The sequence below is a fragment of the Schistocerca piceifrons genome, chromosome 7, assembly GCF_021461385.2.
Source record: "Schistocerca piceifrons isolate TAMUIC-IGC-003096 chromosome 7, iqSchPice1.1, whole genome shotgun sequence".
NCBI lineage: Eukaryota > Metazoa > Arthropoda > Insecta > Orthoptera > Acrididae > Schistocerca > Schistocerca piceifrons.
In genome coordinates, this window is record NC_060144.1 from 8,748,053 (window position 1) to 8,820,141 (window position 72,089).

Sequence of the window (72,089 nt, forward strand, 5' to 3'; positions counted from 1 at the left end):
TCTGTGCCATCTGTTTACTAACGTTGTCGATAAGGCTGTGTATGTAAGGATAATTGATCATTTTATATCACACGATTTGCAATAAAATGTACAGTTCGTCTTTAGAAGTTGTTTAACAACTGGAAATGCTATATTCTCTTTTCTCTGTGAGGTACTGGATCGGTTAAACAAAAGGTTTCGAACGCTAGGCGTATTTTTTGATTTAACTAAGGCGTTTGTGTTGATCACAAAATATTGGTCCGGAGGTTGGACCATTACAGAATACGGGGAGTAGCTCACAATTGGTTCACCTCTAACTTTAGCAACAGACAGCAAAAGGTCACTATTCACAATATTGAGAATGGTTGTGATGTGAGGTCTGAGTGGGGTACAGTCAAGTGGGGGGGGGGGGGGGGTCCGAGGGATCAGTGTTGGGGCCACTCTTGTTCCTTATTTATATAAATAACATGCCCTCTAGTATTATGGGTAATTCTAAAATATTTATGTTTGCTGATGACACTACCTTGGTAGTAAAGGATGTTATGTGCAACATTGGCTCGGTTTCAAATAGTGCAGTTCATCACCTAAGTTAATGGCTTGTAGAAAATAAACTAACGCTAAATCACAGTAAGATTCAGTTTTTACAGTTTCTAACACACTATTCAACAAAACCTGACGTTTTAATTTGACAGAATGGGCATATGATTACTGAAACTGAATGGTTCAAATTTCTAGGCGTTGAGGTAGATACCTGTCGTGGGAACCCCACGTTCAGGATCTTGTTCAAAGACTTCATGCTACCAATTTTACTATTCGAACGGTATCTGAAGTGAGTGATTGTTCGACTCAAAAGTTAGTCTACTTTGCTTATTTTCATTCGCTTATGTCGTATGGTGTTATATTTTGGGGTAACTCTTCCCATTCTAAAAGAATGTTTTTGGCTCAGAAATGTGCGGTTCGGGCAGTAAGTGGTGTAAGTTCACGAACTTCTTGTCGACCCCTGATCACGAGTCTGGGTATTTTGACATTGGCCTCTCAATGTATATATTCCTTGGTGTCATTTCTTGTTAAGCATATTAGATTATTCCCAAGAATAAGCAACTTTCACTCAGTTATATTCGGCAGAAATCAAACCTGCATTTGGATCGGACTTCCTTAACTCTTGTGCAGAAAGGTGTGCAGTATACTGCTGCATCCATTTTCAGTATGCTGCCACTCGAATTCAAGAATCTTAGCATTGATCCGCGCGCTTTCAAGTCGAAACTGAAGTGTTTCGTCGGGGGTCACTCCTTCTATTCCGTCGAGGAGTTTGTTGAAAAATTAAGCTGATTCTTGTTATATTGTTTACTTGAACTTATGGACTGACTTTGTTCGGGTTCATAAGCATTTTTTTTGTATATGTTATTACTTTTATGTTGTAATTTCATGTGCTGACAAGTCCCATGATCTTGGAGGTTTGCTCCTCAATTTGGTCCTACGGAGCTTGACGTGTAAGTAAATGAATAAGTAATACTGTACAACGCCATCCTGGAGCAGTGGTCGTCAGACTTCTCTGCTGAAGAGGCACCTCGGGCCACGTATGTACCGCCGAACTTATCATCATTTTATAACTTACCCGTATTAGTATGTTCCGAGACCCTAATGAAGCAGCTACAGTAAGTACGCGGTGAGTTGGCCGCCTACTCCACAGTACCGATACTCAGAAGTCGGTACCATTCGGAACATTGTCTCGACTGTCCTCTTTTTCAGACTGCTGCCACTGCCAGCAGCCAAGAGTTGTGACCGTGTAACTGCCTGACGAGGTGTTGTTGTTTTGTCTGTGTTAGAGGATGAATGATTCATTAGTAACAGTAACTGTACTTATATTTAGTTCATTATGCAAGGTCTGAGGATTTTAAAGTAATCTTTCTTCTGTTCATTGCTTTGGATTATTACAGCCTTAATTTAATTTCATAGCCACAAATACGTACCCATTTGAGGATACTTTTATCTGGGATGCCTATTCACAACTCTATGTTCCGCGTCATAATTTATACCGTAGCGACTGATCGGTAGGAATCGCGCACGCCAGTGAGTTGTCAGTACTGGAAGACTAACAGTGAAACATTTTCCTTCTCGTACCGCCTCCCCGCAGTGACCCCGTAAGTACCTTCAGCCCGCGAGGTAGGCGGCCAACTTAACACACATGACGACTGTCACGAGCCTCAGTTAAAATTAAGCAGATTTAAAATATTACTATCTCTGTAAGTACTTTTGTTTGCTACTGAGCAGGACTACGCTCTTAAGAAGCCCGTAACGTTGGGTAGGTAGGAAGATAGTAAGAGTAAGGTGCCAGGAATAATTTAGACCAGGAAATTAGCGCTTTTAATCATAGAAGAAACTTTACTTTCTTCAAATTAAACAGTATCTGTAAGATTAATAATCAATAAAAGTCTTATACTAAGTGAATTAACGAGATAGTTCTGGTTCACTGGTACTGATGAAACCAGCCCACTGGAGCCTTGGGCTAGTAATAACTGCTAGTCAGTATAACAAATAAGGCAGAACAGAGAAAGACCACTGAAAATGAAAATTTAGAAGGTAAAAACGCCAGTTTAAACAAGTGATAAAATGGCGGCAGTTGCATATTCTGCAAATATTCATAAAAGAATGACGGTTTAGCGCTTCAGCAACTATGTTCTGCGTTGCCAGTCCCGAATTTATCGTATAAGTTAAGTGAAAAAGAAAGGGGGTATAAAAGATCCACAGCTGAGGTAATAATTTAAACGATTTAGTAGAGTAGTCAGTCGACCCAGAGAGGTAGATAAGGAAAATCTCATTCGCAGTAAATATAACTAATAAACACACACATACAGTCATGAAATACAACCATGGCAAGCAGCAATAAGTGAATGTTCAGACCCAGTTTTTCGATGAGACCAGCAAAGACACTTTTGGCATAAAGTTATCAACAAATTATGTTTTCCCATGTGTCCATCCTGGTGTAACGGTTTCACAGCCCTCGATGTCGTGTGCCCACAATTGACCGACTTAGGCTAACTCCCTCCTTACAGTGTTTCTCGAAGTTAACAGCAGGCCTGGACCGCAGGAACGTAAGTCTAACTTTGCCACCCTGCCACAACGTGGAATCGTATGACAGTGTTGGACCCCTAGTGAAATACCGGCGTGGATGTCCCCGCTATCTCTAGCACACGACTCATTGCGCGAGCGTGACCGATCCAGTTCATTCGGCGAAACGCCGGCTGCCCCTGTCAGCACGGAAAACAAACACGTTCACGTGAGTTAGGCAAACTATGGATCCAAGCGGGCCAACGTTAATGGACGTTTTTGGTTTCGGTTCTTAGTTCCTATGTTATTATAAAATACGACTGAGAACCGCGGGCCACACAAACACTTGATTCGGGCCCATGCGGTCCACGGGCCGCAGTTTGATGACCACGGCCCTACAGCATTAGCTCAAATATAGAGTAGTTTAAAACAAGATGACATACCCAATAAAATTTTCTAAAATGTGATCACTACATTACTCAAAATAACATGAAATGCAAGAACATCTTCAAAGGCATTTCTGATTGACAAGGAAACAAAGGAAAAGTGAACATGGAAAAATTACACAGCAACAAGCTGCCGATAATACTGGTTTATTCGTAACAGTGACTGCATGGATAACCGAAAAATATGTGTTTATCCAAAAAACACGTATTTACCAGAATCTGCTATTTACTATATTTCTAAAACATGCTGTATGTCACTTTTAAAAGCCTGCTGCATTACGGTGTCACTCACCGGAAGCTGACTAAGTGTGTACAAAAATGACGCTGAGAACAAAGTGCAGTGCTTTTCATGGTAACATTGGCAACAATTTGCAAGAAATCTGCCATCTTCGACTTCCTTTGACCTGACAAAGCCGACAGGGTTTCTAGTGCGGGTGCGGTGTGGTGAGGCGGCGACTGTGGTGGCGTCTGTGTAGTCGGAGATAGCTGCACCCCTCGGCAAACACATTCCAACAACGATTTCTTTTTTATCGTTCTTATAGTTTCCTCAGAAGAACCGTTGCAGGATCGGCGTCACTCCCCCTCCCCCTCCATCCTCGAGAGGGGCGAGCTTCTTAATGAATAGAGAAAATGTGGGAAGAGACCATGATACTAAATAACGAATACTAAATTACAAAATTATTAGCAAAGTGAGCGATCGTAAAATGGAACTTAGTTTCAGAAATATAAAGACCCTAAACTGTCCCATAACTGATGTAAAACCCGGAATAAAAAGATTAATAAATTGGGAATAACGTGGATTGCAGTTTTCTGTATTGAACTGCATGTTCACCTAACTAACTTGGGCCCAACATTCACAGACTGGAGAATCCCGGAGTCCCCACTTGTGCATCATAGCGTTGGGCCACGCCAGGTGTGCTATGATGGACAAGTGGGGACTCCGAGATTCTCCAGCCTGTGATTGTGGGGCCAAAGAACAAACTGTTCAACATATTGTTACAGACTGTCCTCAGAGGAAGTATCCTGGACCATATAGTGACTTTATTAATGCTACTCCCTCTGCTGTTAGTTGGCTTCATCCTTTTTTTAACTTGCAATTATATCAGTCAAAGTAGTTAGTAATATTAAGTTATTAATTTTCACAATTTAAAAATGTGTATAAAATTTGTGCCAAAAAGTACAGCTGAGGTTTATGTAAATACTTAACTAGATGTACATGTAAAATTAAACTTTACGTACTTGTCGATGTTTGCTGTTGTTGCCTTACGATAAATAAATAAATAACCGAACTAAGTAGCCTCCATGAAAGCACCTTGCACTGAGCTGTAAATGAGCAAACATGCCGTAGGTCATAAAAACTTGCCGGGAGACCGCCGCTGGAGCATTCACAGAACGCCGTTGCACATCTTCGAGGAGCAACTCCATGCAGTCAGCTCGGCCTGCGCTTTGAGGATGTTGCCCCTAGGTGCTGGACGCTAAAGTCGCAATACAGATTGTATCTCCGAGTTATTGCCGACAAAAGGAGTCTGTTTTTCTGTTTTTAACGAGCTGTGTGTGAAAAGGGTGTATGTGCCGTTTTTTGCTAGCGTCCCAAAAGATAATTTTTGTAGAGAGAACAATAGAAAGAGTAGGACACCGTCATTGAGCTCAGGCCCCACAGGAGAAAATTTTTAACGAAACGTGGAAACAGCTACTCTTAGGTGATCTAAATTATTTATAAGCGGGCGAGAGAAACAGGGCAGTGCTTACTGGGGACTATCCTCATCGGCCGACACTTGAACGTATAGGAGGAGAGGGAGTAGGGCAGCAACAAGTGTTACGGAAATTGTTACTGGTTAACCATCTAAAATGAGAATAACGAAAGGAGACCATCGTGTCTTAAGACGACTTGTTATGGTCGGCACTCGGAATATTTATCGTACGTCCAATCTATGTATCGTGACATCAGGAAAAGGCAGACACCTGAGTCTTTTTTGTACGGGGCAGATAGCGGAAAGTTACTCTAGAACCATTTGCCATCTCGGACAGACCTCGTATCCAGGTGCCATCTTGAACAATTTTCTGATTTCAGTGTGTTGACGAACGGGCTCCTTATCACGTTGGTACTTTTCCAGCTGACTTCAGCGTATACGCAGAGAGAAGTTGTTGAAACAAAGCCAATGACTGGTTTTGCACACACTTCACATGCCACCTGTACCTTAATATGGTGAGATCTAGCCGTAACAGCGAGGTGAACTGTAGGGACATTCAAGTCATTTTTACGGAGATTCAGCGACTTCAGTGTTCCTTCTAAAGACTTACTTGCAGTTAAATATTCAACATGCTTTCAACTCCAGTCATGCATGCAAATGTACACCCTTCAGTAGCACTTTAGGTCTTTAAATTTTAACCTTTTGGCAGTCATGGTATGACTTATGTGAATATAATCGATTATCTAGATATGCATCCACGGAATCAGATTCCGGATCACTTGTCCAGTCCTGGCAAGGCATAAGCTTAGTATTGTCAATGATTATTAATCAGTTTCTCTTGCATTTTGTGTCAGAAACTGAGCTAAATGAGCTCTTTGTTTAATTTCATTGATAACGAATTTCTTGATCGTTATTTTTTGAGAGAAACCGTTTTAATTATATAAGATGTACAGGGCCATTTATATTCAGCCAATCAACATTGGAAGCATTCTCCACTTCTGACTACTTGCGGAATGCAGAGCTAAATTATATAAATATTACATAATAAGTATTTGTAACAAGGGGAAATGGCCTGGTATGTGATGGAGAATCTAGCAAACGCCAATTGGCTCCTTTCGAAAGCGCACAATTAACTATGAGGCAGACCCTAGCCCATTAAAGCCACAGGGGAGGACCTCATTCTTTGCTGAGATCTGGTAGAGAAAGTATGTGTACAACATGCTCCACAGAATCGACGGAGCGTAAGTTCCATGGAAATGCAGTAGTACACATGATGGAGTCTCTATGTGTAGCTGGGTAGACTGTCTGCTACTTCTAGTACCTTCCGCCGCGGAAGTCGAACACGCGCCAGAACAAATGGACGTGGTCAGCCCATAGAGGGCTCCTCCTCTGCGGCGGCTATTCCGAGCAGCGGCTCTCGCGCAGCGAGGGCGCCACCGCTAAGCCACGTGCAGACAGCGGCCAATAGCCGCTCCCTCCGGTTTCGTATATAGGGACCCGCTCTGCCCTAGTCCAGCACGATCTCCGGCGGTAATTCGTTGGAATACCGCCCTTCAATTGTGCTTATACGGTACCAATCAAAGTGATAGGTGCCAGCCAGCCAGCCAGCCAGCCAGCCAGCCAGCCAGCCAGCCCGCCCGTCAACGTGCAGCGGTCCAGCCAGCGTCGGTCCTCGCCAGCAGCCAGCAGCCAGCAGCGAGCAGCCAGCAGCGAGCAGCCAGCAGCCATCAGCCATCAGTCAGCAGCGGTCCTCGCCGGCAGCCAGCAGCGGTCCTCGCCGGCAGCCAGCAGCGGTTCCTGCCAGCGTCCAGCAGCGGTTTCTGTCAGCAGCCTGCAGCCAGCGTCCAGCAGCGGTCCCAGCCAGCGTCCAGCCGCCAGCAGCGGTTCCTGCCGGTAGCCAGCGTCCAGCAGCGGTCCCTGCCAGCGTCCAGCAGCGGTTCCTGCCAGCAGCCAGCAGCCAGCGTCCAACAGCCGTCCCAGCCAGCAGCGGTTCCTCCCAGCGTCCGGCAGCAGCAGCAGCAGCAGCATCAGAAGGAGAAATAGCGTCCCCACCGGCCTGCCAGCTGGCCAGGTCGCCTCCCCCACCAGCAGCAGCAGAGTGGGGCTTCCTAGTTTCTCCGTCCCTTCTACTCTGTGTTTCTCGTCGCCTTCTTTGTCCTGTCCTGTCCTGTACTTTTCCCGTTCTCGTAATGTCGACCCCCACCACCGCCACTACTGCCACCACCACTGCCATCATATACACCTCCCCCTCTTCCGCCGCCGCCACTATCACGTGGTGTGCCGCATCACTCCCCCCTCAGTCCATCCCCACACTCCTCACTCTCCCATCTCCCTCCCTGTTTGTCGCGCCGTCACCGGTTCCTCCCTCCCGCGGCTCCTCTGATCCCTTCCCTCCACTCCCTCCCTTTGCTCCTCCCGTTTCTGCGGCCCCCACTAGGGTGGTCGCCCGGAGGGCTACAGCCCACGCTCCACTCTCCCCTTCGCCTTCATCATCATCATCATCATCATCATCATCATCGTCTTCACTGTCGCCTTCACCATCCCCGTCACCATCTCCGGCGCCGCCTTCCGCACCGGGACCTGCCGCTCCCCGCCACATTCCAGTCACTCCCATCCTTCACACTTCCTCTGTCGCCGTCAAGCGCCCCAGTGGCACCCCTGCCTCCTCTACTCCCAAAAAGGCTCCGCCTCGTCCCCCTTCCCCCACGCATGATGCCATGGATGTCTCCCCGCCTGTCCCTGCCCCCTCCTCCTCCTCCTCTGTCCCCTCCTCCTACCGCTACCTCCTCTCCCGTCCTGATCCCTCCCTTCTAGAACCTCACCCTCTTCCTTCGCCAGAATTTTCCTGGTGCCCCCATCTCCCTCCTCACTCCTCACCGTGATTCGGTGCTCATCTCCTCCCCCAGCCCCACCCTCCACACAGACCTCCTTTCCCGTATCCCTGTTACCCGCTTTGGCCCTCATGCCTCCCTCACCCCTGCTCCTTCCCCACCTCCCTCTCGCCAACCACAACCCCCGCACTGCCCACCACCCCTCACCGCTGTGATCACTCAGCTCAGTCCGACGATCACGGAGGAGGAGGTGTTGGCAGAGCTTCAGGCCCATCCCCATCTGGAGGTGAGTGCGGTTCGTCGCATCCACAACGCTGCCAGCCCCACCCGCCTTATGCAGGTTTTTTCAGAACATGCCCCCTCCATAGACCGTCTCCTGAAGGAGGGTGCCCTCCTTTTTAACCAACATTATAAAGTTGACCCCTCCCGTTCCCCTCCTCAATCCCTCTGCTGCCAAAGGTGCTTGCGGTATAATGCGCACCCATCATCTGAGTGCCGCGAGGCCCCCACCTGCCCGCTCTGTAGGCAAGCCCACTTTTTACGGCAGTGCCCCAATCTCCAGTCCCCCCCTTCCTGTAATACCTGTAACCTCCCTCATCCTACCTACTCCCAGAAGTGTAAGGCCTGACCCCCTCCTACCACTCCTGAACTCACTGTTCCTGTCTGCCCTCTGGACGCCCCCACCCCTCCCGGCAACTCCCTTCGCCCACCCCCTACCGCTGAGGACATCATCAGATTCCTCACCATCGTCCTTCAGAATGTTCATCCTTTTCAGTGCCCGCACACCCTCCAGCAGATCTCCCTCGCCGCCCGTTCCGTTTTCCAACTCAAAATGTATGCCACCTACTCCAACAACCAGGCCCATTTCACCTTCTCCCGTCTTGACACCCTCGTTTAAATCCCTGTCATGGCGCGACAGCACCGTATCCTTTTCAACAACATCCGCTCCCTTCTCACCAACAAGAACCTCTTCCTCCACACCCTTGCCACCCACCACGTGGATGCCTTCCTCCTCAATGAAACCTTCCTCCAACCCCACCACACCATCCACACTTAGCCCTACCTCCTCCACCCCTCCGATAATCCCCTCCCGATTGCGCGTGGCGGAGTTGCCATTGGGCACCACCGCCAGATCCCCGTTTGGCTCCAACCTCTCCTTTCCGACCCCACCGAACACCTGAACCTTAGTCTCTTCTTCCCCGGCCTTACCGTTACCTGCGCCACCGTCTATGTCCGCCCTAACGCCCCTATTCCCTTCGACTTCCTCTCCCACATTGACCGTACCTTCTCCTACGTGATCGCCGCCGACCTCAACATCCATAGTCGTTCCGCCGCCCAGTTACAGCGGTGGCATCGGTTCCTCTCCTCCCTTCAAGGCGACCTCATCCCCAGCCCCCAGCACACCTGTCCCAAATCCAACTCCACTCCCGATGTTATCCTTTCATCCCCCAACCTCCTTGGCCGCATAACGGTGGATATCCTGGAGCCTATTGGTAGTGACCATCTCCCTGTCCTCCTTACCATTTCAGACGGTCGTCACCCCCGCCCTGACCCTCGTAATGACCCCCTACGTGCATCCATGACTATTCCTGTGCCAACTGGAATGCATACCGGGATACCCTTTACACCCAGGTCGATAGCCACCCCTTCATCTACCACCACCCTGACGATGTCACCCACGCCGCCTCCTTTCTCCAGCAGACCTTGTCTGAGGCCGTGGAGGCCCACGTCCATACTGTCGCTGTCCACCCACACCGTCCTACCTTACCCCCACAGGCCGTCCTCCTCCTCCATGAATCCCGTCGTCTCTACCGTGCCTTCCTCCGCACACGTGACCCGGACACACTACGTCGCCACCGGCAACTCCAGCGTCACATTCGTAATTTGCTTGCAGCTAAGAAACGCCGGGACTGGCGACAGACATGCACCCGTTTAAAATGCTACCCTACCTATCAACTCGTCCAAGTTCTGGTCAGCCTTCCATCGCCTTACTGGAACTAAACCCTCCCCCTACTATCCTCTTCTCCATGATGATCACCCTTTCCCTGACTCCCTTAGTAAGGCCAATCACTTTGCCTCCTACCTCGCCGATGTCTTTTCCATCCCCGATGATCCCCAGTTCGACTACTCCCTCTTCCCAGATGTCCGCGACCGAACTGGCACCTCTGTCCCTCCCCTCGCTCCTGGTTTCCAGTACTTGGACAACATTGCACACACGGAACTCAATGCCCCTATCACTACACAGGATCTCATTGCTACACTCCGCACAAAACGCAACATTGCTCCTGGTCACGATCGTGTCACCTACCGTCACCTTTGTGAAGCTCCTGTCTCTTTCCTCTCCACCATGGCCAGGCTCTACAATGTAGTCCTGTCCACCGGTTACTACCCTGACCTGTGGAAAACCTCCCATATCCTGATGTTCCTTAAACCTGGCAAACCGCTGTCCGCCGTCTCCTCCTACCATCCCATCAGCCTTACCTCGGTCTTCAGCAAGGTCCTGGAATCTATCCTCACCCGCTGCATCCATCAGCATCTCCACCAACACCGCCTCCTTCCCATTACCCAGTGTGGCTTTCGGCCGTCCTTCTCTTCTGACGATCTTCTCCTTCACCTCACTCATCTCCTTTCCGACCAACTTAGTTCCAGTCGCTCCGCAATCTTCCTCTCCCTGGACCTTGAACGCGCTTATGACCGCGTATGGCATTCCGGTCTCCGCTTCAAGCTCCAAACCTTCGCCCTTCCCATTAACTACGTCCATCTGATCGGCTCCTTTCTCTCCCGCCTTCCTATGTCACCATCCATAACACAGATTCCTACACCTTTTTCCCCCTCCGCCGGCGTGCCCCAAGGCTCAGTCCTCTCCCCCCTTCTGTACCTTTTGTACACGGCGGACATGCCGCCGCCGTCACCCCCAGTCCACCTTCTCCGGTTTGCCGATGACACCGCCTTCCTTGCCCTTGCCCCCACCTTGCAGCGCTCCCAACACCTTCTCCAATCCCATCTTGACCAGTTCACTGCTTGGTGCAACCAGTGGTTGCTCAAGGTCAATCCCTCCAAAACCCAGGCGATCATTGTAGGCAAAACCACCTCTTCCTTCCGCCTCCTTGATTTCTATCTCACCATCTATGGCCGTCCTATCGCCCTCACTCCCACCCTTAAGTACCTTGGCGTCACCCTCGACCGTCGCCTCTCCTGGACTCCCCATCCCTGGACAATCCAAGCCAAGGCACGTTCCTGACTCCGTCTCCTCAAGCTCCCTTCCGGCCGTACGTGGGGTCTGGACCCCTCCACAATCCTCCACACCTATAAATCCCTCATCCGCCCTATCCTTTGTTACGCCCATCTGTCCTGGATCTCCGCCCCCCCTACCTTTTATAAATCCCTCCAAATCCTTGAACGCCATGCTCTCCGCCTCGCCTAACGAACCCGTCTACCCTCCCCCACGTGGATCCTGTATGATCTCATCCCCTTCCCCCACCTCCTCCTTTTCCTTGAAAGGATACGGATCCTGTACACCTCCCACAAACTCGATCCTCCTCAATCGCTTGTCTCACCCATCCTCTCACACCCCCGCCCGCTACCGCTCCTGTATTCCCAGGTCCCACCCGGTCTGCATCTCTCCACCCTCCTCACCCTCTCCCAAGGTGGCTTCCGCCAGCTCCCCCTCCGTGATGATGTCCTCCTCCCCTCCATCTACCCCTCCTACCAACTTTGATCCTCCCCCCACTTCCTGTGTCCTTTCCTTTCTGCACCCTCCCTCCCTTCTCTTCCCTTCCCTTATCTTTCCTTTTCCCCTGTCTCCTCCCTCCTCCCCTCTTCCCCCGGGCTTCCCCTCCCTCTTCCTCCCTTCCCCCCCGTCTCCCCTGCCCATGGCATCTACTCTCCCCTCTCCCTCTCCCTCTCCCTCTCCAACTCCCCTCCTCCTTTCTTGGCAGGTCCCTGGACTCATACACGGTTAGTGAACATTCGCGCGCCGGAGATCTATGCCTCGTGTTCTGTGTGTATCGTCGTTTTGTGCTTCAGTGGTTCAGTATTATTCGTTTTGTGCACCTCTGTTCACGTGTGACACTATTCGTCTCTGTCCAAGTGTCTGAAACAATTTTATCTTGGACTCTACGCCCGTGAACGGCTCCATGTACACTCCTGGAAATTGAAATAAGAACACCGTGAATTCATTGTCCCAGGAAGAGGAATCTTTATTGACACATTCCTGGGGTCAGATACATCACATGATCACACTGACAGAACCACAGGCACATAGACACAGGCAACAGAGCATGCACAATGTCGGCACTAGTACAGTGTATATCCACCTTTCGCAGCAATGCAGGCAGCTATTCTCCCATGGAGACGATCGTAGAGATGCTGGATGTAGTCCTGTGGAACGGCTTGCCATGCCATTTCCACCTGGCGCCTCAGTTGGACCAGCGTTCGTGCTGGACGTGTAGACCGCGTGAGACGACGCTTCATCCAGTCCCAAACATGCTCAATGGGGGACAGATCCGGAGATCTTGCTGGCCAGGGTAGTCGACTTACACCTTCTAGAGCACGTTGGGTGGCACGGGATACATGCGGACGTGCATTGTCCTGTTGGAACAGCAAGTTCCCTTGCCGGTCTAGGAATGGTAGAACGATGGGTTCGATGACGGTTTGGATGTACCGTGCACTATTCAGTGTCCCCTCGACGATCACCAGTGGTGTACGGCCAGTGTAGGAGATCGCTCCCCACACCATGATGCCGGGTGTTGGCCCTGTGTGCCTCGGTCGTATGCAGTCCTGATTGTGGCGCTCACCTGCACGGCGCCAAACACGCATACGACCATCATTGGCACCAAGGCAGAAGCGACTCTCATCGCTGAAGATGACACGTCTCCATTCGTCCCTCCATTCACGCCTGTCGCGACACCACTGGAGGCGGGCTGCACAATGTTGGGGCGTGAGTGGAAGACGGCCTAACGGTGTGCGGGACCGTAGCCCAGCTTCATGGAGACGGTTGCGAATGGTCCTCGCCGATACCCCAGGAGCAACAGTGTCCCTAATTTGCTGGGAAGTGGCGGTGCGGTCCCCTACGGCACTGCGTAGGATCCTACGGTCTTGGCGTGCATCCGTGCGTCGCTGCGGTCCGGTCCCAGGTCGACGGGCTCGTGCACCTTCCGCCGACCACTGGCGACAACATCGATGTACTGTGGAGACCTCACGCCCCACGTGTTGAGCAATTCGGCGGTACGTCCACCCGGCCTCCCGCATGCCCACTATACGCCCTCGCTCAAAGTCAGTCAACTGCACATACGGTTCACGTCCACGCTGTCGCGGCATGCTACCAGTGTTAAAGACTGCGATGGAGCTCTGTATGCCACGGCAAACTGGCTGACACTGACGGCGGCGGTGCACAAATGCTGCGCAGCTAGCGCCATTCGACGGCCAACACCGCGGTTCCTGGTGTGTCCGCTGTGCCGTGCGTGTGATCATTGCTTGTACAGCCCTCTCGCAGTGTCCGGAGCAAGTATGGTGGGTCTGACACACCGGTGTCAATGTGTTCTTTTTTCCATTTCCAGGAGTGTATTTTAATTAGTGCTTGTCTCCGTTTCTATGTCCACCATGTTTTTTTCTCTCGATGTCTTCCTTTATGTCTTGTGTGTTTCTCTGAGGCCTAAGAGCGGCGTAGCATGCTGCTGCTGGCCTGCCTGTACCCAGGTTTGAAAATAACAATAAAGGAAAAAAAAACCCTAGTCCAGTCAGTCTGGTACTCGCTCTGGATTTCGTTTCTATCTCGGCGGTGCTGCGTTCTCGTCGTTGCTCGTTGTTGACCTTTGCCTGGCTCTGGTTCTGACAAGGGAACCTACCCATCGCACCCCCCTCAGATTTAGTTATAAGTTGGCACAGTGGATAGGCCTTGAGAAACTGAACACAGATCAATCGAGAAAACAGGAAGAAGTTGTGTGGAACTATGAAAAAAATAAGCAAAATATACAAACTGAGTAGTCCATGAGCTATATAGGCAACATCAAGGAGAGTGGGAACTGAACAGCGCCGTGGTCCCGTGGTTAGCGTGAGCAGCTGTGGAGCGAGGGGTATTTGATTCAAATCTTCCCTCGAGTGAAAACTTCAATTTTTTTTTATTTTCAGACTATTATCTGTCAGTGATCGTGTGTCAATTATCAAAGTTCAGGCACTCACACATAATCAACTTCGCTCTCCAAAATTCCAGGACATGTTCAGATTTGCTTGGACATATGCAGGATTTGACGGTCTACACACGGAAAAATTTGAAAACGTTAAAAACATATGTTTTGACAGAGCACAGGGAAAACTGTGCGACTGTGAAACTGTTGCATTCATTTGTTGCACTTTATGTGACAAACTCTTATGTTTTCATCACTTTTTGGGGAGTGATTATCACATCCACAAGAAAACCTAAATCGGGCAAGGTAGAAGAACCTTTTCACCCATTAGCCAAGTGTACAAGTTAGGTGGGTCGACAACATATTCCTGTCATGTGACGCACATGCCGTCACCAGTGTCGTATAGAATATATCAGACGTGTTTTCCTGTGGAGGAATCGGTTGACCTATGACCTTGCGATCAAATGTTTTCGGTTCCCATTGGAGAGGCACGTCCTTTCGTCTACTAATCGCACGGTTTTGCGGCGCGGCCGCAAAACACAGACACTAAACGTATTGCAGTGAACAGAGATGTCAATGAACGAACGGACAGATCATAACTTTGCGAAAATAAAGAAAGTAAAATTTTCACTCGAGGGAAAACTTGAACCAACGACTTCTCGTTTCGCAGCTGATCACGCTACCCATGGGACCACGGCGCTCCTGAGCTTATTCTGTCCTCGATGTTGCGTATCTTGCGGCTGGACTACTCAGTTCGTATATTTTGCTTATTTTTTCATAGTTCCACACAACTTCTTCCTGTTTTCTCGATTGATCTGTGTTCAGTTTTTCAAGGCCTATCCACTGTGCCATCTTATATCTAAATCTGGGGGGGGGGGGGGGGGGTTGCGATGGGGAGGTTCCGTTGTGAGTGGATTTACTGTTGGTGTTTGGTGTTGTGGTTTCCACAAGCCTCCTTTGTTTATCTCTTCCTTGTTGTGTCGGTCATAGTCGGTCGTGGTCGGTTGTTGTCAGTTGTCGTTGGTCTGTCGTCCGACTCGTCCTGTGTTTACCCGGTGGTGCGTGCTCCACCTCCGGCGGCTTCCCCACCTGGCGGCTCCGATCCGCAGCCCAAGGCGTTCCCGCAGTTGGTTTTGGTTACTACATTGGCGACGAGGTAAACGGAACATGGGAGTATGGAAGAGATATTGCTCACTCTCTTAGAGCAACAGTAACAGCTCATGCGACAGCAGCAGCAGCAGTTGGAAGTCTTACAGACGTCACTGCAGTTGCTCTCGGACAGGGTCAATAAGCGGGATTCCCTCCCACCTCTTCTCCCAGGCGCCCCGCTATCGGACACGTTCCCACGCCCGCCGTCGTTCCCACCGTTCAACGACGCAAAAGAGGATTGGGAAACGTACCTGCATAGTCTGAAGCAACATTTCACGGCCTTTCAGGTGTCGGATGACTCTCTGCAGCAGTCGTTATTCTTGTCTTTGGCCTCACCGGACACGTCTTTCTTGCTCCACAAGTTGACACCGTTGGCAGACCCCGTGGCTCTCTCCTTTCACGAGATCTGTGTGTTGCTAATTAACTATTATTCCCAGCGATACCACGTGGCTGCGTCTCGCTTGGAATTCCATCAATACCACAAGCAGCCAGGTCAGTCCTACCGTTCTTGGGTGACGGATTTGCAAGACCTCAGCCGCAAATGCAACTTCACGTGCACCAATCAGCAGTGCAAGGCGTCATATACAGATTCGTTAATTCGGGATGTGGTCGTTCAAGTGGCGCCCGATCCAGAGGTCCGCTCTGCGGCGTTAAAGTTGGACGACCCCTCGTTGGAAGACATTCTGCGTATTGCCCATTCCTTCGAAATTGCTCAGGAGGCGAACGAACGTCTCATGGCGCGGCTCCAGGTGGCAGCGGTCGCGCCCACTTCCCGACCCACTCCTTCCCGCCGTCGATGGGGCGCAGTCTCCAGAGGGCACCGCCGTCGAGATTCCTGGCGTCCGAACCGCAGGCCGCCCCTCGACGTCGGCCGCGTGCCCCCCCCCCCCCCCCCCCCCCCGTCGTGCCCCCAGTGCTTCTTCTCGGTTCTCGGTCCACACTCGAGCTGACTGTCCCCATCGCTGGAAGACCTGTTTGCTCTGTGAGAAAGAAGGCCACCTTCGATCAGTCTGTCGTAGCCGCTCGACCCGCCTCCGTCCCGCCCCTACCGGCCAACAGGAAGCCATCCATGCTTTACACGCAGTCGCCCCTCGGACCGACACATTGGCTCAAAAGTTATTCCTCACCCTACGCATCTTTAACGAGGACGTCCGTTTCCAGGTCGATAAGGGGGCCACAGTTTCTTTGGTCAATCTGACGACGTATGCACGTCTCGGGTCTCCAGAATTGTCTCCACCCTCTCGGAGGTTGGTCGCCTACAGCGACGGTTCCATCCCTCTCCGTGGGCAGTTTTCTGTTATGGCCATCTACAAAAACGTTCCCCGGCCTCTTACCCTATTTGTGGTGGACCACCCGTCGGCTTCGGACATTTTTGGACTAGATGCGTTTACACGGTTTGGCTTTTCCATTCAAGACGAAGTGCAGTTCGTTTCAACTACGGTTCCATTTCAAGACCTAGACTATCTGTGCGCGTCCTTTTCCTCTCTGTTTTCGGCAGACCTGGGCTGCTCTTCCGATTTCCAGGCACACATATCAAGAGCTCAGATGGAAACCCAGTTCTAAGCAAAGAAGGGAAAGCAGAAAGGTGGAAGGAGTATATAGAGGGTCTATACAAGGGCGATGTACTTGAGGACAATATTATGGAAATGGAAGAGGATGTAGATGAAGATGAAATGGGAGATATGATACTGCGTGAAGAGTTTGACAGAGCACTGAAAGACCTGAGTCGAAACAAGGCCCCCGGAGTAGACAATATTCCATTGGAACTACTGACGGCCGTGGGAGAGCCAGTCCTGACAAAACTCTACCATCTGGTGAGCAAGATGTATGAAACAGGCGAAATACCCTCAGACTTCAAGAAGAATATAATAATTCCAATCCCAAAGAAAGCAGGCGTTGACAGATGTGAAAATTACTGAACTATCAGCTTAATAAGTCACAGCGGCAAAATACTAACACGAATTCTTTACAGACGAATGGAAAAACTAGTAGAAGCCAACCTCGGGGAAGATCAGTTTGGATTCCGTAGAAACACTGGAACACGTGAGGCAATACTGACCTTACGACTTATCTTAGAAGAAAGATTACGGAAAGGCAAACCTACGTTTCTAGCATTTGTAGACTTAGAGAAAGCTTTTGACAATGTTGACTGGAATACTCTCTTTCAAATTCTAAAGGTGGCAGGGGTAAAATACAGGGAGCGAAAGGCTATTTACAATTTGTACAGAAACCAGATGGCAGTTATAAGAGTCGAGGGACATGAAAGGGAAGCAGTGGTTGGGAAGGGAGTAAGACAGGGTTGTAGCCTCTCCCTGATGTTGTTCAATGAGCAAGCAGTAAAGAAAACAAAAGAAAAATTCGGAGTAGGTATTAAAATTCATGGAGAAGAAATAAAAACTTTGAGGTTCGCCGATGACATTGTAATTCTGTCAGAGACAGCAAAGGACTTGGAAGAGCAGTTGAATGGAATGGACATTGTCTTGAAAGGAGGATATAAGATGAATATCAACAAAAGCAAAACAAGGATAATGGAATGTAGTCTAATTAAGTCAGGTGATGCTGAGGGAATTAGATTAGGAAATGAGGCACTTAAAGTAGTAAAGGAGTTTTGCTATTTGGGGAGCAAAATAACTGATGATGGTCGAAGTAGAGGGGATATAAAATGTAGGCTGGCAATGGCAAGGAAAGCGTTTCTGAAGAAGAGCAATTTGTTAACATCCAGTATTGATTTAAGTGTCAGGAAGTCATTTCTGAAAGTATTCGTATGGAGTGTAGCCATGTATGGAAGTGAAACATGGACGATAAATAGTTTGGACAAGAAGAGAATAGAAGCTTTCGAAATGTGGTGCTACAGAAGAATGCTGAAGATTAGACGGGTAGATCACATAACTAATGAGGAAGTATTGAATAGGATTGGGGAGAAGAGAAGTTTGTGGCACAACTTGACCAGAAGAAGGGATCGGTTGGTAGGACATGTTCTGAGGCATCAAGGGATCACCAATTTAGTATTGGAGGGCAGCGTGGAGGGTAAAAATCGTAGAGGGAGACCAAGAGATGAATACACTAAGCAGATTCAGAAGGATGTAGGTTGCAGTAGGTACTGGGAGATGAAAAAGCTTGCACAGGATAGAGTAGCATGGAGAGCTGCATCAAACCAGTCTCAGGACTGAAGACCACAACAACAACAACATCACTTTACTGCCGAACGCACGGCCTCGCTTTTGTCGGTCTCGGCCTATTCCGGTAGCTTTGCGTGCGGCCGTCAAGCAGGAACTCGATCGGCTCCAGGCTGCAGGGGTTATCGAGCCAGTACAATCGGGTGCCTGGGCAACGCCCTTAGTGGTCATCAAGAAACCCAATGAATCGCTTCGTCTTTGTGGGGATTTTGGGGCTATGGTCAACGCCCAGTCTTTGGTCGAAACTTATCCCATTCCTCGACAGGAAGACCTCGCTAAACTGGCAGGTGGCGAGTACTTTTCTAAGATTGATCTGGCAGAAGCCTATCACCAATTGCCGTTGGATGAGGAATCGCAGGCCATCATCGTCATCAACACGCCTTTCGGTCTCTATAAATACAAGCGTTTTCCGTTTGGCATTTCCTCTGCCCCTGCGATTTTCCAGTGGTATCTCGAGCAACTTACGCAACCAATACCGGCTTGTGTCAATTACCTCGATGATATCTTAGTCATGGGGCACACGCGCCAGGAACATCTGGGCAACCTCAGTACCTTATTTCACGCCCTGCAGGCTGCGGGTTTACGTTGTCGGCTGGAGAAGTGCAGGTTTTTTCAACTGGAAGTGGAGTACTTAGGACATTTTCTCAGTAAAGATGGCATTCACCCTTCGGACCGTAATGTCGCAGCCATCGATGCCCTTCCACGTCCACAAAGCTTATCCGAACTCCAGGTATTTTTGGGGAAAGTCAATTATTACTTAAAGTTCTTACCCCAAGCCGCCCGCGTCGCGCATCCCCTAAATCGCCTGCGTCGCAAAGGGGTACCTTACACTTGGACTTCTGCCTACGATCAGGCTTTCACCCGCCTGAAGACGATGCTGAAATCTGCCCCTTGCCTTACGCCTTTCTCTCTGGAACGTCCCTTGGTGGTGGCGACCGATGCCTCAGCGTACAGGGGTTGGGGCAGTCCTGGCACAAAGGAATGAGGATGGGTCGGAACAACCTGTGGAATAAGCATCCAAGACGTTAACCCCTGCACAAAGAAATCATGGCTCTGAGCACTATGGGACTTAACATCTTAGGTCATCAGTCCCCTAGAACTTAGAACTACTTAAACCTAACTAACCTAAGGACATCACACAACACCCAACCATCACGAGGCAGAGAAAATCCCTGACCCCGCCGGGAATCGAACCCGGGCGTGGGAAGCGAGAACGCTACCGCACGGCCACGAGATGCGGGCACAAAGAAATTACTCTCGGATACAAAAGGAGGCTCTTGCCATTATTTTTGCAGTTCAGAAATTTCACATTTACCTGTTTGGGGCCCAGTTCACCCTCCTCACGGATCACAAGCCCTTAGTGTCCCTCTTCAGGCCCCATTCGCACTTCCCAGAACGGACGGCTCAGCGTCTTCAGCGCTAGGCGTTGTTCTTGCGTAATTACACTTACACCATCCGCTATAAGCCCACCAGTCAACACACTAATGCAGATGCCTTGTCACATCTCCCAGCAGGACCCGATCCGGCATTCGACCAGCAGGAAGTCCTGTGCTTCCACATCGACTCTGCCAGCTGTGAGACTCTCGATGGATTTCCTCTGACGGCTATGCAAACCGCCGCTTCCACGCGCAGGGACCCCATGCTGCGGCAAGTCCTCCGCCATGTGACCCATGGTTGGCCTCCCTGCCTTACCCGACGTTTGAAAACTGACTTCAGCCCTTGGCGTCACATCTCTCACAGACTTTCAGTGATGGAGGACGTCCTCCTGTTGTCCACGGACTCGGACGCCCATCGGGTGGTCATCCCTCCAGACTTGCGCCATGGCGTCCTACACTTATTACACCGCAGACCCTGGGGGATGTCTCGCACGAAGGCCTTGGCTCGACAACATGTCTATTGGCCAGGGATAGATGGAGACATTGAGCACCTGCTCCGTGGTTGCACAGTGTGTGCGCATCATCAGGCTAGTCCTCCACAATCTTTCGTGCCCTGGCCAACACCCAGCCAACCCTAGGACAGGATCCACCTCGATTTTGCAGGCCCCTTCTTAGGCTCCATGTGGCTCCTCACCATTGATGCCTATTCCAAATACCCGTATGTGGTCTGCATGGTGTCCACCACCACTGACGCCACCCTCACCGCCTTGGCCCAGGTGTTGGCCATTGAAGGTCTTCCTCAGGCGTTGGTCACAGATAATGGGCCCCAATTCACAGCGACCTCGTTCCAGAACTTCTGCTCCGCTAACAGTGTCAAACACATTCGCTCCTTCATCTAATGGCATGGCGGAACACCTGGTCCGTACTTTCAAACAGCAGCTGATGAAATCAGTGGAGCCGTCGGCCACCACCTCGGCCCTCACCTTGTTTCTCAGCACCTACTGCACCACGCCGGTGACCGGTCATAGTCCTGCTGAACTCCTTCACGGGCGATAACCTCGGACCCTCCTCCACCTGCTGACACCATCCCCTGCTGGGCCCCGCTCTCGCCCCTCCCAGCGCTACGCCCCGGGCATTGCCGTGTGGGCCCGCTCCTATGGCAGCACACCTGCATGGACGACCGCTACGGTGACAGCGGCTCATGGGCGGTGAGTGACGACCGTACAGACACACAGGGGGCTCGAGCGTCGCCACCATAACCAACTCCACCCTCGGACCCCTGCCTCGATTCCTCCCCCACCGCCTTCCCTGCTTCCTGGTGCGGACACATCCCTTGAGGTGGAGCCCTTCCCTTCAACCTCCATCTCCTCGCCGGCTCTGCAGACACCCCTTCCGCCTCGCTGGGGTATAGAGACGCCCTCTGACCCCCTGCCCTCTGGTGACACCTTGATGGATGCCACAGACAGTCTGCCCTCCCATCCCCCAGTGGTCTCTCTGGACGTCTCACAACCCGTGCCCTCGTTCCACCCGCCTCGGCATCGTCCGGGGCATTTCCACCCCTATGCACCAATTTCGGGGGGGGGGGGGGGAGGGATCTAGTACCTTCCGCCGTGGAAGTCGAACACGCGCCAGAACAAATGGACGTGGTCAGCCCATAGAGGGCTCCTCCTCTGCGGCGGCTATTCCGAGCAGCGGCTCTCGCGGAGCGAGGGCGCCACCGCTAAGCCACGTGCAGACCGCGGCCAATAGCCGCTCCCTCCGGTTTCGTATATAGGGACCCGCTCTGCCCTAGTCCAGTCAGTCTGGTACTCGCTCTGGATTTCGTTTCTATCTCGGCAGTACTGCGTTCTGGTCGTTGCTCGTTATTGACATTTGCTTGGCTCTGGTTCTGAGTGGGTTTACTGTTGGTGTTTGGTGTTGTGGTTTCCACAAGCCTCCGCTGTTTATCTCTTCCTTGTTGTGTCGGTCATAGTCGGTCGTGGTCGGTTGTTGTCAGTTGTCGTTGGTCTGTCGTCCGACTCGTCCTGTGTTTACCCGGTGGTGCGTGCTCCACCTCCGGCGGCTTCCCCACCTGGCGGCTCCGATCCGCAGCCCAAGGCGTTCCCGCAGTTGGTTTTGGTTACTACACTACTTATTCATTTACCTATTGTATTATTTCTGGGACATTTATTCTTGTCTGTACAGGATAATAAATGCATTTATATGTTTTATATCGATAAATGTTTACAGTCTTTGACTTTGTTAAAATCAGTGTCAAAGTGTAAGCACAGCCACCTAATGACTTGTTTCGAAGGAGTAATGCTTCATCATCAAAATCTATACAATCAAGAAAGATAAAAATATAAATAAAATATTAAAAATTTCACAATATTTTTATTTTTGTCTTTATAGCTTTTATTGATTCTGCGTAGCTGTTCTGATGATGAAGGCTTGCTCCTTCGAAATGCGGCAATTTTAGTGCCTTTGCCTTGTGAAATGTGTTCGAGCCCACAGTTTAAACTTGTTTACTGTACTTCGCAGTACGAAAGTGTATAATAAGTTGTAAGTTTTGACAGTTAATTGAAAATTGAGTCACAGCTCTGTGGAAGAGCTGCAGAACATACCTCTTTGTTTTCTAGGTATTAAAACTTAGTGGCGACCTTGTTAGTGAATACTTTGTTTGTATCGTATTTCAGAATTACCAGTTTCTTGGCAGTGGGGCTTTAGTTAAATAAATTGTGACAAAATGTGGCGGTGAAGTAGAGGTGTTAAAGGTAATACATGAGCTTAAACAGTTTAGGAGCATACATAATCAACCACAAAGGAAATACACAAACTCCTCAGGTTAGACTCCAGTTTAGGGATATAATTATCCAATCCTTTCCTTTTGTATCTACAGACACCGGTTCTCAATTTCTGGAGATTCAAAATAGCGGCATTATCAAACTAATTGTGGCCTGCATACTCCGAGAACAGATAAATGTGTTTCAGTATCTCAGCGTGCGGGATGACAGGTTCCTCGAGCGCCTCGTGTTTGCTCTCTTCCTCTTCCGAACACACTTTTTTCATTGTATCTCCACAAATTAGCTGCTCGAATCTCGGTTTATAGACAATCACTCGTGGATGTTTTGGCATCTACGTCTTCACATACGGAGATTTGTACTGCTGAAGAAAATATTCGGTTTGCAGTCAACGCTACAGAATGAACTAATAGATTGGTGCGTAAATCCGAACCGTTTTCGACTTGCATGTTGATATTTCGGTTGCTATGGGTTTATTTATCGAGTTTCATTTTTTATTCGCAGTTCACTGTTGCTGTTTAAGTTTGCATATTGTCATTTGGAGATAGTGGAGCTGTGGACGCTGGGAAATGGAGTCCAAAAATGGCTCTGAGCACTATGGGACTTAACATCTGAGGTCATCAGTCCCCTAGAACTTAGAACTACTTAAACCTAACTAACCTAAGGACATCAAACACTTCCACGCCCGAGGCAAGATTCGAACCTGCGACCGTAGCGGTCACGCGATTCCAGACTGTAGCGCCTAGAACCGATCGGCCACAGCAGCCGGCGGAAATGGAGTGCCAAGTGGAGCAATGTGTACATTTCCGACATATTTTTGTGTTTGAGTTCAATGGACAGGTGACAGCAACGGAGGTAAGCAGAAAGATTTGCGCCGTTTGTGGGGATAATGCCGCTGGGCAGAGCGCGGCTACAAAACAGATGCATACTGACGCCATCTGCACCACTCAAATTCTTCAAAGACAATTACTTTGTGAATACGACTGTCGTAACCACCAAATCCGAATTCGGAACAAAATGGCAAATATACGTGCTGCTTCTTAGACAACACCTTCTCCACTAAAGTTGACTTGCCAATATTTGTATCGCCAAATAAATATAATTGCTTTTTACGAACCTCCGTGGACCGAAAGGCCTTTTTATACCAGCGTACGACGCAAGTTTCGTTTTAAGGAGGACCGTTTTGACGCTCCACGTTCAGGAAGACCTTCGAACCCATTAATCCACAATGATGCACGTCAGTGTATTCCAGAACTGACAAACGCGATGAACTGTGATTATTCCACGATCGCGCGACGTTTGCATACAGTGGGGAGGTTCAAAAGTCGGGTGTATGGTGCCGCATGCTCAATGTTAAAATGAGAAACATCAGCAAGTGGCCATCTATGCAACTCTGCTTGCTCGTCATCAACTGGCTCGTGGACAGCAGCGATCATTCCCATCCTGTTTCATTACTGGTGACGAGAAGTGGTGTCTTTATGCTGACACGGGAAAAACAGAGAAATGGTTGAGCCCAAACGAAGCAGCAATTCCTCGTACAAAGACCTGCACGCATCCACAAAAGAAAATGTTACACATCTGGTGAAACAGCGACAGTGTGGTGTACTAAGAATTGCCTCCATGTGGTGTACCATCACTGCTGACATTTATTGTCAATAGCTGAACGTCTTGCAGATGAGGTAGAAGAACAACGACTAGGGAGACTGACTGAAGCGATGGTACTCGGCGATTATGCTCGCACGCATTCTGCTAAACTAACAAAAAACACTGTACACGAATTTGTCTGGGAAGCCATTACTCAGCCACTTAACTCACTTAATCTTGCGCCCTCAAATTTTCACCTTTTCGACTCTCTGTCGAACAACCTTCGAGGAACTTGCTTTCCGAAAGAACATTGATCGACGTGTTCTTCGCCTCAGAACCAGGTGGTTTGTACGGTCACGGAATCGAAACGTTGCCCCAGCGTTGGCAGACAGCTGTAAATTGTGAAGTAGAATATGTTTTTGATGTCTAATATCTCTCTTTTGTGTATCTGTTGCGTTTATAGAAACTAATGGGAAAAACCTACGAACTTACGTATCGACCGAATACCGACGTTGGCGACTGACGGTTCGCCGTTATGACGTGGCCCGCTCGCCCCTGCTCCTGGCGCGACCGCGGGAGGGATGGAGGCAGCTGGGGCGGCGCCGCCCGCCCGCCACACGCGGCGTCGCACGAAGCCGCCGCAGTCGCGCGGGGCGCTCCTCATTCACCCCCTGCCCGTCGCTCTTCTCCGCGCCGAAAGGAGAACCTAGGCCATTCGTTACAAATGAACAGAGAGTTTTTTTGATCGCCTGTTACAGACCTATCACAGCAGCCGGTCTTCAATCCTGTGTCGGCGTCTTCAAATTTCGACGCTTTTAGATACGGGGCAAACAAACGAAAACGAGACAGACGGAAAAATGTAAGTAAACTGTTTATTATTTCAAAAGTAATCGCAGTAACTGTTAATACATGTATTCCACTATTGTGATTGTCTACGGAACTATGATAGTACACAGTCGTGCGCCTCTTTGTCCGAACCAAATCTACGGCCACGAATGTCATCCTCCAGTGATTCAGAAATGTGGAAATCGCGTAGGGAGAGATCGGGACTGAGTGGGGGATGTGTGAGGACTCCACGGCAACATTTCTGACACTCCATACAATCCCAATCTGTCCCCAAGCACTGAAGAAAGACATTGGTAGCCGTCGATTTACTTCGCACGAGAGGTGCACGCCTGCATACAATCGTGATTCCATAGGCAACTGCAGACATTTTCCGTGAAGGTATTGACCATTTTGTCTCACATTGGGATAAATATATTAGCTCCTATGGCGATTAATTAAAAAATAATAAACAGTTGACACATTTTTTCCATCTATCTCATTTTCATTTGATTGCCCCTTATAATTATCGCCTAAGAAGTACAGTATCGAAACTGGTAAAAGCCGACCTCGGGTAAAATCAATTTATGTTACAGAGACATGTAGAAACGCGCGGGGCAATACTGGCTTTACGACTCGTCTCTGGAGACAGAGTGAAGAACGGCAAACCTAAGCGTATAGCATTCGTAGATTTAGACAAATATTTTGACAATATTGATTGGAATACTCTCAAGTTCCGAAGGTAGCGAGCATCAAATAAAGGGCGCGAATGGTTATTTTCAACTTGAACAGAAAGCAGGCATTGTAGTTTCATCGGAGACGACAAAAGGCTTGGAAGAGCAGTTGGGGGAGAGTTCAGAACAGGTTGTAAGATGAACATACGCGAAAATATAGCAATGGAATGTCATCGAATTAAATCAGATAATGCTGAAGGAATTAGTAGTTGATGAGTTTTAGCATTTGGGCAGAAAAATTGCTTACGGCTACCGAAGTAGAGAGGATACAAATTCAAGTTAGCAATAGCGAGAAAACGAGTTCTGAAAAAGAGGAATTCGTTACCATCTAATATAAATTTTATTGCTTAAAATTCTTTTCCGAAGTTATTTGTCTCGAGTGTAGCCGTGTGTGCGAGTGAAAAGTGGGCGGTAAACAGTTCAGTCAAGACGAATTGCGAGGTGCCGGGGCTAGCAGTGTATTTAACACTAAATTCTAGAATCTACATATGTAAATGATGCTCTAAGCCCCCCCTATTCTAACTCCGACTTTTGCTGTTGCACAAGGATAAAAAAAATATACGCGAACTGACTGTAATCAACCCTGCAAGTGGAGTAGAAAAGAGTTTGGCACCTGCAATAATTTAATTTGATAAATAAGTTAAATAAAGGAAGGTTTCATTAACGTAGTGAGAAATGATGGGTTGCTCTACCGAAAGTTCTGTCCAAAATAACAATATGATTTATTAAGACTAAACATAAAATAATAAACAAAAACACATGAAACATTTATAATACATCAAATTGGCTCAAATTGAATACTCAAACAAACGCTGTGAAGGTGAAGTTGTCCCTAAACTAGATTGTGAGGTTTATGACGAAGTGGTATGTGGAGCCAATTCCTTGCCACTCAAATCTTAAGAGAGACACGCAGCTAACCCAACATTAATTGCTGCTACTCAAGACACAACAAAGTTAGAAAAAGACGAACAGGCGCACTCTGCTGAGCTCTGATTATCACCTAGGAAAATCCCTATCTGCCGGTGCTGCGGACATACATTACCAAACTGTCTTCTTAACTGCCACAACACGATCTGGCGAAAAGCGAGAGCCGACTACCTCGAGCACCCGTACAGGCCGAACACATAACATTCCCGCCCCCACGACAGTGGCCGTGGTTAAACGTTCCAATCAGCAACTCGAAAACCGGCGGAAAATTCCACTCCATTGCCGGAGCACTACCATTCCACCAATGGAGATTCTTGACGCCAATTTCTGCGCTGATTTTGCTACGTCACGGAGCTATGCCCTGAGCAAGCCAATCACAGTTACTATTTTGCAGAAAGCGCGGGAATTTTCCCGCCACAACTGCCTGGGTACACAAGTCATTCCCACGCCTCGCTGGTAGCCCGCCAGAAAGTGTTTTCGCTAAGATTCTGCGAAGTAACGGAACCTCTAGCCCAGCCGCTACTTCAGACCCCTCCGGGCTTGTCTTTTGACAATGTCGGGGTCTGCCAAGCATTCACTCGACTTCCTCACACCCGTCGGCTTAACCCTCTCCAGATGAGTGGAGCCCGCCTGTCACCGGACCACCCGGGTGACGAGAGACGCTGCGTGGGAAGTCCGTGTGTGAAGGAATAGCGACTTTTTACTGCATGCAATGAGAGAGGAAAATCGTAAGATAGAAATATGAGAGGGGGCACATGCCACCTCTCAGAGTTGCTTTTTATGTAGTTATCACTTCAGCATAACAACATCTTCGTTTAAGAAGATCACTTATGTCTATAATAAAATTAGATACATCGCAAATTTCTTCAGTTTTTTAAGATATGAAGTAAATACATTAAGTGGAAGTACATTGGCGGAAATTTGAAGTGTTATACTATGAAGCACCAGTCCAATATTTTCCAAACTTCGTGATGCTTATCACATAAGAGACATTTAATTATTAACTTTCATTCGATTCGGAACTGATGTACATCATCAACATTAATATGAGGTGGGAGGTCGATGGGCACTGACAATAAATAACTGTTGTGGAATGGAAGCAAAAAGCCTCCGAATATCATCTTGGTGAATTAATTGCCATGTCTGAAACACGTGCTGTATCAGATCATGAAGATTATTAGCTGGAAGTTCGTACGAAACTACACCTTCCCACCTCATCCCAGAGGTGCTGTGTGGAAGACAAATAGGGGGATGTTCCTTAAGATATTTGTCGTTTGAACTGCAATGTGGAATGAAGAGTATGACAATCGGATTTATCATTCTTCTCGCGTACTGGAGAGCATCCATCCTACCTTGAACATTTCTCTTTTCATATGCAAAAGCTCACTATGGTGCTTATAGAAGGTGTAGGAGTGTGGTTCTCGAGATTCATTGGTTCCTATGGTTTTCCACCGCGTCCTCTACGGACACGTTGGCATCGATCTGACCGGCAAAAACAGAAACGAGACTCGGCGCTGAAAACAACGGAGTGCCACTCAGAGAGCAAGTCTCTGTTGAGTGTAGTGCGTTGTTCTACATCAACATCAGTACTCTGCCAGCCACCTGAGGGTGCGTGGTGAAAGGTACTTCTGGTACCACTAACTGATTCCCCTTTCCCTGTTCCACTCGCGAATGACGTGTGGGAAGAATGATTGTCAGTAAGCCTCTGTCTAACTCGAATTTATCGAATTATCTCGTTGTGGTCATTTCACGAAATGTACGAGAATGTGGGAGGAAGTAATACGTCGTCCGACTCTTTCCAGAAAGTAGCCTCTCTGAACTGCAACAGGAAACCTCTCCGCGATACAAACGCCTCTCCTGTAGCGTCTGCCACTGGAGTTCTTTGAGCGACCCTGTAAGCTCTCGCGGCCTCTGTTGTTAGCAGTAAACGGCGCACGGCAACATGATGCTTCACCTCAAGTTCCCGACTACTCGCGGTGCAGCTCCGTCTGGATCGCCTGTCCGGATTTCAGGTGTGTCATCCGCCTGTTCGTCAGAGCCCGTCGAACAATCCTAAGGTTTTCGCATGGTGTAGGGGAGAGCGGGGCAATGCGGTACAGCGGGGTAATGCCGTGCACCGATTTATCCAGCTTCCCAGAGAGCGCAAAGAGCGCTGCACGGTGCTGCCACATAGCGGAAGTAACTATAATCAGACACAGAGGGGTCTATATCGTTCAACGGCGCAGACGTCTTCGACAAACGGTTTCAACTGATTTCGACTGTTTTCTTATAAAATCTGAAGATAATAAGTCTAGAGGTGAGCGAAATACGTAATAGCAACAATATTTAAAGTAGCTCTATTTAATTACGCATTTCTTGATCTTCTTTTAAACATCAAATGTTAGACGTTAAATTTCGAGATTGTTGGGTTAGAATTTAAAATGGCGAGTCGTGCTGTCTCGGGGCAATACAGTGCCCGAAGCACGGTATTGCCCCGTGGTGAACGGTATTGCCCCACATCGTAATTTCTTTTGGAATTTTCGTGAACTATATATTTGGAAGTGTGTGTGTGTGGGTATGTGTGTCATCTTACAAGTTTTCCTTGTGTAGTGCATGTGACACAGCTGAAAACTATATTTGCGACTACTGCCATTAAAACAGGGGATAAATGTGTTCAGAGACAAGTTGACACAAAAATCTAATAATTTTGTTTTACCAGTAAAAGGATTTTCTGTCTTTAGAAATTTTAATAAGTTGTAAAATTCATGTGTTTCAATACTAAATAAATTCTGGATTTCGAATTTCTTAATTTGATTTATTTTTACACAGTTTTTGTCATTTTATGTGCAATGCAGTATCATAAGATATATTGTGCGGTATTACCCCACCCCTCGGGGTAATACCGTGCAATGTAACACTTTTGTAAAACAGCTGTAGGAACGTAAATCGATGTAATATAGCAAATATGAAGTCATAAACGTGAGGGGCATTGATTTCTTGCCCAAAAAAACGTGTTCAGCATTTCAATTGAGTTAGAAAAATACGAAATATTTGAAAAATGGCTTACGTGCACGGTATTTCCCCGCTCTCCCCTTCTCCCTCTGAAAAGACCGGTGCCTTCTCATTTTCCCCCTACTGTTGGCCTGTGTTCGTTTCATCACTGCTCTTCTGGAATTCATAGAACTGCAGCCAAATGTCTATGCGATTTATCAGTAAATGCCCACACGTCCGTCATGCCAACGTTTCGACCTTTCACAGAGTCCGAAAGATGGCTACAAGGTGCACGGGGACGTCCTCTGGTCATGTTGTCTTCGTATCTCCAGCTGAATGGTTCCATTAACGTTAGACACCCTCAGTGACGACCATACACTGCCACCATTGTTCATCTGTAGAAATTGCAGTTGTTTGTACTCAAAATACTAATAGATGCTCGCATAAGGATGAAATGTTAATTAACATATCGCATAGGTATGGAAATATTGGAGTATTACTTCCGAAACGTTCGGAAAGATTTTTATGGCGTAACACTTTCAATATCCGACACTGTAAAAAGAAATGATATCCTCGTAACTAACTGTTCGACATGAGAAATTTCCTTAAACATTGAAATCCGAAGGAAAGGAGGGTTAGTGTACAACAAAGAGTTAGTGACGAGATCATTGGAGATGTTTCTTTCTGCCTCTGAGTAAATTGTAACTTGATATTTAGAGGGTGCTTCCTGCTTATAATTTTAAATCTGTTTCTAAAAAAAAAGCTTTTAGGAATAAAATTCCCATTTGTTAAAAGCAATTTCATTTTGATTTCATCAGTTACTCCCTGGAAACTACTTCCACGCTCACATAGTGTGATTAAATGTGTTAATGTTCTTGGTGAATCGCTAGCAAATAAAGTAGAAAAAGTTTTGAAAGTAAATTCACGGTTCAAGAACCTTAATGTGTATGACCGGATAGGGATTTTGTGATGCACACACATTCCTCATCGGCGACAATAGTCTTTTCGTTTGATTTGGCGGGAGACTGTACTGCTCCATGATTATGTTCTTCAGACAGGGTCAGAGCGGTTGTATCGCTGCTGCCGTTTCCACCTTCTGTCTGATGGAGATAAGATAGTCGTCTATCGTTTTTTGGACGCCATGCAAGGAGGACGCAACGTATGTACACTTCCCGACAAAAAAAGTAAAATAGTCAGTAGTGGATGAGGAAACGTAATGAAGCTTCACGGCTTGAGAGAGTAGGTGACTTAATTCAGTGAATAAAAACTCGAGTCAAAATTTCAAAGATCTTTGCACTGTGAGCCCACTTATAAGTAAGACGTTGCAGTCCGTGTGACCTGGTTTCTTGCATTGATCCCGTGGGGAACGGAGTCATAAAGCAGTTGTGTTCTTGAAGCGAGCTGGCCTACAACTGTTGTAATTGGTCCTTTTTTTTAAAAAAAATTTACTTGGTTTCAGAAAGAGCCCATTTCAGCACATACAATCAGTGCGCACAATGATACAAGCGGGACATTGGTCTGATTTCATTGCAGAATATCAAAAATAATTAAACAAAATAAGGAGCGGCAGAGTCCATCAGTCTGACTGCACCATTACAACAAATGGCACGAAATTTTATAAGTGGTCCCTGATATCCTGGATAATAACACTGGCTGTGAGTTGACATGCGAGATGGCTGCAGATGTGTTCTAACGAGGAAAGATGTTGGGAACTTGCTGACTAGAGTAGTACCTCACCATCACGCAGACAGTTCATAGAGACACGTGCCATATGTGGACAAGCAGTAGCCTGTTGAAAAATGGCACCGCGATTGTCTGGACTCTGCAACTCAGTCCACCTGCCATCTGGTGGCAGACTGTCCAGTATAGTCTGGTCCCTGTCTGGAGACCTTGCAACCTCCCAGGTGCTTTGAGCGCGCAGGTAGGATTAGCGCCGTTGCAACGGTCGAGCAGGTAGCTCCGAGACCCCGTAGCGGACGGGCGTGTATGTCTCTCAGCCAAGCCAGGAGCCACAGTTGGCGCACTGCCTGTGCACGTTGTAAAATTTATTAAAATAAACATTTATACCGGATATTGTGTTCCGTCCAATTATTGTGAGTGGTTGTGAGTGGAAATAAGGGGAGGACAGTGAATCCTCTCGCACTATACGCTCAAACTCAAATGTACCAACATGGGAGGAAGAGCCCAGGCGTACAACGATTCTATCGCGTGAGGGGTAACACACGAGGACGCAGAATGTCCGTGACGTAACGCTGTGCCGTCAGACTTATGTCAGTTACTACCAGTCGTGATCTGAAAGCATACTTGATTGACGATGTCAAATTAAAGACCTTTCAGCCGCCAATTTTCAACCTTATTTTATTAGGCAACCAGTTTCGGCGCATTATTTCGCCATCTTCAGGCCCCTGACAGACGTGTGGGAGTGATCTACCTCGCTTGTGATCGAAACAGGGGCCACCAATACTGGTATTAGTAGAGATCTACTTGCTACAGTGCCCACTTCAAACATCACCAGCCTGAAGATGGCGGAAAAAAAACTGGTTGCCTAATAAAATAAGGTTGAAAACTGACAGCTGAAAGGTGTTTAATTTGACATCATCAATGGAGTAGCCGAGTACCGCGACCATCGCTAAAAGATGGACATTCAGAGACGCCAGGTGTAATACCTCTGTGCCTGTGCAAACCACCGGATGACCTGAATCTCTCCTAAACTCTCCAACGGCGGCAGTTCGCGGTAGGGCAGAAGAGCGATTCATCGTCGAACGGAATTCAGCGTCATTCATCAGCCGTGCACGCCTCCCGGCCACGACGCCCTTCCAGACGCAGCCGCGTGTGCAGCGGTACAAACGGCAGGCTACTCATAGCACCGTAATTCCCCAATCTTTGTTTTGCTAGTCTCCGATCAATGGTTCCTGATGACACGGCATGTCACATGGAGGCGAATACTTGTTCTCGAATGAGGGTGCAGATGTTAAGGGGTTACGATGTGTTTGGTACCCAACACGGCGGCACTCCATGGTGGTGGTCAGACGTGGTCGACTGGAAACTTGACGACGAGTAGACGAGTATGTGTGGCCCCAGGTTGCCACGCTTTCCTGCCTGATGCCACCGTCACACCTGGATGCCTCACAGTTGTAGATTCAAAATCATCATTATAAACATGTCAGTTACTTAACGTATTAACAAACATACCATGTTAATCAGTTTTATGCTACAATACAGTAATTATAGATATAACAATTTTTACTTGAAAAAAAAATTCATGCAATATTTTTCGTTTTAATATTGAATCAATCTTTTTTTGAAGCAGGTAAATTTTGTTTCTGAATCTCCTAGACCCCCTGCTTGCAAGAAATACCAATAAAAATAACATTTAGGCTGCTGGTTCTACTCACCGGTATCTGCGGGACGAATAGAAACATCAAATTTCCATTTCCCTTTTGTTTTGCTATAAAAGCATTAGCTGGAGTCCAAACCTTAAGTTTAAAGTTATAATTTTCATTTTCGTATTTCTTTTTAAAATTATCAATTTTCACTTTTAAAGCTGAAAACTGTTTCTATTCACTTCATTTTACGGTCACAAATGACAACACATTTTATGGAAAAGCTCTAAGTTACTCCGAGAAATTCTTGAAGATAATGAAATGAGCGTGCTTAAAAGAAATCTTTCGGCTTAGATTTTAAAGTCTGGGGTTGATTACTCAGATATATTCACTCTGCAAGAAACCTATTGAAGATGGAATATGAAGAGTAGCGCATACGTTTCTGTGGGAAGGTTTTACACACTACGTTGTTTTTCTGTGATTTGACTGCAGTTCTCGTTTTGAGAACGTCCGTATTAACACCCACAAATCTTAACAGGGAGTATATTAGCAGAGTTGACAGAGTTATAACTAGGAGATCCTGAACGATCTGCTAGAATTTCACGTATTGACACCTTAGATCGTTCCGAAAGACCCTTTACCGTATTAAGAACATTCTTTGTGAATGGACGAAGGGGTCCCAAAATATGATACTCTATGATATAAGAGAGATCAAACAAACAAAATAAACTACTCCTTAGTTCCACTTTTGTTCTTGCGGTTTTTTAAATATTTATCATTGAGGTTTTCTGTATTGTTGTTGACTTTATGTCAAGTTTACCCATAATTATAATTATCTATGACTGTGCTACTGTTAGCCAACATTCTGACCGCAGTGGTAACATCGGCTCCCGTCAGACCATCGAAACTAAGCGCTGTCGACCTTGGCTAGCACTTGGATAAGTGGGTGTTCTGGTCCGCAGGGCGCTGTTGGCTAGCGGGTTGCACTCAGCCCTTGTGAGACCAACTGAGAAGCTACCAGACTGACGAGTAGTGGCTCTGATCACAGAAACTGACATGGGGCGGGAGACCGGTGTGTTGACCACACTCCCCTTCATATCCGCATGCAGTGACGCCCATCGGCTGAGGATGACACAGTGGTCAGTCGGTATCGTTGTGCCTTTCGAGGCCTTTTCGGATAGAACGTTACTGTTACCTGTTGCTCTAGTTGCAGGTATTAAGGTAGATCCATTATCATTCTTTTCTGCGGAGTATACGAGTGTTACAAAGTTCATGTCGAAATTAGCACACAGAGTAAGCTGATGTCTCTTTTACGATCTGAAACAAGTACAGAACATCACGTGGTGTGAAATGGGCGGTGCCTCCCGTATTTTAAGCACGTCAGTAGCCAAGGCTAACACATTCGTAGTTGTGATCCGCGAAGCGACAGTCGTAGGAACGTAACAAAGTAGAATTGTTGTGTTATCCTCGCAAAACTGTTGTGCTATACTATGTATAGCTCATTGTGTCAGATGTTAAGACACTGAGAGGTGAGATATCCGGACTAGCTGGATATGGAAGATGTTAGTTACAGGGAACTTTAGATCCAGACCCTTTCACGTGGGAGCACACCAAGACTTGTGAGGACAGGACCAGTTTAGGCAATATTGCCACCGCCAGCAGGTCACGTGGCCTTCACGTGGATGAGGACGCGCAGGGCTACACAGGGCTATAAATAATATTTGAATCAATCCGAAAGACGAGCGGAATGCCAAATGGAACGAGAACACTGCAGGAAAGAGAATATATAAGACGCATCCAACATTACGAGGCGACACAACGTATTTACGACTCATCTTCCGATTCAGAGTGCGCCAACGACAATTACAGACGCTTATCGGAAAGCAGTGAGACCAATGAAGACATAGCACACGAAGAAATGGATTACCAGACTGAAATAGCGGGAAATAACGGGCAAAATTTCCGTGAAGTGAGAGAGAAGAAGGCAGCACAGGGACTAGAGACGTAACGGAGCCGAGAACAAATCGTAACCCGAAACAAGAACATGATCCTTGGGTAAGATGCAGCGGACAACACAGCCCAGCACCAACAAAAGGTTCACCCTGCAAGTTCCAACGTAGCCTTTCTTGTCTGAAATAGTGTGACCAGCTCAGTGAAAATGATGCGAGAACTTCGAAACGTACTCAGAGGCTGCCTGCGGGATGTATATCAAGGACACTGTACAACATACCATGTCGCCTCTGTGAAAGATTATAACAAGATGTGTTAATATTAGCAAGACACATTCAGGACCTTTCACACATATCAAGAACCACAGCAAAAACTCAAAAGCAGGTGGCGAAAGCTCTGTCATCTGAGTCTAAGGAGAAAGAAGTTAAGCAAGATGTACAAGGACAAGCCATCGACGTTTTAGACGTCCACCAAGCGGAAGGATCCAGTCGCAGAACTAATCAAACCTCAAACAGATTTTGCTATAAACTCATCAAACATTTCGACTTTTAATGACATTTATGACCTCAGATATGTACTGCATTGTATTGTATGTATTGCATGTTAACCGGGGACCTAGAAACGACGGAGAGGCTCCGTCCCCGCCGCAGCCGCAGTGGTCCACAACCCCACGACGACTACCGCAGTCCACTTCACCCCTCCGCCGCCCCACACCGAACCCAGGGTTATTGTGCGGTTCGGCCCCCGGTGGACCCCCCCCCCCCCCAGGGAACGTCTCACACCAGACGAGTGTAACCCCTATGTTTGCGTGGTAGAGTAATGGTGGTGTATGCGTACGTGGAGAACTTGTTTGCGCAGCAATCGCCGACGTAGTGTAACTGAGGCGGAATAAGGGGAACCAGCCCGCATTCGCCGAGGCAGATGGAAAACCTCCTAAAAACCATCCACGGACTGGCCGGTTCACCGGACCTCAACACAAATCCGCCGGGTGGATTCGTGCCGGGGACCAGGCGCTCCTTCCCGCCCGGAAAGCCGTGCGTTAGACCGCACGGCCAACCGGGCAGGCGACATGTACTGTACTACAAAGGGAGAATATAAGACCACAACCTGCTCAGTTCAGTGGAAATGCTGCTAACAAAGTCACCCTGATTTCCTACCGAATAGTCTTAAAAACCAACAAGCCCAAGATTATTGTCAGGCAGGAGACCTTGCTTACGTCCAAAGACTTTGCCCACAGACAGCGCCGGATAGATCGTCAGTGACAGAGGATCTGCGTTTCTGCTGAGGAAGAGTACACCGACCGTTTACGAATTATGTATACTGTTATTTGACATAGATAGTCATAAAAACGACTTACTTTAGCTTCAACTCCTATATTTCGTGTGTGTCTGTGTATTTATCAGCCTGTATTTAGTACAGGCAGGGAGTGTGATTGCTTTGTTCAGACATGAGCCAAGTTGGTGATCCTTCACTCACAGCTCCAGGCAGCGTTGGCTTTGGTCATGCAGCTAGAGGCTGTTTGCAATGGGTATCCGAGGGACGCCCAGCGCGGGCCATGTGTCCCCCCATCGGTCCACTACTGTGGCCGCTTCGGGTACTGCCCACACTACGGTTGATTCCTCTCTTGTGGTCGAGTGTGGCCTTCAGCGAAAGACTTTCCGAGAGGCCGTTGGGAGGGCGTCCACGGTTCATCTGACAAACAGGTTTCGGGCGCTGTTTGTGGCTGACGAAGTCTATGAGTCTATGAGTCTCACCTTGATCCTGGGGAATCCTTTCGACCTGCAGAGTCTGGGCGTTCACAGAGGGTGTGATTACTGGTACTTAGAAGCTCCAAATTTAGGCGTGTAATGGGTTCTTTTAGAGATGTGGCTGTGGAGGAGGGAAAGGAATCCATTGTGGACTCTGTGTGCATAATGGGAGCAGTCGTGGAAAGGGTGCTTCGGGATGCCATGAAGAACACACGGTGCAGCCAGCAGCCAGCTGCAAGTGATAGTTGATGCTGGTACTAACCATGTGTGTCGCTCTGGATTGGAAGAGATTATCTCTGGTTTCATGTGGGTACTTGACGTAGTAAAGAGGCAAGTTTTGTTATTGAGAAGGTGGAGCTCACCATCTGCAGCATCGTTGACAGAACCGAGTGTGATCGTTTGGTACAGAGCCCAGTTTAGGCCTGAATCAGAGGCTCAGACGGTTCTGCGACCGTGTAGGCTGTACATTCGTCGACTTGCGCCATAGGGTGCCGGGTTGGGTTTCCAGGTTCCTCTAACTGGGTCAGGAGTCCACCACACGCAGGAAGTGGCAGCAGAGGTAGTGGGGAGGGGACTGGGCGGTTTTCTACGTTAGAGACTCTCAGGAACGTGCAGAAAGGGCTTTAGTTCAAAGGGTGAAGGACGGGCTGAGGAAGTCGAGAGACAGAGAAACAATCGATATTGTAGTTGTAAACTGTCGTAGCTGTATTGGAAAAACACCAGAGCCCCAAGTGCTAACAGAAAGCACTGAATCTCAAAAAGTTATAGGTACAGAAAGCTGGATAAGGCCGGAAATAAGTTCAGCCGAAATGTTTATAAATGACCTAATCGTATTCAGAAAGGATAGATTAAATACATTTCTGTCTATTGCTGCCAGAAGTAGTTTACTTTTTAATGAAATTGAAGTAGATAATTCTTGTGAGCTATTAAGGCTAGAAGTTATACAACCGGAATAAATTAATAAGTGGTTCCTTTTAGCCAGCCCCCTCTCGACTCAGATGATACTGTTGCTGAACAGTTCAAAGAAAGCTTGAATGTCATTTCAAATAGGTATCCCACTTACACAGTTATAGTTGTTGGTGGTGACTCTACAATTACAGTTGGTGGTGACTTCAGTCTACCTTCGAGATGTTGACGAAAATACATGTTTGAAGTTGGTGGCAGGCATAAAACGTCGTCGGAAATCGTACTGAATGCCTTCTCAGAAAATTATTTTTAACGCCTATTTCAGGAACCTACTCGAAGCGTAAGTGATTGCGAAAACATACTAGACCTCTTAGGAACTAATGATACTGACCAAATAAGGAGCATCATGACAAACAGGGATTAGTGACCCTAAGGTCGTTGTAGCTAGACTGAATACCGTAACATCCAAACCTACGACAAACAAGCGGAAAACGCATATATTTAAAATAGATAAAAATTCGCTTGACGCCTTCCTATGATAGTCTTCACTCCTTTCGATCTGGCTATGTAAGCGTAGACAAGATGTGGTTCAAATTCAAAGAAATAGTGTCGACGGCAGTTGTGAGAGAGATATACCAAATAAAAATTAATAAGAGATGGTACTAGTCCCTCATGATCAGCACCCTACTGCAGAAGCAACGAGAAATGCATGTCAAATTTAAAAGAACGCAAAATGACCAAGATTGGTGAAGTTTTGCAGAAGCTAGAGATTTAACGCGAACTTTAATTCGAGACGCATTCAGTAGTATCCACAACGAAACTCAGACTCGAAATTGGCAGCAAGCACAAGGATATTCTAGTCGTGTGTAAAGTACACCAACAGCGACACACAGTCAATACGTCCTCTGCGGGATAACAATGATGATGTTACTGATGAGAGCACCACTAAAGCAGAATTACTCAACACGGTTTTTCTAGGTCCCCTCACAAAAGAAAAGTTAATATCCCAGAATTTTAATCAAGAACACTACCGACATCAGAAACTTAGAAGTACAATCCTTGGTATAGCGAAGCAGATTTAGACACGTAAAAAAGATTGTACTCCAATAGGGTTCCTCTCAGAGTATGGTGATTCACAACTCCGTACTTAGCGGTATACGCCACCGCTCGCTCGTAAGAAGACCCGTATACACAGACTGGAAATTTGTCCAAGTCAAGCCAGCACCCTAGCAAGGAAATAGGAGTAATCAGCTGAACTACAGACCCATATCACTAATATCGATAATATCGATTTGCAGTAGGATTCTGGAACATATGCTGTGCCCGATCACCATGAATCACCTCGAAGACGACGGTGTATCGACAAACAGCCAACAGCATTCAGAAAATATTGTTCTTGTGAAACACAACTAGTTCTTTATGCGCATGAAATAATGACTTCTACCGACGGGGGCCGTCAAATTGATTCCACATTTTCAGATTTCCATAGGGCTTTTGGCACAGTTCCTCAGAAGGACTTCTAATTAAACTGCGTGCTATGGGCTGTAGTCTTAGTTGTTTGACTGGATTCGTAATTTCCTGTCAGAATGGCGACCGTTCGTAATAACTACACAAAGCCATCGAGTGACACAGAACTGAAACGATAATATAGATTATTTTGTGGGGAAAGAAAAGCAAAGACTGCGATTTATTGGCAGAAAATGTAACAGGTTTACTTAAGAGATTGCTCACACTACGCTTGTCCACCCTCTTAAGGGGTACGGCTGTGCAGTGTGGGATCCGCATCGGATAGGATTGACGGAGGACACCGTAGAAGTTCAAAGAATGGCAGCACGTTTTGTGTCGTCTCGTAATAGGGAGAGAGTGCCACGGGTATCATACACGAACTGGGATGGCAGTTATTAAAACAAAGTCGTTCTCCGCTGAGGCAGGATCTTATCATGAAATTTCAATCACCAGCTTTCGCTTCAGACTATGAAGATATTTTGTCGGTGCCCATCTTAATAGGGAGAAATGATCGTCATAATATAGTAAGAGAAATCGGAGCTCGTAGAGAAAGATTTGAGTATTCATTTTTACCGCATGCTGTTCGAGAGTGAAACAATAGAGATGTAGCTTAATTGTGAATTGCAGAGTAATCACGCAGAAGATCATTTTAGTAGAAGCACTCGTGTCTATCGCATATTATGATACGATGGCAAATCCACAGAGGAGAAACATACAGTTTTGTATTTTCGATGTGAACTCATTATGAAATAGCAAAGAAGATCTTGAGCATATTATTGTTAAAAGAGTTGATACTCTGCTGCTCATGCAAACCCATCTGTGACCGACTGCAGAGTTTCGGATACAGGTCTGAGAAGAGACAATGAAGGGGAGGAAGAACTGTTGCCTGCCTTCGCTAGACAATTGCGCACCAAGTCGAACAGCTCCCACATCTGCAACAGGTGGAAGCTGCAGCAGTGACGGTATGGCCCAACGTGGAACAGCGAACTGCTTGTGACCTCATGCCAGTTGTAGGAACAGGACTTTAGCCAAAGACTAAATACACTCATGTTCAGAGAAAATAGAACACCTACAACGACTAGTGATTCATAGGACACGTACATTAGTATGTTCTGCAGACACGATTAGCATTTGAACCATGCCGGCCCTTGGGTTCGAGGTCAACATCGACATGGCGGCGAAACACCACCTGCCATTGAAATGTTTAAAATGTGCCTGCGGCCCTCGTTGTCGCTATAAACCGAAGGTAATGGGCCAGTGTGATTTGGGCAGACGTGCAGAATGCCTCGTTGACGTATGCACGAATCGCACTGTTAAACCAGAGAGTTTGAAAGAGCGCGTATTATTGCATGAGAGAATGTCATACATCCATCCGCGAAATTGCTGCTCGTATGGTATGAAATGTTTCGGCAATGCAACGAGCGTGTGCAGAATGGTTCACGGAAGGCCGTAGAACACGGCGAGATGGATCAGCTCACACCACCCACACTACACACTACCCCCCCCCCCCCTCCCCCGCCTCCCCCGAGAAGATCGACACCACATTCGAATGGCACTGCGGCACACGTGAGCGTCCTCCTCAGCTCTGGCGCAACGGTGGAGCAGTGTGACATTCTGCACACTATCAGGGGTCACAGTCCGTCGCCGTTCGTTACGGCATTGGTTAGGTGCACGTCGCACACTTCTTCATCCAACTTTGACGGAAGTGTAATGTGCAGAAACGCACTAGACGTCAATGGTGTATGGAACGACGCCACTGGGGACAGGAATGGCGTCAAAAGCGTTTTCGGACGAATCGATGTTCTGTTTGTTTGAAAATGATGGCCGCATTTTGTAACGCCACAGCCAGAGTGAGCGGCATCACAATGACTGCATTCGCACAAGACATACAGCGCCAACTGGAGGCCTTATGGTGGGGGTACTCTTTAGTACAGCCACAAATCAGTCACCAGGGCAGTGTGACCAATGTGACATACGTGAATGACATCCTGCTACCCGTAGCCATTTTTGCACAACACCCCAAGTACCATTTTTCAGCTAGGCAATGCAGGACCACATATTGCTGCCTTCTTGGTGTCACAGGATATGAGCCGTTTGCCCTGTCCCATCAGATCAACAGACTTGTCGGCAATGGAAAATGTGGGCGGCATGGTGAAACGATGGGTGCAGTGTTGTGACCCAATGTCAACCAACACAGACGAACTTTAGAACAAGGTGAATGCAGCATGCATGGTTATACCACAAGACCTCATTCGCACCTCACACGCACCAATGCCATCATGCGTGGAACAACTTATCAGGACCCACGGTGGACCCTGTGCCTATTAGGCAACAGGATATATGCTGAACAGAGGTGACTGAAATGCTAGTCATTCTTGCAGAACGTACTAACGTACATGTCCTGCGAATATGAGCATCCTGTCTCTAGTCGTTCCAGGTTTTTTTTTTGTCCACATGAGTGTAGCTTCGACGAAGTCTTAAAAGTGTGAAGCAATGTTTCTTTCTGCTCCCAATATGGATTCATGATCTGTTAAGAAAGGAAAATTCACTGACAGAAGAGCACTGAATGAGTAATGAGAACAAGGAAGTCCAGGTACAATGCAGGGTCAAACTTCAAGCAGAACAATGTGATTGATCATAACTTGCGCAACCTCTGGCACAGGCGTCTGTCTGGCTCTGTCATTACGAACAGATGGGCCCATGTAATATGCTGCCCATGCTCCTGTTGGTGCTCACCAACCCCAAATTGGTAGCTCCTCTGAACTGCCATCGATATCGGCTATTGGTGGAGATATTAAATCCTTCTCCTTGAAATCATCACATAGGTTCGAAAATGTCCCAGCTTATTTTATTCAGTCTGTACATTGAGTAAACAGTAAAGGAAACAAAAGAAACATTTGGAGAAAGAATTAAAATCCGGGGAGAAGAAATAAAAACCTTGAGGTTTGCCCATGACATTGTAATTCTGTCAGAGTCAGCAAAGGACTCTGAAGAACAGTTAAACGGAATCGACAGTATCTTGAAAGGAGGATATAAGATGAACATCAACAAAAGCAAAACAAGGTTAATGCAATTTAGTCGATTTAAAAGAGATGATGCTGAGGGAATTAGATTAGGAAATGAGACACTTAAAGTAGTAGATGAGTTTTGCTATTAAGGCAACAAAATAACTGATGGTCGTCGAAGTAGAGAGGATATAAAATGTAGACTGGCGATTGCAAAAAAAGCGTTTTTGAAGAAGAGAAATTTGTTAACATCGAGTATAGATTTAAGCATCAGGAAATCTTTTCTGAAAGTATTTGCGTGAAGTGTAGCCAAGTGTGGATGTGGAAAATGGACGATAAGCAGTTTAGACAAGTGAATAGATGCTTTTGCAATATGGCGCTACAAAAGAATGCTGAAGATTAGTCGGGTAGATCAGTAACTAAAGAGGGGGTATTGAATAGAATTGGGGAGAAGAGGAATTTGCGGCACAACTTGACTAGAAGAAGGGATCGGTTGGTAAGACACGTTATGAGGCTTCAAGGGATCACCAGTTTACTACTAGAGGGAAGTGTGGAGGATAAAAATCGTAGAGGGAGACCAAGAGATGAATACACCAAGGAGATTCAGAGGGATGTAGGTTGCAGTAGTTACTTGGAGATGCTTACTCAGGGTAGAGTACCATGGAGAGCTGCATCAAACCAGTATTTGGACTGCAGATCAAAACAACATGATGCTGGTGCTGGTGACTGGGGGGGGGGGGGGGAGGGAGAGGGAGTGGGAGAGAGTGAGGGGAGGGTAGGTGGAACAACAGAACGCCGCGCCATTGGATCTACGACCGTGGGCTTGGGGTCGGCCAACATAGGTGGAACGGTCGAGGACTGCAGGGGTGGTGGAGATAACAACATGCCAGAGGCAGCAGACCGCCAGTACAAGGGGTGGGTCAGAATGGGGCGAGCAATTCTGCCTCCACCAAATCCCACATCGTGGTTCCATCCTCTGGTGTGCAGGGGCGCGGAAGCGGAAATTGTACCAAGGGATGGGAAGTGTAGGGTGATGGCGAGAGCCAAGACTGGTGTCCAGACCAGGGGTCGGAAATAGCAGCAGGGCAGGTGTGCCGACTGCGACTGTGGTCGCTACCAGAGCTGGTTGCGCCAGCTTGTCAGGTGGATGTTCCCGGCCACAATGACTAACAAGTGATGCCCCATGTGACTGATGACGCCACCTGGGGTCCAACCTCAGATACTGGTCGAATGTCCATGCTCAGACGTTGGCACCCGTGCATAGCGTAACGAATCGAAATTATGGAGATCTTTGATCAACGACGAAATTTGCAGTTTCATTCTTTTTTTGCATTTATGTTTAACTTAAAAATTGCAAGTCTGAAATACAAGAAGTGGGCTTATGGGATTGCTTTATTGTATAGAAATATTTATTTCAGTTTCACACTTTTCCAATTTTTTGTAATGTTTCAGAACATTACTTTTATTTTTAATTGTAATAGAGGTTAATTAACCCATAAATACGATTAATTTTTTGACCATAAGTGGCATTTATTACTCACTTTACAATATTTTGGTTACGAAATTTCTCATAACATTTTATTATGCCTTTCGCGGGCAAGTGCTCTACCAACTGAGCTACCCAAGCACGACTCTCGCCCCGTCCTCACAGCTTTACATCTGCCAGTATCTCGTCTCCTACCTTCCAAAGGAGACGAGATACTGGCAGAAGTAAAGCTGTGAGGACGGGGTGTGAGTCGTGCTTGGGTAGCTCAGTTGGTAGAGCACTTGCCCGCGAAAGGCGAAGGTCCCGACTTCGAGTCTCGGTCCGGCACACAGTTTTAATCTGCCAGGAAGTTTAATATCAGTGCACACTCCGCTGCAGAGTGAAAATCTCATTCTGAAAATATAAAATGGTTAGTATATTGGCGATGTGATATAACCCGTAATTTTTACACACCCTATTTGAAAATTATGTACAATAATATGTAATCATTTTTCATTTCGAAATTTTGCTGATCTCAAAAGACACGTTTTCTTTTTAACTGTTCACTCCTGTATGTACGTAACTATGTACAGATATTAATTCGCCGAATTGCCAGTTGCGGAACAATCTAGAACTTTGTCTGGACGCCTAGTTGTAAGTTAGTCTTCATAATGTGGACAGAGTATGTGCCGAATACGACTTTTAATGCTAGAAACTGTAAAGTGCGTAGAAAATGCATTCTGAGTATTTTAGGAACTTGTTGATTGAGGATACTGATCGGTTTCAAATCTGTGTATGCTCTAAAGCAGACTCTTCTTAGAGACTTGCAGAAACTGACGGATAAATTGCACTGTTTTGCATGGAACGAAAATGTGAATAAGTGTCTTCATTAACATATCGTAGGTTGTGTTCCAAAAATGAACAGCATAGAGACAGAACTGATGACACTTTGTGCAGGGCCTGACCATCATTTTGCAAGACAATGTTCAGGCACGTACAGTGCAAGCTGTTACTGATTTGTTTGACTGATGGGGCTGCTAAGTGCTATACCACCTACTGCAATCCCCTGACTTAAGCCCTCGTGAGTTCAACTCGATACCTATTCTGAAAGAAACACTTCAGGGCATTCCCTTCAGAGCTGCTACAAATTCGTCGGGCAATACACACCACACCGCTCGAACTGTTAACACAACTGATACTGCTAAGAGTATCCCACGATTTCGATCGACATCGCTGGCAACGTGTTATACACAATGCTGGTGACTACTCTGAAGATCAGTAAAACTTTGAAACACGTATCTATGAGGAACGACAGTAAAGTAATGACACTGACGTGAAAAAAAATGTTGCTTACCGTTTTAGTCAAGTTTAGTGTTGTCTCCTTCAAAGTAGTTCCCTTCTGATTGCACACACTTTTTCCAGCGCTTCTGGAACTCATCTTCTGAAATATCCTCCAAAACTCTCGTCACAGCTTTTTGGACATCTTGTGTTGTTTGAAAATGGTGTCCCTTGACCGCCGTTTTGACTCTTGGAAATAGAAAAAAGTCGCACTGAGCGATATCTGGCTGTGGTAGTACTGAAATTTGTTTTGAGATTAAAACTGTTGTACTGACAGAGCAGTATCGGATGGCGCATTATCGTGATGCCGAATCCAATTATCAGGAATGTTGGCACAGAAACGAAGAACTCTTTTACGAAATATTTCTAAAATTTCCTTGTAGTAATACTGGTTAATACGGATAATCTTCGATCAGATGGTACAAGTTCACGCACGCTGGCCAAGTTGACATCTGTCCATGAGGTTGATGGTCGTCCACTGCGGTCTGCGTCTTCAACATTCGTTCTGCTTGACTAAAGATTTTATGCCAACGAAAACCTTGAGCTCTTGACATCACCTCCTCTCCAAAAGTCTTCAGTAGCTTATCGTAAGTTGTCGTCGCTTTTTCACCCAGTTTAACGCAAAAAGAAATGGCATACCATTGCGCAATATTATGCGGTTCCATTTCCGTGACGAGAGACGCAAACATGTGTTAACTTATTACAGCACAACTCACGACTGATCAGTTGCATCGATGTGCCGCTTGGACTAGAAGCAGCTTATAGACCAAGGTCAAAGATATTGTGCCTACGCAAGCCTGCAGGGTCGCCACAACTCGCAAAGAAAATCAGTCTCATTACTTTACTGTCGCACCTTGTATTTTGTACGAGCTGTAAATAAGTAGTTGCCACTATTAAAGTTCCTACCCTCGTATATCTTGCCATTATATTCGGCATGTGGGAGAACAACAATAATGTTCTCCTTGTCGGCAAGAAAAATGCGCCACTGTTAACAAGATGACTCAGGCGACACTGTGCCTCGTATATAGCATATTTTAAATATGTGCGACGATGCTACGCTGATTCTGAGTGTATCTTTTGACTATACCACTAAGGCTTCATTATATTGGATATGTTTTAAAACAGATCTGAAGATTATTATCTCTGACCGAAACCTATAGTAAAAGGACATAACAATTTTGTTAACATATATGGAAACAAAATAAATTTATTCTACGATTTCTGCAACACTGATCTATTCCCGACCACATCGCAGCTAGTCATACTATTTTGTTGATGCAGCAGATATCGGCGGGCGTACCAGTTGGAGACGATGTAGTGTCTATTTGCGGTTGCTATTTACCAGTGATAGTCTTTTGGAAGTAGTGATTAGTGGTAGAGAAACAGTAAATATTTCAACTGTTTCTAGCAGGTCAAAGTGAGGCTGGCGTCGCTGATTGATAGCAGAACATCTGGGTCCGCCAATTTCTGCTCAGCCAGAGAAGTTCCACGTGCCAGAAGCAAGGAACGTTTGAACACTATATAAAAAAGACTTGACTAGGAGCTCTATAAATTGATCATTGCGTTCCTTTAACTGGTAGTGATAGGGTCAGGGGTAACACGTATTGTGTTCGAGTATAATGACTTTTCTGGAGACTAGAAATCTACTCTGTAGGAATCAGCATGGGTTTCGAAAAAGACGGTCATGTGAAACCCAGCTCGCGCTATTCGTCCACGAGACTCAGAGGGCCATAGACACGGGTTGACAGGTAGATGCCGTGTTTCTTGACTTCCGCAAGGCGTTCGATACAGTTCCCCACAGTCGTTTAATGAACAAAGTAAGAGCATATGGACTATCAGACCAATTGTGTGATTGGATTGAGGAGTTCCTAGATAACAGGACGCAGCATGTTATTCTCAATGGAGAGAAGTCTTCCGAAGTAAGACTGATTTCAGGTGTGCCGCAGGGGAGTGTCATAGGACCTTTGCTATTCACAATATACATAAATGACCTGGTGGATGACATCGGAAGTTCACTGAGGCTTTTTGCAGATGATGCTGTGGTGTACCGAGAGGTTGTAACAATGGAAAATTGTATTGAAATGCAGGAGGATCTGCAGCGAATTGACGCATGGTGCAGGGAATGGCAATTGAATCTCAATGTAGACAAGTGTAATGTGCTGCGAATATACAGAAAGATAGATCCTTTATCATTTAGCTACAAAATAGCAGGTCAGCAACTGGAAGCAGTTAATACCATAAATTATCTGGGAGTACGCATTAGGAGTGATTTAAAATGGAATGATCATATAATGTTGATCGTCGGTAAAGCAGATGCCAGACTGAGATTCATTGGAAGAATCCTAAGGAAATGCAATCCGAAAACAAAGGAAGTAGGTTACAGTACGCTTGTTCGCCCACTGCTTGAATACTGCTCAGCAGTGTGGGATCCGTACCAGATAGGGTTGATAGAAGAGATAGAGAAGATCCAACGGAGAGCAGCGCGCTTCGTTACAGGATCATTTAGTAATCGCGAAAGCGTTACGGAGATGATAGATAAACTCCAGTGGAAGACTCTGCAGGAGAGACGCTCAGTAGCTCGGTACGGGCTTTTATTGAAGTTTCGAGAACATACCTTCACCGAAGAGTCAAGCAGTATATTGCTCCCTCCTACGTATATCTCGCGAAGAGACCATGAGGATAAAACCAGAGAGATTAGAGCCCACACAGAGGCATACCGACAGTCCTTCTTTCCACGAACAATACGAGACTGGAATAGAAGGGAGAACCGATAGAGGTACTGAAGGTACCCTCCGCCACACACCGTCAGGCGGCTTGCGGAGTATGGACGTAGATGTAGATGTAGATGTAAATACGGAAGTGCTATATTATTTTTGGAAGCGTTTTCTGTACTGTCAAACGAGTCCAGTGCAGCGGAGGGGCTTGCTCCACCGGAAGCCGCCTACTCGGCCATTCCTCTGCGGGTATCGGCGAGACTCGTTGTTCCCTGGCGGCAGCAGAGCTATTTCAGAAATGAGCTCGGATGCGGAAAGGGATCCGCCGACTGGCGCCGCTCGTGGTCGGGTGTCGGCGTGTTGCCGGCGCCGGACGTGTCTCGTGTACAGATCGGCCTGCGCCATCTGCTTTCCAGCACGCAGAGCTACGCGGCGCTCGCTACCGAACGCCAACACTGCCTCGAGTTCGCAAGTCTCATTCTGCGTCTCGTTTTGCAGTGAATGATAAACGGAGTTGAAGCCGTGTTGGCTTGGGAACACCGAACTGCACACATTCGATAGTATTGATACACTCGATGCGCGCAGCATGACTCTTGGCGTATCGGAAAACTGATAAGCTCTGTTTATCGACCCGCGAGTACACTGTTTTGTATCGAGTTTACATAGGAATGAGATGGCAACGAAAAACTGATTTAAAAGTATTTAAAGTAAATCCATAAATTGTCTCTAAAGGTAGTTAAACCACGATAACACGTGTAACATTAATGCTCAGAAAAAACGTGCCACACAGAGTTCCAGTATGGGAGAAAACCAACCAAAGAAAAACCTATACAAGTCGCAAAATTTTGATAAAGTCATATTGATAGAGTGTGTGATGAAATTAATTATTTTTATTTTGTTTTTGGGGGGATTCACGTCTCTAAATTGTTAATAAAAGAAAACATGGTCAGCAGTAGCTTGTAATGTAAGCGATTTTTATTTAAATCGTGCGATGAACTAATTTCGACGACTTATTATTTTAAAGCACATGTGTAATATTGCGCATTACATATCCCAATCGTCAAATTACTTTCCGCTACACGTAAAAGGTATACGTTATATATGCAATGTAAGAATGAAAAATAGCGTCTACGTTTACTTGTAGTGAAAAATAATTTGTCAGTTACGACATGTAATATGTAATGTTACACATGTCCTTGAGAATGAAATGTCGTCGAAATTAGCTAATCACAATATTGAGATGAAGATCGTCTACATTACAGCTTACTAAAGACCATATTTCCCTTTATTAAGAAATTAAATGATGTGTTATTCCAATAGGTTAGTAACTAACATACTCTGCACCCAGTGTCGAAACCTCTCCTTACAAAGGCACGAAGTCGGCGTTCCAAAATATCCCAGAGGTGTTCTGTAGGTTTCAGGTCAGGGCTCTGTGCAGGCCAGTCCATTATAGGGATGTTACTCTCGTGTAACCACTCTGCCACAGGCTGCACATTATGAACAGCTGCTCGATCGTGTTGCAAGATGCAATCGCCATCCCCGAATTGCTCTTCAACATTGGGAAGCAAGAAGGTGCTTAAAACATCAATTTAAGCCTGTGCTGTGATACTGGCACACGAAACAAGAAAAGGTGTAAGCCTCCGCCACGAAAAACACGACCACACCATAACACCAGCGCCTTCGAATTTTACTGTTGGCGCTACACACGCTGGCAGATGATGTTCACCGGGAATTTGCCATATCCACACCCTGCCATCGGATCGCAAATCGTGTAACTTGATTCCTCACTCCATACAATGTTTTCCCACTGTTCAATCGTCCAATGTTTACGCTCCTTACACCAAGCGACGCGTCGTTGGCATTTACCGCTCTACCATGAAATCCAAGTTTTCTCACCTCCCGCCGAAGTGTCATAGTACTTGCAGTGGATCCTAATGCACTTTGGAATTCCTGTGTGATGGTCTGGATAGATGTCTCCCTATTACACATGTGGTGTCACCGCCAGACACCACACTTGCTAGGTGGTAGCTTAAATCGGCCGCGGTCCATTTAGTACATGTCGGACCCGCGTGTCGCCACTGTGTAATCGCAGACCTAGCGCCACCACCAAGGCAGGTCTCGTGATACGAGAGAGCACTCGCCCCAGTTGTACGAGAACCTAGCTACCGCCCAGTTGTACGAAGCCTTTCTCTCTCATTAGCCGAGAGACAGAATAGCCATCAGCTAAGTTAATGGCTACGAACTAGCAAGGCGCCATTTGTATCAGTGCCTATAGCTTACGAGTATTCAAGAGAGATGTATTCCAAGGACTAATTAAAAGATAAGTAATAAGCATCTACATACTTTTCTTCTTATTCATTTATAAGTTCTCATGTTCCAGACTTCACGCCCGTCTGCTTTAGCCGTGCGTGCACTATCGGCTACAGCGTTAGTCTAGAGTTCATTTTCAGCAATCTCAACTTCACGGTGTCGGCCCAGCTACCGACACAACATTTATTGGCGACGAGGATGGGATTCAGTTTAGCAAAAAGATCTTCCGGGCGCATACACCGCATGTTGACGTGCACCCTGGACTAGTTTTTCAGGCGTTTCCTAGCTCCCCTCGGACCGAATGGCCGGGTGCGGGTGGCACAGCCTCGCCTGTTGTTAGGCTCCCCACCTCATCGCATACGTCAACATGTGGTCCTCCCCACGGCGGGCGGAAGCCTTATCACACGACCGTTCGCCGATTTGCGGGGGAGGAATGTGGTGTCACCGCCAGACACCACACTTGCTAGGTGGTAGCTTAAATCGGCCGCGGTCCATTTAGTACATGTCGGACCCGCGTGTCGCCACTGTGTAATCGCAGACCTAGCGCCACCACCAAGGCAGGTCTCGTGATACGAGAGAGCACTCGCCCCAGTTGTACGAGAACCTAGCTACCGCCCAGTTGTACGAAGCCTTTCTCTCTCATTAGCCGAGAGACAGAATAGCCATCAGCTAAGTTAATGGCTACGAACTAGCAAGGCGCCATTTGTATCAGTGCCTATAGCTTACGAGTATTCAAGAGAGATGTATTCCAAGGACTAATTAAAAGATAAGTAATAAGCATCTACATACTTTTCTTCTTATTCATTTATAAGTTCTCATGTTCCAGACTTCACGCCCGTCTGCTTTAGCCGTGCGTGCACTATCGGCTACAGCGTTAGTCTAGAGTTCATTTTCAGCAATCTCAACTTCACGGTGTCGGCCCAGCTACCGACACAACAACACATAACGACCCTTTTCAGCTGTCGGCGGTCTCTGTCAGTCTACAGACGAGGTCGCCTTGTGCCCTTTTGTGCTGTACGTGTCCCTTCACGTTTCCAATTCAGTATAACAACGGAAAGAGTGAACCTAGGAATGTTTAGGAGTGTGGAAATCCCGCGTACAGACGTATGACACAAGTGACACCCAGTTATCTGACCGCGTTCGAAGTCCGTGAGTTCTGCAGAGCGGCCCATTCTGCTTCTCGCGATGTCTAATGACTATTGAGGTCGCTGATATGGAGTACCTGGCAGTAGGTGGCAACACAATGCACCTAATATGAAAAACGTAGGTTTTTGGGGGCGTCCTGATACTTTTGATCACATAGTATACAAAGACCGGGACCTCGACCTAGGAGACACGTTCCCAAGCAATCACAGTTTCAGTGAAATCCAGCATCTTAAATTTCAGATTGCTAATCAAGAAAGTAGTTACGTGCCAACCATGCCCTCGCTGTGAATGATTAACAAACTCGTGTTGCAAGTGTGCTCTTCCTGCATACAGCCGAACTGTATCTTACTCCCACGTCGTACCGCAAACAGATACCGCCGCCATCAGATTCGAAACAAGTCTTCTTCCATCGAGCAGGCAAGAACACAAGTGTCTCCAATGGTGCGACCCAGAATTTGCTGCGAGGTGCACTGTGACCCGATTGGTCTGCTCAGACCCAAATCGAAGAATATTTCTTGAATGCAAACTGACTCAAAAATCAACTAAGCTGGTCGCAGCGAATACCTGGGTACAGAACGCTATCTTTGCAGTAGACCTGGCTTCACAAGTATGCATAATGACTGATTAGTGAAAGTTGCAGTTTAAATAGTGTATGTTGCAAAGGTAACAGCCACCTTTGAATGTTACTGAATCTTGTGCGGAATCAGACAGGTTTACCTAGTCCCAAGTGAACCATTCTGGTGCACTGAATGTTAAGCTGGCAACTCCCTTTATTTTGATGTGTTCATCGCCATGTTGAAATGTAACTGCCACAGGTAGGAAGTATTAAAATATCCAATACAAAGCTTTAGTTAGCACTTGATACATGTGTATCTTTCGATTTATAGCTCTGAAGTGCTGAGGGTACAGGGATATAATACAAGGAGCAGAAGATTTTGTCTCAACTTGTACAGAAGCCAAACAGCATTTGTGACACGAAGAACATGAAAGAGAAGTTGTGAATGTAGCGGGAAAGGGTTATATCCCCATGATGTACGATACGTACAATGGGCAAGCTGTGAGGAAACCACGGAGAAATTAGGAAAGTGACTTGAAGTTCAGGGAGAAATATAAAAACTTTGAGGTTTGGCGATGACATCGTAATTCTGTCGGAGAGGCTAATGGACATGCAGGATCAATGAAACGGAATGGATAGTGTCTTGATAGAAAAGAAATTGTAAGCCGAATAAAAAAAGGAAAACAAGTTTAATTAGATGTTGTCCAATTACATCAAGTGATGCTGAGGGAAGAAGACTGTGAAATGAGATACTAACGGTAGTGTGTGGGCTTGCTATTTTATCAATATATCGATAGCACTGAAGTTGTTGCCCGTCCGTAATTTAGCCAAGACCAACTACTGTGAATTGTCAGCCTTACTGAAGCTCAGTTGTTGTTTTAGTAATCAGTACATTTCTTACTGTAGTTGAATTTAATGTAAGTGCTGCTGTTTATTTATTTATTTATACTTTTGCTGTGTGTTGTATTGATAGCTTGTAGTTGTTGATAAATTTGTTACAAGTTAGAAAAGTAAAACCGATTTTGATTCATCCATTAACGTTGTGGTAAGTTAAAAATAAGTACGCACTACTGTTGTGGTTTGATGTTAGCACAGGAGTCGTTACTTGAAGCCTGACAGAAATATGGGGTTGCAATATTTCTGCAAATTAAAATTTGTTCAACATTCTATCATTAATACCCCAGGTGGCAAAATGTCGTCCATTCTGACATCCGGGCAGTTATGTCGTGGAGAGCGGAAGGCGTATATGATGACAACACATTCTGTATTTCTATCGTTTCTAAAAGATTTTTTAGAGCGGGTTGCTTCAATTCGTTCGAGCCGATTGGTCCCTACATCTCCCCCACTCCTCCCCCCACCCCACCTTGACATCAAATTCTGTTTTCGTCCTTGTAGTACTATAATAATTGAAGCCGAGAATTCCACACATAATTAATCTTAAAATATGCATGCGCTATCAAATCACCAATGACGCACAATTAAAGAAAAAACATGCAATATTAGAGTTCAGTTTTTTGCTGTGATGCATTTTATTTTATTACAATGTACAACAACCACTTTTTCCCAATTCTCTACCGACTGGGGTAGCTGCACGCGTTGAGGTGCTGGGATAGCAATCCCTGGTTTCGTGAGGCGAGGTGGTTTGAATCCATGCGCCACAACCTTGCAAGTAGTTTTTCCGTGGTCTCCCATTTTCAGTTCAGGAAAATGCCGAGATTAGTCGCTTACTATAGGTCACAGCCAGTTTCATCTGAAATCCTTTCTTTCCTGTCAGATTACACTTCTCTTAAAGATGCAGCCTCTCTGCTTACATGAAACGAGCTGCATCGAGGGCAAACGGAACATCGCTCTGGAGGCTCGTGGCACTGAATGCCGTGCGGTAAACAGGTGCTAATCTAAGCTCTCCTCATTCAGGCTCGTGAGTTTACCTCCCGAGACACTCTTTAATGCAGAAAATGACGTTTCTACATTACAAAAAGTGGCAGATGCATACCTAAATGAGGTCATGTAAGAAACTGTAAGGTTGAATAATCTAGATCGTTTACATTTTCGCCACCAAAAATTGTTCTAGCTTCTCTGTCAAACAAAACAATTTAAGTAGACTAAAAATGAATAAATATATTTTCAGAATAAACGACAAACATGAGTCTTTTTAAGGAACTCTTTAACAAATCAGCCCCCCCCCCCTTTCTCTTCCCGATTTACAAAACCCTGGCAACGTCCTTGTGATAGCTAGTTTTTTTGTGTTTTGAGCGAATAGTAACTTTTTTGGATGTTTGTATGAGGTTTTCACTTTTATTTCTAATGAGATTTCGTAGCGCAGATTTGTTATTACGGGGTGGAAATATACAATTATGGGGTAAATCATTGTTTGCACAATATGAAATTACAAATTTTACATAACGTTAGTTCCTTTTACAAACACGAAAATTAATTATGACCATAACTCCTTGTTAAATCACTGTACTCAAATTGATAAGTGTCGAACCCGTATAGTAACGGGATAATTGATATTCATGAGACCGAAATTTATGCTCAAAATTTGATTCTTCAGTGGTATTATTTCAGTTGTGTAAGAAAAAATTATGATTTATGAAAGGACAAAAATGACAAATCAAAACATGAGCAATGTTTAAACAATGTAATTTGGAAAATTAATTGTAAATGAACTATCCATCAAAGTAAACGGTAATGTTAATTTTTGTAAATAGCTATGAAAGCAGTCGAACTTGTTATTAAGTTTTGATTGGTATGGTGGAGACTGACGACTGCATTTACATCTACATGAGTAGCAGAACAGTGGGCATTCAAGAATAGGTGATAATCATAGCTTGTGGTCACACTATCACATACGGGAAATCCCTCCCCTCTCTGCCCACACATCTCGGGAAATTTCATGAGGTTTCTTCAAGATCAGAATGTAACCTGATATATGCCATAAGGCAATTATGTGTGGTACACTGTAGGTAAGGCTGTAACTCATATCCTGCCCATGTATCTTGGGCAGTTGCATGATATAAAATGAAAGTCACCCATCCACTGTGCTTGTTCTGGGGCAGATAATGATCTAAGACGAGATCGCTCTCCATCCCAACGATCTAGGCCAATAGGGCTGCTTACAAAAGGAAACTCCTCTCTTTCCCTTCGTTTATCTCTAGGCTAATAGGAACACATGAAAATGGCGAGTTCCCTCTTTCCCACTCCCCTTTTCTCACTAGATCAACTGTGAGAGCCTTGTCATTTGAGGTCTGTACACTGTAGTGAAAGAATCACCTGTAGCAGAGTTATCCTACTAAAAAGTGGCTATAAACATTACCATAAATTATGATAAAAAGCACTGTGTGTCTGGAGTGCGGATGAATCACTATAAATTAATATCATGGCAGGACACAGGTCTTGAGTCATATCTGGGTAGCTCAGTCGGCAGAGCACTTCCTCACCAAGTGCAAAGATCTGTTTTAATTTGCTGCCAAGTTTCTTGTCAGTGCACACTCCACTGCAGAGTGAAAATTTTATTCCGGAAACATTCTCCAGGCTGTGGCTAAACCATATCTCTGTAATATCCTTTCTCCCAGGAGTACGAGTCTTGCAAGTTTCGCAGGAGAGCTTCTGTGAAGTATGGAAGATAGGAGACGCAGTGCTGGTGGAAGTAAAGCTGTGAGGATGGGTTGTGAGTCGCGCCTCGGTAGCTCAGATGGTAGAGCACTTACTTCACCATGAAAGGCAAAGGTCCCAAGTTCGACTCTCGGTCTGGTACACAGTTTTAATCTGCCGTGAAGTTTCATATCAGAGCATGTTATGCAAAATGGCGGGAAATATTAACACAATATATGACATAAGAGACTTTGACATTACAGCTATGGCTGAATTACTATACATTAATGATACCATGACATGTTATGTAAACACAGCAATGCCGGCCGAAGTGGCCGTGCGGTTAAAGGCGCTGCAGTCTGGAACCGCAACACCGCTACGGTCGCAGGTTCGAATCCTGCCTCGGGCATGGATGTTTGTGATGTCCTTAGGTTAGTAAGGTTTAACTAGTTCTAAGTTCTAGGGGACTAATGACCTCAGCAGTTGAGTCCCATAGTGCTCAGAGCCATTTGAACCATTTTTCAAACGCAGCAACATACGTCCACCTCCCATTCAGATTTACAATTTATTACGCTTTTTGACTAATGTTCCCCAAACACCCACGTTTTCATTCTAAGATGCATGTATATGTTGATTTTAAATGTAAAACAATTAACACAGTGCGATATTTAAACAAATACACCTATATCCCATGTTAAACAAATGGCACAAGACTTACTTTAACAAATACACTGATAGCGCATGTAAAACAATCAGCTCAGTGCAATATCCTAGCATATACACTGAAAGCCCACATTAAATAATTAACACAGTACGAGTCACATGGATATCCCACATTAAACAATTAGCGCAGTGCGATATTTCTAACATATACACTGATATCATACTTTAAAAGATTAGCAAAATGCGATATTTAAACAAATTACATCGATATTCCACTTTTAAAAATTAGCACAGCATGATATTTTCAACAAATTCACCCACAAATTCTCACTTTACACAAATAGCACATTACAACAAATATATATCAAGTCCATTAGGAACTCCCCCCCCCCCCTCTCCCCCCTGCATTAACAGTGTGTGATGCCACTACGAGATCTGTTAGAAAAGTATCCGGCCTTATTAATTTATTTGCGAACATGTGACGGATTTCAGACTAGCGCCCTTGCATAAGCCAAGCTTGAACCTTCGTGCGCGCGCATGAATTTTTTCCCGCCTGCCGACAGCGTCAGTTGCTGGTAAGCAGGAGGTGAGCGTGGTGGCGTGTAGCGCTCGAGAGGGGAGTGGCAGAACGACTCGAGCAGCGCTACTGCATCAAATTTGGTCATGGCAAGGATTAAGGATTGGTACAACCGATTTAAAGACGGCTGCACGTCGATAGAACGCGAGACACGTTCTAGTTGGCCATCAACATGCCGAAATGACCAGATCACTGCCAGAGCGAACGTTGTCGTGACTGTCAGAGAAACTGCAGAAGAGGGGGGGGGGCGAGGGGGGGGGCATGAGCACTTTTACGGCACGTTCCACTGTGACCGAAGATTTGGCCATGAGAGAGTGCGAAATTCGTGCCGAAGCTGCTGACGTAGCAAAAGTAACTACGTGTTGGAGTCTCACAGGGCATACAGTGACCCCGACTTCGTGAACACCGTAATCATTGTCGACGAGTCTGGGTCACAGTGGAAGCATCCCTCGTCACCAAGATCAAAGAAGGCCCGCCAATTGCGCGGCAACATCAAAGTGGTGCTGACTGCTTTCTTTGATGGCAGTGGTGTGGTACGCAACGGGTACGCACCACAGAGTAAATCAACAAAGAAGACTACAGGGATGTTCTCCGTCGTGTACGTGAAGCTGTGCGGCTCTAGGGACCGGACGTGCGGTCAACAGGAAGTTGGCACCTCTATCACGACAGTGCTGCAACAGATTCCTCGGACTTTTTGGCGAAAATCCAGATTCCTGTCCTTCAACACGCTTCCTACTCTCCTAACATGATCCGATAACAAGTCACGTGACTTGTGACTATTCCCCAAACTCAAGAGGCGGTTGAAAGGAACGCGATTTCAGACTTTAGCTGAAGTCCCTTCCGAAAGAGGCTTTTTCGGCATGCTCCCAACAATGGCGGCATCGCTGGGAGAAATGTGTGGAGTCCCAAGGGACTACTTTCAGGATGATTACGTAACCAACGTTTCAGATAAGCCAGTTATTTCCCCGGCCAAACGTCGGATCTTGTATAAGACTGCACATGGTGGACATCTAAATAATAACGACTGAAACAATGCACTCACAACACTGCACTTTACTTAGAACATTCTAAAATGCGATAAGGTGATGTACACGTGATCGTGTCTGCAGAGAGCACCACCTGATAGCCACTGCCCTGGGGGCAGCACGAGCCTCCACACAGCCGCCCGCCACTGCTGCCTCCAGGCTGACACCACTCACTACACGCGGCCCGCCAACGGCCAGTGGGCACGACTTCACTCACGTATACCACAAGCCTTGGCCGCTAACATCACATCACTGTTGAGAAATTACTTCAAGATTACTGCAGCAGATGGAATTGGTATACATCACACTAACCTAAATCTAATATCAAAGTTATCGACTCAGGAACAGAGTGTGGGGGAAATCAAGAGCGTGGTAAGTCGTTACATGTCGCTGGTCTGTCTGTGTGTGTGTGTGTGTGTGTGTGTGTGTGTGTGTGTGTCTGTGTATCTGTGTAATATCGTTAAGCGATACAATTCTCGAATTATTAAATCTAATACGATAAACAAGTGTGAGACATATCTCGAGAATAGTCGCTTTCTTTTTAGCACCACGAAACAGTAACTGGATGATTTCTCCTCAACGATACAGGACGTCCCGGCGACGCCTTCTTCGCTCTCTCGCTATTAAAACGTGATATCCACTAGTTTTGAATGCTCTAACGTTTCTTATTATATATCTCTCTAATTACTGAGAATGCTTTCAGAAATGAGTCGTTAGTAAAATCGCTACATCACAAATCGTATATCTCCATCGGTATACTATTCCATTATTATTTCCCTACAACACATTCCAAAACTACTAAATTTGCAGATTTCTATGATTTCCACATGAAAGCAGAGAACCGCTAACAATTGTGATGAAATCGTCATTTTTGCATTTTTTTCACGTGTGCAGTGGTTAACTGTGATTGATGTGTTTAATGTGGTGTCCAGTAACAACGCCACTTGTCACGTATCACGTTTCAGTATGCACCATGTGTCCACACGTTCGTTTCCTACGATGCACTATCAAATCTTGTAACCTACAATCGTTGTGTATGAAGAAAAACGAAAGCTGAATAAATAATTACATTTTATGCGCCACTCGCTAAAACAAAATGACGACCATATTTAAAAAAAAGAGAAAATGGCTATTGACCATTACTGAGATATGTATGCAGCGTTTGCGAGCGTCTGAGCGTTCTACAGTTCAGTCATATATTCTTTCGAACATATGCATATACAATCAATGAACTATGAAAATTAGATTTAATAATTCGAGAATTGTATCACTTAACGATATTACACACATACACAGACACACACACACACACACACACACACACACACACACACACACACACACACACAGACCAGCGACATGTAACGACTTACCACACTCTTGATTTTTCCCACACTCTATTCCTGAGTCGATAACTTTGATATTAGATTTATGTTAGTGTAATGTATACCAATTCCATCTGCTGCAGTAACTTTGAAGTAATTTCTTAATAGTGAACTGCTAAGACTGTCAGATACATCGGCATATTTTGTTAACACCTCTGAAATAACAAGATGCACTTTTAGATACAAAGTAACTATCCTCTTTAAACATATCCAAGTGGCGTTTCATAATATTATAGGGAGAAAATCTGTGCCAACTACCCTCGACCCTGTTGACTAATTGTTGAATTGTGATGTAAGAATTACAGAAATAGTATATTTCAAAATCCAAAAGCCAAAATTTATTGCATATCTCAAAGACAATGCTTTTATAATGGCGAGAATACAGGTAGAGATAGATTTCTTGTTTTACAGAGCGACGATCAAAGAAACATTTAATTGCTTTGTACAGAATCTACACGACATCAAATTTCGACTAGAATAGAGTATGGTACATGCCGTTCCCCGCAAGCACAGTTGCAAGAATCGTCCCCTTTAATTGCCACTGTGATCAGTACATGATGTTGGGGACTTAAACACAGTTCGAAGTGCAACACCTATATTGTTATTTTTATTGTATTTTAAGGTTTTATGGACAAGATTAACATGTATTCTTGGTTTTCAAATGGTGATTGAAACGTCCATTGAAACTAAACTCGGCTTGTGTGTGTTTTCTCATATGATAATATGTTGGTAAAGAGCTATGGCAGATATCTTGGTGCGTGCTCTTCAGTCTGTTGAAACTCGCCGTGTTTATTTCCAGATTCGTTAGCCAATCTCCCCAGCGTCTCTCTAACTCCACGTCGACGTACTGTGGTTGAAAGTTTCTATAGTAAGTAGAATTGTGCATTCCTACGGCATACTTCGAGAGCATCGGTACTAAGTAATAGGAACACAATACTTAGCCTGTGTTCTACGAGTCGTAACAGTCCATAAAAGTAATTGCATAACTTCATGTAGGAGACACAGGAAGCACATAAAGCCACCTCATAACGAGAAGTTATGTTTCTTTCCTTTTCATAAATAAAATGTTATATTAATCAGCAAGTGATATGTACAAATCATTTTGGATTCCTGCCACCGGCCATCGCAACTTCTCTCTTTCCCTGTGTGTCGGTGCTGACTGCCACAGTAGCTGACACAACAGGAATGACTACAAAGTATAATATTTACGTTCGAGTCTCACCTAATTGTTTATCAGAGATAAACTCTCCTTTATTTCTTACTTGAATATAACTTTTATTGTCGAGATGTAATAGGTGGAGTCGTTAACATGACATGCAATAACAGAGATAACAACAATCAGAGATAGCGCAATGATAATGTTTGCTTTTCTTATGCATTGAGTATCGTCTTTGGTTTCTACACACAGTACAATATCTGACCACTTATTTCCGTAATAAAATGTGATGTTACAATGACCTCCAGAATAGTGAGTTACGAATCGATGCTGAAATCCTGCATCAAACAGTTCAAAGTTCACATTTCAATTACTGAATGCAATATTCTTTTTATGTTTTTCACAGGAACACTGGTAATATGTTAGTAAGTTTACATTACATTGTCCCGTTAAGCGTTGTTCACGTATGCTGATGCCCTCGAATCTCCTTGTTGATGATTGCTGTTAAAGTTAGGTGGGTGACGTCCAGTGATGTCCCCTTGTACTCTGCCCCGTTCTGGAGTAAACTCATTGAGTCTGAACTGTCTCCCATTATCATTTTGGTAGTAGTGCTGCTTGTTTCAGCTTCATTTTTAGCGGGGGTGGTTTCTGTTGTTTCCATTGCCACGTGGGGTTCTGTCCCCATTTGTGTGCACTTCTTCATAATTGTTTCTCTTCTGGCAGGTGCTGAGGTGTCGTCACGGTGATCCGCCCACATCTTCTTTTCTTCGCACTCTGTACATCCATCATGAATTCTAATTCTTGCAAGATATCTTTAAAGGATTCATCGCTACCATATTTGCACAATCATTATTTGTTGGTGGTGTCTTGGCAGAAGCGGATTATTTCAGCATCACTACACGGATCATCAAAGAACTGGTTCTTTTTTACCATAACCTCGAAGAATTTTGCTCGACTCTTAAATCCTGAGGCGAACAGTTCCTTGCAAAACATGATTTCCCATGTCATGCGTTTCTGCGTCTTGGTCGACTAGTAGTTCATCAAGAACACATCTGTGAACTAGGTGTATGAAGTGCGTGTTGTAGTAGTCGTACACATTCTTCCTGCCACACCGCCCTCGAACTGCCCAGACAAAATCTAATTTACAGTCGAATGGCCACTGTGGAAACAGAGGTCAAATTGTAACATGAAGGTCTTGGCGTGCAACGTGTGTGGCCGAGCGGTTCTAGGCGCTTCAGTCTGGAACCGCGCGACCGCTACGGTCGCAGGTTCGAATCCTGCCTCGGGCATGGATGTGTGTGATGTCCTTAGGTTAGTTAGGTTTAAGTAGTTCGAAGTTCTAGGGGACTGATGACCTCTGATGTTAAGTCCCATAGTGCTCAGAGCCATTTGAACTATTTGTGCAATGTGTTACCATTATCTTTGTAATTCTGAAATTTGTTGATGGACAGAACGTGTTTGAAGTCGAACGTGTCGCCTGTTCATCCGTGCAATGTCTCTCCTGAAAGGCTATCCGGTGCTGATTCCATTCTCACGAAACCAGCGCCACTTACTATAGGACTCTCCTCATAGTTCATGTGCTCGTCAGTTCTGTGTAGTAGTATACAACTGTCTACGCCACACATCATTTGTTAATCTTATGATATCTGTTCCATGCATTCCAGTAATTTTGTAAAATCATTTGTAATTTCGTCACGGAGGACGATTCATTTCAAGTTTGCTTCCTTGCTTTAACACCTTGCCACCCAGACTTGTTAGCTCCTTGATCTCCATGTGAGCCTTCTTGGCCTATCTATTCGCTGTCGTCACCAACAGTTCACCCTCCTCCACTTCCTTCAAGACACGTACAAGTGCTGTTCAGGGGTTTTTGCCTTCCTCTTTAATTGTTTTCTAATCTTTTCAAACACTCCTTGTTCCCTCTATGTTGCCCCTCTTTCCGCTTCTTTCTTCCCCTGTGTTGTCCTTCTTTCTGCTTCTTGTTCCCTCCGTATTGCCCTCCTTTCTGCTACTTTTATCTCCTTTCTTAGTATTTATCTGAATTGTAGTTCCTCCTGTTCTGTCCTTCCTTCACTTTTCCTCAAGAATGTAAACAAATCGTCCTTGATCTTTTATGTGTCACTCCTGTTGTTGCGTGGGGATATGTACGAATTTGTTTGTGAGATTGGTCGGCTACGTATGCTAGAGCTTGCTATATTCTGGGCCTCGTCATCCTGTCTGACTTCTAGATCATTCTTGCGTCATGATGCAACCTCATCATCATCCTCGTCTGCTCTGTTATCCTCTGTAATCCTCACCTTGGATCTGATCCCACTGAGTCACGTGAATGACCCCCTCATTTGAGGCTGGCTGTATCCCAGAAATGACCATCTGATCTCTAACTGTGTTCGCCACACTATCTGCCTGACTATACTCCATATTCGCTGTTGAGCCAACTTTTAGTAAAGCTTTCTGTCCCAGAGCCTTACCACGCGTCGTTGTATGCACTGAATACCGTCATACACAATTAAAAAGTTCATGAGGTGATACAAACTAATTACGCACTACCGTGCCCTAGGTTCACATTAAATCACTAATACAAATGCAACCTCTCAGATGATTTAGCTACTCCTGTGGATGATTGAATAGTAAATGGAAACCGTTCTGTCACTGAAACCCACATTAACGATACTGCGACAATGGTGCATCCAATTTGCAAACATCAACGCTCACCTATCGCCGGTGCTGATGCATATTCTCACCTACCTGCTGTGGCGGTAAGTCGGATGTGCATGGTCGTAGTGAAGAACCAGAGTCTCGCTCATCAGGACTGTCACCGTGAGGTTCCATCTACCGTCTGAACTCAGTGTCCCTGACTTCTAAAACCAGAGACTTTTTATCTCCCACATCAAAACCAAATGTTCAGTTTCATACAGTCCTGGGCATTAAAATTGCTACACCAAGAAGAAATGCGATTGATAAACGAGTATTCATTGGACAAATATATTATACTAGAACTGACATGTGATTACATTTTCACGCAATTTGGGTGCATAGATCCTGAGAAATCAATACCCAGAACAACCACCTCAGGCCGTAATAACGGCCTTGATACGCCTAGGCATTGAGTGAAACAGCTGGAATGGCGTGTACAGGTACAGCTGCCCATGCAGCTTCAACACGGTACCACAGTTCATCAAGAGTAGTGACTGGCGTATTGGGACGAGCCAGTTGCTCGGTCACCATTCACCAGACGTTTTCAGTTGGTGAGAGATCTGGAGAATGTGCTGACCAGGGCAGCAGTCGAAGATTTTCTGTATCCAGAAAGGCCCGTGCAGGACTTGCAACATGCGGTCGTGCATTATCCTGCTCAAATGTAGGGTTCCGCAGGGATCGGATGAAGGGTAGAGCCACGGGTCGTATCTGAAATGTAACGTCCACTGTTCAAAGTGCCATCAATGCGAACAAGAGGTGACCGAGACGTGTAACCAATGGCACCGCATACCATCACGCCGGGCGATACGCCAGTATGACGATGACGAATACACGCTTCCAATGTGCGTTCACCGCGATGTCGCCACTCACAGATGCAACCATCATGATGCTGTAAACAGAACCTGGATTCATCCGAAAAAATGACGTTTTGCCATTGGTGCACCCAGGTTCGTCGTTGAGTACTCCATCGCAGGCGCTCCTGTCTGTAATGCAGCGTCAAGGGTAACCGCAGAAATGGTATCCGAGCTGATAGTCCATGCTGCTGCAAACGTCGTCGAACTGTTTTTGCAGATGGTTCTTGTCTTGCAAACGTCCCCATTTGTTGACTCAGTGATCGAGACGTGGCTGCACGATCCGTTACAGCCATGCGGATAAGATGCCTGACATCTCGACTGCTAGTGATACGAGGCCGTTGGGATCCAGCACGGCGTTCCGTATTACCCTCCTGAACCCACCGATTCCGTATTCTGCTAACAGTCATTGGATCTCGACAAACGCGAGCAGCAATGTCGCAGTAGGCTACAATCAGATCTTTATCAAAGTCGGAAACGTGTTGGTACGCATTTCTCCTCCTTACACGAGGCATCACAAGAACGTTTCACCAGGGAACGCCGGTCAACTGCTGTTTGAGTATGAGAAATCGGTTGTAAACTTTCCTCATGTCAGCACGTTGTAGGTGTCACCACCGGCGGCAACCTTGTGTGAATGCTCTGAAAAACTAATCATTTGCATAGCACAGCATCTTCTTCCTGTCGGCTAAATTTCGAGTCTGTAGCACATCTTCGTGGTGTAGCAATTTTAATGGCCAGTAGTGTATGTCAATACTCCTGACTGCTAGTTGCGCTGTCCTGGATGCAACCATCAATCAGGAAATATGTTGCTGTCTCCGCCAATAGCGTGAAAACCTCCATGTTTAATAAATTATCACCACAGATTGTCGCTAGACGCGGGCCAGTCAGAGCACAACTTCTTCGGCAATTAGCTGTAGCAATACCCATCTTACATCAGTAGGTGATGGGTTAATCTGAGCGCTGTTTATAAACTTCTGAATTTCCAAAAGGCTAACTGATGTGACGGGAACTCCGCGAGGCTTCTCCTCCGACTGCGTAGCTCCAGACGTTCCAAGACTAGTGATTTCGCGCCATAAATTATTAAATGGCAGCCAGCATGAGACTACCACTGTCGGCCTTCCACGGAGGAAAACCGTACCGAATGTCGCGAACGCCGTCTTAGTTAGACTGGCCGGGGACTTCCGTAAGCCCTGTCAGACGTCTCCTTGACATACAGGCTGGGACAAGGCGTCTGAATGCCGTGTGGTGTCGACTGTCTCTGTCGGTGTTCTGTGCGCGTTGAGCGTTTCTCGCGCATTCTTAGAATGGAATTACAAGCCTCAAACGACAACGACTGCAGTTTTATAAATTACATTCCCCAGTATTAAAAATGTCGTGAGACGTTTAGCATGAAGAAACTAAAGGTCCTGACTATCGCACACCATCACAAGGGCCAGATGAATTTAGCATATAAATGGAAAGAGGCAAGTCAGACGGCTTGTAACCTTTCAACGTTTTCACATAAAATATGGAGAAAAAAAATGAAAAAAATGTAAATAAATATCTAAAAATATGGAAAATATCGAAGAAATATGGAAAACACAAATAATATGCAAAAATGTGGAAAATACTGAAAATACTAAAAATATTGATAAATATGGAAAATATGATTGATGACTGACTGATGAACCTTAATGCTAATAATCACATTGTAGTCGTTTCCCTCATGCATCTACATCTACACCTACACAGATAATCTGCATGCCACCATACGGTGCGTGGCGGAGGGTACACTGTACCACTACTAGTCATTTCCTTTCCTGTTCCACTCGCAAATACAGAGAGGGAAGTACGACTGTCTGCATGCCTCTGTATGATCCTTAATTTCTCATATCGTATCTTCGTGGTCCTTACGCGCAATATATGTTGGCGACAGCAGAATCATTTCGCAGTCAGCTTCAGATGCCGGTTCTCTAAATTTTCTCACTAGTGTTTCTCGAGAAGAACGTCGGTTCCCTCCAGGGATTTCTATTTGAGTTCACGAAGCATCTCTGTAACACTTACATATTGTTCGAATCTATCGGTAACAAATCTCGCAGCAACCTCTGAATATCTTTGATGTCTTCCTTCAATCCGACCTGATACGGATCCCAAACAATCGAGCAGTACTCAAGAATAGGTCGCACCAGCGTCCTATATGCGCTCTCCTTTGCAGGTGCACCACTCTTTCCTAAAACTCTCCCAATGAATCGAAGCCGACCATTCGCCTTCCCTACCACAGTTCTCAGATGCTCCTTCCACCTCATATCGCTTTGCAACGTCACGCCCGTATTTTTAAACGACTTGATTGTGTGAAGCCGGACTCTAGTAATATTGTATCCGAACATTACATGTTTGATCTTCCTACTCATCCGCATTAACTTACATTTTTCCACATTGTGGCCTAGCTGCAATTCATCCAACTGGAAATTTTGTCTAAGTCGTCTTGTGTCTTCCTACAGTCACTCATCTTCGACACCTTACCGTACGCCACGTCATCAGCAAACAACTGCAGATTGCTGCTCACCCTGTCCGCCAAATCATTTATGCATGTATACAAGGAACAACAGCGGTCCCATCAGACTTCCCTGGCGTACTCCTGACGACACCCTTGTCTCTGATGAACTCTCGTCGTCGAGGCCAACATACTGGGTTCTATTATTTAAGAAGTCTTCGAGCCACTCACATATCTGGGAACGTATTCCATATACCTGCAGTGGGGCACAGCGTCTAATGCTTTGCGGAAATCTAGAAGTATGGAATTTGCCTGTAGCCCTTCGTCCTTAGCTCGCAGTATATCGTGTGAGACAAGGGCAACCTGAGTTTCGTACGAGCGATGCTTCCTAAAACCATGTTGATTCGTGGACATAAGCTTCTCAGTCTCAAGAAAGTTTATTATATTCGAACTGAGAATATGTCCAAGGATTCTCCAGCAAACAGAAGTTATGGATATTGCTATGTAATTTTGCGGGTCCGTTCTTTTACCCTTCTTATATACTGGAGTCACCTGTGTGTTTGTCCAGTCGCTTGGGACTTGTGCTGCGCAAGAGATTCACGATCAGTGCAAGCTAGGTAACGAGCCAATGGCGTAGAGTACTTTCTGTGAAATCGAAATGGTATTTCATCCGGACCTGGTGCTTTATTGACTTTCAAATCTTTGAGTTGTTTTTCTACGCCAGGGATCCATATGGGAGTCTGTCCGAAGGTCAAATGACGGTATGTTTGTACGATTCTCTGTGTGAACGATTTCATGAACATGAAATTTAAAACTTCGGCTTTCGTTTTGCTGTCTTCAACTGCCACAACAGACTAGTCGACAACGGACTGAAAGGAAGCCTTAGACCCGCTTAGCGATTTCACATAAGACCAGAATTTCCTCGGATTCTCTGCAAGATCTCGCTAAGGTAGGACGATGGTAGTTGTTGTATACTGCGTGCATACATTTTTACGCAGGCGCACGAATGTCTACTGACCTTCCCTTGTCGTCATTTATGCGTTCCCTTTATCCACTAACTAGACACATAACTCTCCAGACCACGATTTATAATCTGCCTAAACTTTGCCCATGATTCCTCTGCATCCGTCTTACTGGAGCTAAGTGATGCTAATTCATCGCCTAAGTGAGATGCTAATAAGTGCTGTAACGTCCCCTTTGAACAACTATACATAACTGTGCTTAAACTGACACACAATATTTTGTTAGCGCAACGCAATCTGACTTTTAAAATTCCCTACAAAAGAATGGCCCTGACTAACATTAAACTATACCTTTCACAAATCACTTACCTCACAAAAATCTTCGCTGCTCAAGCTACTGCAATACAGCGAGCGCCACTACTGCCAGCTAAATAAAAGATTCAAACTATGGAAGGCACTAACTACTGATAGGGATAGTTAGCAAATGAAAGATATTAGTAGAGAACAAACAATGTATTTACCTTGATATCATCATATATAAATATAGCAGTTCATGACAAATTTCAAAACTCCGCCATCTCTCTCCCCACATCCACCACTGCTGGCGGCTCACCTCCAACTGCGCAACGCTACGCGCTGTTAACATCCAGCTGCCCCTCTACAATGGCAGACAACAATGCAAACTAGCCACAGACTGCACACAGCACAGCCAGTGATTTTCATATAGAGCGCTACATAACTTTGCCAATAAGAAAATATAAACAGCCTACTTACATAGCCCCCATGCTCCCCACAAAAAATTTTACAAATGTTTTTGGCCAGTGGCCAATACAGATTTGAAAAAATTTTTCATAATTGCAATAACAAAGATATCAAATGCACACACTTATTGATACAATGTTGGTCAAAAGCTAAAAATTTCTCACAGTCCATAAAGACAGTCCAGATTGTTCATCACAGTAAAAATGCAGAGTTTTTCTCAAAGTCTGAGCAGTTAAAGAAAATGCACATAGAAGTAGTGGATTTCCATGCAGTCTTGAAGAAGTAGTGTTGTCCTTCCAACGGAAAGACAGTGCTGACTCTTGACATGCAGACAGGTAATGGGCCACAACATAGCAAACCCACAGCAGAGTCATTCGACGTTTTGAAGAATATTGGTAGGTAGGTCATCACAGAACAGACCCACTGTAGTCCTGGTAGAGATTACGGTATTGGTGGGCCACCAGAGGTGCAGACCCACTGCAGGCCTTGTGGAAATAATGGTACTGGTGAGTCAGCAAAGGTGTAGACCCACTGTAGTCCTTGTAGAAATGGCCAGCAGCCATCTGTTGCGACTGTGCAGGTGCACAATCACCATCGAAGAGTCTTGCAGAGAATATAGCAAGTCCATAAACCACCACTTGTGCACTCACAAAGTGTTTGGAATTGTCCTTAGAACCAGCAATGCTGTTATCCAGTCCCTTGCTGAATTATTAACACACGTGCAAACACTATCAGTCCCTACTTCTCACATATTGTCCATGTACTATGACCAACAGAAACGTGTGCAGTGAAATGTTACTTAATTTGAAGAACTGGTAACAATTACAATTTGGTAACATAAAAATACAATAACAAAGGTACAAAATACATCATTAAAGAACATAATAATACAGATAACATTTGTAGTACAGGCTTTACAACAGAATAGAAATAAACATATACATCAGTGTTACAGGAATTATGATATAAGTAAATACATAAACGATCGGAATAACTTTTGAAACATCAACTTTACACATGAGCATTAAAACAAAACAGAATAAATAATGTCTAAGCATCTTTACAAAGAAAATAACAGAGTATTAGAAAAATTCTACAACATAGCTCTCATCAGCTAAACACATAAAGACAGGAAAAACACAAATACACAAGGGTACACAAACATATAGCGGAATAATAGAAGGAAAGGACAGGGTTTGTTTTACTGCAGTATTTTGCAAACAAAACTTTCTTTACTTCTCGGAGATCGCCCTTCATTCATCATTATTCCCAAAAAGTCCTATCTATACCTCCTTCCTGTATTCTATTCATATTTCTTTCAAAATAATTATTTCTGATTGTACGATACTCATTTGGGCCCAAATCCTTTTTCATATAACTTCGCATTGCATTCTTTACCTATTCTCCATAGTCAGTTTCTTATATAGTCTACCCCCTCTTAAGCTAACTTAAATCTACTGAGCTCAGAGATATATATACCAAGGGACGAGGCAATGCAGCATCACATAACAAATTAACACAAACAGCAATGACAAAAAATGCAAATTGGCAAAGCTAGCAGCATAAATTAGCAAAAGTCAAATTCAATAACACTATGCCTGGCAAACAGCAGCAACTTATACCTAAACATTACATAGCGCAAGCAGAAAAAATATTACACTAAAATGGCCATGTCTAATACCTATGTCACATCTTAACATTAGAGTGATGCATCACAAAAACTTACGCTAGTAGATAAGTTACCAAATCGTAAAAAAAATTATTTATGCAATTCCTGTGAAGGGAAATGTCTTTTTGTGCTCCCTCATTTGTTTTGGATAGATCATAAAATTATTTACTGGATCTGTAGGCATAAAATATTTATATTAGTACATATATTAAATTTTATTTTAACCAATGCTGCAGTGAAGCTAGAAACTTGATATTAAACAAAATGTGTAAATAAATACATAAAGCAAGCCATATGGCATTTTTCTTAACTAGCAAGGCAATAGCTGTGAAATGTTTCTCATCGTTTCATTAGGCATTTCAGTAAATATCATAAATTACGAGCTCCACAGTATGCTTTCAACAAGGAGATGTCAGTAGCGCGGACAATGGCCTTCCCTTTCTTTTTTTTTCTACCTGTGCTTCTGACGAGGCACTCACACTAATGGCTTGTTCTCCAGGTGTCTGACACAGCTGTGTGCCGACGACGCACGTGCAGGTGGTCACTTTCTTATGGAAATATTTACGACAGCAGTTTCCGCTACAGAGACAGTCTCATATACAAAATTTCACGGGTCGAGAATTTGCGTTGCAAGTGTGTAGAAACAAAATCCTATGAATATAAAAGTGTCCAAAAAAATTTTCGCCGGCATTGTGATACATTCACGCATTTACACACACATTTCATAACTCTTAAAGTACAATTCTCGGTTTCCAACATCCTTTTTCAAAAATCAAGAGTCCCTAACCACTATTCATTACTCTTTACCTTATTCGTCGACACTTCTTCAATATTGCATCATAACAGATAAGTAGCATAATCAAATAACTCATATAGCATCAGCCTATTAATCATAAACATACCTCAGCAGCATAATACACATCGTCATCGTAATAATAACATCATAACACCTCAGTCAAATCTCAAAATCGTCGTAGCTTCCTCCAATAATTAAAAAAATTCTCTGCTCATGTCAAAAGTGTCATCTGCCTCAAACGTACTTCAAAAATCATGAATCCATACCAAATACATCATTCAAAGCTCTCATAGTATCACAATGGTTCCGAAAATATATGAACAGTTCACAAAGTACAAACAACATACAATTTTGTAAGTGTGAAGTTATCCAGCGGTGTAATTACGTAAACGTCTGTCAGTGATGTAGTAAAATAAATGTTTGTCTCTCTCAGGTAAATAACCAGATAGCTGTGTAATTCTGTGTTAGAGAAATATGGTACCGATGTGTAAAGTTGTATAAGCAAATACCATATTAGCTAGGGCTCCTTGTGCTTGCCAAACACATGGTACACAAAGTAGGCGTGTACCCCCCTGAGGTTTAATGTAATTATACCCTCAGGTGTTACAGATTACAGCAATGGAATGAAATGTATTACGGAAAACCTTTGTATTATTGTACTTCAAATATCTTTAAAAATAAATGTTTTAAGTACAAAATTAATCACTCAAATACGTGTACTGTAGCGCTAAATGTGCGTCTTGTTGCAACATAATCTGTGTGGAAGTGTCGTAGTTATCGTCCTCCGAAAGCTAAGTTATGCAGAAGTCAATGTACTTACCTCATAATACACAAAAGTGAAATGCCTTGCGTATAAATGTCTTAGTTATTACGCTTATTGCCGTGATGAAGAAAGTACTGTACTGTAACGTTACAGATGAAATGCTTTGCGTATAAATGTCTTAGTTATTACGCTTATTGCCGTGATGAAGAAAGTACTGTGCTGTAACGTATTGTTGTGCTACAGAAAAGGCTGTTTCCTTGTAGCTATACCACAATAGTCACCACTAAAACATGTCTCACTTTATAGAAGAATTCAGAAAAAACTGTGCAGATATAAAACAGATACACCGCAAAAGCAACATTGTAAATTGTCACGCATTAGTAGCGTCGTGATAACATCGTGTAGCTGTCACATAAACTAACCACTGTGTCCTCTGGTATCTCACAGAAAGTACTTTAAACCAAGAATGTATTTTCAAGTAAACCAAAATGTTGCACTAAAATCTCATTAGCAGTACTGGTAAATGTTCTAAGTATGTGAGCCTTATAGTCGTTACGTAATCGTGCAACTAACAAGCAAGAATGCACACACACAATAACACTGTGACGTCTGTTCACTATAACAATGCATTCGTCATTTCTGTTTCAATAAGTTCTCTTGGTTGTTGACTGGATATTTAGCTTCAAACATTGTTGCATATTAACAGATTCTAAGTCTGACAAAGCCTACTAGTAGCGTCAATTGAAAAGTTTTATGGCAAAGACAAAGTGAAAAAGCAGATTATCTTTCAATAAACGGTTTTACATGTGAAATGTGGTGTAAACCTTTACTCTTCCTACTATGCAAAGCTCGAGCTTCAACGGAATTATCATGTCGTATACGTCGGTAAAGAATACTGGAATTTTTCTCAAGGTTAGCGTCTATGTTATTTTTCTCTGAGCCAGCCGGCGCAAGCGGCTGCCTGCGGTGCGAGTCATTGTCTGTCCCTATGTTGACGCGCGTCGTTATTTGGAATTAGGAGACCTAGCTTCTACAAATTCACGTTGTCGAAAGTGCCCTGCTCTGTTTGAATCCCGCCAGTTCTGATGCAATTCAGGTCTGTCGTTACGAGTATATC